Source organism: Oncorhynchus nerka, unplaced genomic scaffold (assembly GCF_034236695.1).
Source record: "Oncorhynchus nerka isolate Pitt River unplaced genomic scaffold, Oner_Uvic_2.0 unplaced_scaffold_40___fragment_2___debris, whole genome shotgun sequence".
NCBI lineage: Eukaryota > Metazoa > Chordata > Actinopteri > Salmoniformes > Salmonidae > Oncorhynchus > Oncorhynchus nerka.
Window position 1 is genome coordinate 65,202 of NW_027040326.1, and position 60,948 is coordinate 126,149.

Below are 60,948 nucleotides of genomic sequence, written 5' to 3' on the forward strand. Positions count from 1 at the left end.
TCCTGATTTCCTCAACGAGGTGGATGTGTTGTAGCCCCTGTTCCTCCAATGTTCGTTCCTGAACCGCCTGTTGTGCTTGTTGGGCCCGTACTAACTGAGCTATCAATTCGTCCATGCTGATGCAGCATAAACGTCAACCCTCGTTAGAGCCGATTTGGACATATTTGTATAAAAGACTGAACATACCGAGCTCCATGTACATTTGTGTAAATATATTAAATATAATGTACATGATGAAATATTAGGTACGTACCTTTATGATTTATATTTACCTGATTGAGATACATTCATTTGTCAGTGTAACTCAATTTTTGCCCCCCCTCTTGCCCATTCATTGTATTGTGGTAAGTGTGTTAGGATAAAGACAGGAAGTTGGGCCTTCGGGGGAGGGAGTCCTTGCTAGAAGCGGGAGCGGTATAGTTTTTTTGACCATACAGACATACATACAGACAGGTCATATTATGTATTTTTCCATATCAAGTAATCTATGCTTTAAGTTGATTGGAGAATCATTTGTTTGTTAGATATAAGAAGAATAAACATTTTTGTTGCACCATATCCCTGGATGTCATTGAATGTTTGGCCGTTTGGAAACCTTGAGTGTGAACTGTATGCGTACCAAACAACCCCGCTTCAGGCCTTGGCAGTGGCTATGGTAAAGAGGAAAGGAAGCCACAACAACCCTGATCTGACCACGTTATCAGAATCAAATAAAATCACATTTATTTATAGAGCCCTTCTTACATCAACTGATATCTCAAAGTGCTGTACAGAAACCCAGCCTAAAACCCCAAACAGCAAACAATGCAGGTGTAGAAGCACGGAGGCTAGGAAAAACTCCCTAGAAAGGCCAAAACCTAGGAAGAAACCTAGAGAGGAACCAGGCTATGAGGGGTGGCAAATCCTCTTCTGGCTGTGCCGGGTGGAGATTATAACAGAACATGGCCAAGATGTTCAAATGTTCATAAATGACCAGCATGGTCAAATAATAATAATCATAGTAGTTGTCGAGGGTGCAGCAAGTCAGCACCTCAGGAGCCATTTCCGTTCCAATTTTCTGGAAGCTTGCTTCAGAGATCGGAGATCGGAGATTTTCTGTATACCAGGGAGCTAGTTTCTTATGACAAATGTTTTTAGTTTTTAGGTGTGAAACTGCATCTAGGGTATTGCGCAAGGTTAAATTGAGTTCTCAGTTAGGTGGTTGACTGATTTTTGACCTCTGACGTCCTTGGGTAGGCAGAGGGAGTCTGGAAGGGCATCAAGGAATCTTTGTGTTGTCTGAGAATTTATAGCACGACTTTTGATGCTCCTTGGTTGGGGTCTGAGCAGATTATTTGTTGCGATTGCAAACGTAATAAAATGGTGGTCCGATAGTCCAGGATTGTGAGGAAAAACAGTAAGATCCACAACATTTATTCCATGGGACAAAACTAGGTCCAGAGTATGACTGTGACAGTGAGTAGATCCAGAGACATATTGGACAAAACCCACTGAGTCGATGATGGCTCTGAAAGCTTTTTGGAGTGGGTCTGTGGACTTTCCATGTGAATATTAAAATCACAAAAAATGTGAATATTATCTGCTATGACTACAAGGTCCGATAGCAATTCAGGGAACTCAGTGAAGAACGCTGTATATGGCCCAGGAGGCCTGTAAACAGTAGCTATAAAAAGTGATTGAGTAGGCTGCATAGATTTGATGACTAGAAGCTCATAAGCAAACACCGCTATGTTTAGTTTTGCCCAACCTAGGTCGAGGCACAGACACGGTCTCAATGGAGATAGCTGAGCTGACTCCACTGACTGTGCTAGTGGCAGACTCCACTAAGCTGGCAGGCTGGCTAACAGCCTGCTGCCTGGTCTGCACCCTATTTCATTGTGGAGCTAGAGGAGATAAGTAGATCATTTAGGTAGATAAGATGAGAGCACCCCTCCAGCTAGGATGGAGTCCATCACTCCTCAGCAGGCCAGGCTTGGTCCTGTTTGTGGGTGAGTCCCAGAAAGAGGGCCAATTATCTACAAATTCTATCTTTTGGGAGGGGCAGAAAACAGTTTTCAACCAGCGATTGAGTTGTGAGACTCTGCTGTAGAGCTCATCACTCCCCATAACTGGGAGGGGGCCAGAGACAATTACTCGATGCCGACACATCTTTCTAGCTGATTTACACGCTGAAGCTATGTTGCGCTTGGTGACCTCTGACTGTTTCATCCTAACATCGTTGGTGCCGACATGGATAACAATATCTCTATACTCTCTACACTCGCCAGTTTTAGCTTTAGCCAGCACCAACTTCAGATTAGCCTTAATGTCGTTAGCATGGCTCCCTGGTAAACAGTGTATGATCGCCGGATGATTCGTTTTAAGTCTAATACTGCGGGTAATGGAGTTGCCTATGACTAGGGTTTTCAATTTGTCAAAGCTAATGGTGGGAAGCTTCGGCGTCTCAGACCCCGTAACGGGAGGAGTCTCTACTCCCTAGTCTCTAGTCTCTACTCTACAAGAGAAGGCTCGGCCTCTGACTGCGACTCGTTGCTTCAGGGGGAAAACCGGTTGAAAGGTTCAATATCTGTACTTACTGGTGGCACAGACGCTGTTTCATCCTTTCCTACACTGAAATTACCCTTGCCTAACGATTGCGTCTGAAGCTGGGCTTGCAGCACAGCTATCCTCGCCGTAAGGCGATAGTTCTTCTATATATTATGAGTACAGCGACTGCAATTAGAAGGCATCATGTTAATGTTACTACTTAGCTTCGGCTGTTAGAGGTCCTGACGAACCATGTCCAGATAAAGCGTCTGGAGTGAAAAAGTTGAATGAAAAAAAGTTGAGTGAGGGAAAAACTACAAATATAAACGGTAATTAAAAAGAAAAAAACGTAAAGTTGTCAGGTAGCAAAGTAAGGTTGGCAACAAAACGCACAGCAACACGTAAACAAGTCTGCAAGTTGTGACCGGAAATGAGCGGAAATGCTCATGCAGAATGCCCGAGTTCACCACCACTTAAGGCAGACCAGGGGTTTGGTCAAGACGGTTAAACAGATCAGACACGGACAGAGTTGGGTTAGCTTGGTTTCAGGGGTGTTTATTTAAGTAACAAACAAAAAGAAAAGATAGGTCTCCCCCAGGAGACCTTCTCTGGGATACCGTCTTCTGGCCTCCGGGTCTTGCTGTATCCTGTGGGGAACAATACTGAACTCCTTCCGTTATCCCTGGGACTGAGCACGACTATACAGTAGTAAACTCTCTTCCCCCAGTCCCCTCTCCCGTGTGCTGCCCTACCGGCAGCTTTATGGGACTCGTCCAGCTGGTGAGCGATCAGCCCCTTGATTACACACTAACCACCATCAGCCCAAATTAGTCCAGGCCGGAGAGCCCATCAAGACCTGGCATGTCCAGTAGAGGGAGCCATCGCCTCGTGATGTAGACTCCGGCTGTCACAAGGCCTCGACAAGTCTTCCCCTGGTGGCTGACCTGCTGTATGCCACAATTAATTAAAATATTTTCTTAAAAATCATCGTCTATCAATATTTACGCTATAAATCCTTTGCAATTTATAACCATTTGATTGTATGAGAGACTGCGGAAACATACTTTTTGTGTTTTGATGATGCCTTTTACATGCACTAAAACACCAACAACGGTTTTCACAGTCCTAACAAGAACATACCAACGTTCAGATTGATGGACCACTGTCAGTGTTTCAGGGTACTTCCATTCTGTTTCGAAATACATTCAGTGTATTATAACACTTACACTGAAGAACACTCCAACGTTCAGATTGATGGACCGCTGTCAGTGTTTCAGGGTACTTCCATTCTGTTTCGAAATACATTCAGTGTATTATAACACTTACACTGGGGTTACATTCAAACACCCTCCAAACACCAGATCTCAGGTAAGGACGCACTACTTTTCATGGTTTCACTACACCATCGTGGTGTTTTGAGTCTTTCTGTTTTCACATACAAGGACTATCTTTCTGAGAAGCACTATAAATGATCCATCCACTGGTGAACTCTCATGGTGTAGTGCACTTCACACAGTAACTAGGACGACACAATATCTTCTCTATCTGCATTATCTGTCATTATCTGTCACTGTGCTTTCCATGGTTCCTATTCCTTCCACCAGACACAAGATGAAAACAGAAGTATTCTCAGTAAAATATAAGACATTTATTATAGATGAAAAAACATAACAGAAGCAACCAAAGTTAATGAATAAAAACATACAAAGTATGAATTTTCTGATGCTCTTACAATGAGATCATAACCCTCTTGTATATAATTTTTTTTTGTTATATTATAAAAATATCCTTCATATTTACAAAACGTATTGACATAAAATCACCCCAGAAAATATAGAACTAAGAAGAAACAGATAGCTGGGTCTTGTGACACCCTTGTCATTGATTTGGTTCTTGGTGCTGAGAGGAAAGATTAACAGTAGGTGTTGAGTTCAGTTTTTGACTGCGTACTATTCCTTTATATCCTGAGTTGTGATGACATCATTGGATTAGGCCTGTGAGGTCTTGATGTGAGACGCTTTGGTCCTAAAACAGATATAAAATGTAAAATGGATATCATTCATTTGTATTGTCATGGCTACAACCACACTTTTAGTCTTACAGCTCTCTGTTCATGAGAATGATTCATACCCCAGTCGGATGACGTGCTCTATCACCCAATTCTGATCAGGGTCTGCACACACATCATTACCCTTTTTAGTGTGGAACCTGGAAGAGACATAAAGCACAAGTTCATATTCAACTCTTTGTTTTTACACGTACAGCATTATATAATTTTTTGATTGCTAAAACTACAGTATAGTAGGCTATTTATAGTAGCTATAATGGCATTCTTCTGGCTGTATTACTTGCCATACAATGCAATCAGATACTCCTAAGATACTCACATGATGGCAAAGATACGGCAGGTTTCTGATATGGTCTGTATGGTATAGCCTTCGATAACTGCGAAAGGTGTTTTACGAAGAGTATAACTCTCACAGCATCCTCTCCTACGACGTGCTGTCAAAAAGGAACAAATAAAGGATTTACGAGGAATGTCGAGGAACACAAAATACTACCCTATTTGTCCAGTTGTTTATTTCTGTTTTTCAGTAATTACACACAGAGACACACAGACTAAACTTTCACATTTTCATATTTACGTCGTTTAGCTGCAGAAGTTTCCGTAGCAAAGAGCCCCAAAGCCAGTAGCACCAGCAGTACAATCATAGGGGATCTCATCTGGGCCATTTCTTCTTCTGTGCTACTGTGGTTAGTGATGAGCTGAGTTGAGATGCTGTCTTGTCTTCAAAGAGAAAGCTTCAGTGGCTGTGTGAGGTCCTACTCTATATATATATACTCCTTCTGCAGGTGGAAACTTCTGCTTTGAGAGGTGAAATGGGCGTTCTTACCCACCCCTTAATGGCAACGTCCCACGAAAGAATTTCCCCATCACTATCCCACATTGATCAAAAAAAGAAACAACATTACTCGACAGAGGGACAACAAGGGATGTTTTAACACCACTTTTATTTGTTTATTCAAACATTTATCCTTAGATGGTTCAAATGTACTACAAAGTACAATGAGTTGATACTCTATCCCATGATCCTTTATGAGCTTGCCAAACATATTTCCAAGTGTCAATTTTTTACAGTATAGACTATTGAGTGGTGCAGCGGTCTAAGGAGTCCCATAGGGCGGCGCACAATTGGCCCAGCGTCGTTAGGGTTTGGCTGGGGTACGCCGTCATTGTAAATAATAATTTGTTCTTAACTGACTTAAGAACAGTTAAATAAAGTTTAAATAACTTTGGAAGCTTTCAACTTTCCAGCTGAAATAATACATTTGATAAAAATATGATATACATGTCCTAAAGCTAAAATATACACAAATAATACATTATCTGATCAAATTGCTTTAGAAAGGGACACAAGACAGGGATGTCCCCTCTCCCCCCTCCTGTTTGCACTGGCAATTGAACCGCTTGCAGAAAGAATTAGACAAACCCAAACCAAAGTATCAGTATTGGTAAAAGGGAATATAAACTAAACTTATTTAGAGATGATCTCCTGATATACCTGACCAATATTGGAAACTCTAAACTGCTAAAATTATTTTCAGAATACGTGGAGACTTTTTTTTTTTTTTACAAGAACCAATATCACTCCCTAAAAACACAACCTTATGGAATAATCCTTGAGTAGCTTTTCAGAATTCACAGTTAAATTGGGCCACATGGAAAACTATAGGCATAGAAACCATAAATGGAAATACATGTATTTCCATGACAGCTTTAAAAAGCCATTTTGGATTGGTCATTGTAGATAATGTCAAATACATGCAATTTAAATCACATTTTGACTTGAAAAAATCCCCAAATTTCAACTTGAATTTTTTTGGGACATAAGATCTTGAGGGAATTCTATTTGAGCCAGAAAAGGATATTGATATGATAGGTAAGCTATACAAAACGTATGCATTCAGTTTCTCCAACTGACTCTTAGAAAAAAATATAAACAATTGGATTCAAGACTTGAAAATAACTGACATTGACACAAGATGGAGAGAATGTTGGAACATAACTATCGAGATTATAGTTAAGGAAAATGTATGTTTAATACAGCATAAATGTATGTATAGAATTTATTATACAAAAGACACAATTCGCAAATTTTACAGCACAACGGCAGAGTCATGTCTGAAGTGTAAAACTAATAATGACTCAATAATCTATGCCTTCTGGGAATGTTAGAAAATCCAAAAGATATGGGTAGAGTTAGTGTAGGGACCAATGCTGGGAGACGAGAAGCAAGTATAGGGAGTGCACATTTAATGGATAATAGACAATAGACAAACAAGGACAGCGTCTGGACAGGGGAAAACGTAATGACATCACTGCAGACACGGGGAAGAAACTGAGGAAGTGACAGATATAGGGGAGGCAATCAATAAAGTAATAGAGTCCAGGTGAGTCCCATGAAGGGCTGATACGTGTAACGATGGTGACAGGTGTGCGTAATGATGGGCAGCCTGGTGCCCTCGAATGCCAGAGAGGGGGAGCAGGAGCAGGCGTAACAGTACCCACCCCCCCAATGGGCGCCACCCGGCGTCCCACCTGGACGACTCGGCTGAGTCGGGTGAGTCCCATGAAGCGCTGGTGCGCGTAACGATGGTGACAGGTGTGCATAATGATGAGCGCCAGACGAGGGGGTGCAGACGTGACAGATAGAAAGTTTACTTTTAATCCGTCTATCTGCGTCTATCTCCATATTTCAAGACATGGCATACGATGGAACAGTGAGATACCCCATGACTTGGACGATACTTCTCATGTCAATCATCTTAAATAAACGTATACTTAAAAACAGGAAATTAACCAATACTCCATCAGTAACGCAATGGTAAGGTAAAATGCTTTATGATCTAAAAAATGTAAGTGCGTGGGCTACCCTGAAAAACAAAATGGTGGTGGTGGCAGTTTGAGGCCACGTGGTGTAAAGTGACGTGAGCATTGGATATGGGGATGTGTGCTAGTGGGTCTGGGCAGATGTGATGTAGTTGATGTTTGTATGATGGTGTCGTTTGTATGTGTCTGTTTTGTATTGTTCATAAAAACAATTACAAACTCTTACAACAACAAAAAAGTGTCACAGCACTTTTGGCCTCATAACCAAATCAAGGCCTATATTCAAACAGAACAACACTTTGGTCTCAAATTCACACCTTTGCAGTGATTTGTGTTCTACATGGAACCCAAAAGAGTTCTACCTGGAACCAAAAGGGTTTTTATCTGGAACCAAAAAGGTTTCTTCAAAGGGTTCTCCTATGGGGACAGCCGAAGAACTATTTAAGGTTCTAGATAGCACTTTTATTTTCTAAATGTGTGTATTCACATTTATCAGATGTTTCAGTTGATCTACCCCAGTGAGTAAGTAAGTTTTCTAAATGTGTGTATATACATTTATCAGATGTTTCAGTTGATCTACCCCAGTGAGTAAGTACATTTTCTAAATGTGTGTATATACATTTATCAGATGTTTCAGTTGATCTACCCCAGTGAGTAAGGGTTCTGTAAGGCTATACAGTCATACCAAGGGATTGTCGCTGTTTGTGGCCTATGAAGTGGTGAATGGCAAATTTGAGATTGTGATATTGATCAGAAAATAAACTTAGCAAAAAAAGAAACGTCTCTGTTTCAGGACCCTGTCTTTCAAAGATCATTCGTAAAAATCCAAATAACGTCACAGATCTTCATTGTAAGGGGTTTATTAAACACTGATTCCCATGCTTGTTCAATGAACCATGAACAATTAATGAACATGCACCTCGTTAAGACACTAAACAGCTTACAGACGGTAGGCAATTAAGGTCACAATTATGACAATTTAGAGGACACTAAAGAGGCCATTCAACTGACTCTGAAAAACACCAAAAGAGAGATGCATGCTGCAAGGAGGCATGAGGTCTGCAATTGCAATTTCCATACTGTGAGACGCCTAAGGCAGCGCTACAGGGAGACAGGACGGACAGCTGATCATCCTCGCTGTGGCAGACCACGTGTAATAACACCTGCACAGGATCGGTACATTAGAACATCACACCTGCGGGACAGGTACAGGATGGCAACAACAACTGGCCGACTTACACCAGACGAGGCACAATCCCTCCATCAGTGCTCAGACTGTCCACAATAAGCTGAGAGATGCTGGACTGAGGGCTTGTAGGCCTGTTGTAAAGGCAGGTCCTCACCAGACATCACCAGCAACTACATCGCCTATGGGCACAAACCCACCATCGCTGGACCAGACAGGACTGGCAAAAAGTCCTCTTCACCGATGAGTCGTGGTTTTGTCTCACTAGGGGCGATGGTCACATTCACATTTATCGTTGGAGGAATGAGCGTTACACCGTGGCCTGTACTCTGGAGCGGAATTGATTTGGAGGTGGAGGGTCCGTCATGGTCTGAGGCGGTAAACCAAATAAACCATAATAGCACCACAGAACCCGTAAGAAAACTAGGAATTCAGGTTGAGTGTTGCACTGAAGATGATCAAAAACTATAAGCTTACAAAAGGTATGACAACTATTGAACTGTTTACATAGACAAGATTACATGATGACCTCAGAGTTCTGATGTATGGTCCAAATTCCACACTACCGCCTCCCGAGTGGCGCACTGCTAGCTGTGCTTCTAGAGATCCTGGTTTGAGTCCAGTCTCTGTTGCAGTCGACCGCGACCGGGAGACCCATGGGGCGGGTCCAATTGTCCCAGCGTCGTCCGGGTTACGGGAGGGTTTGGCCGGCAGGGATGTTCTTGTCCCATCGTGCACAAGCGACCACTGTGCCGGGCCAGGCGCAATGCACGCTGACACAGTCGCCAGGTGCATGGTGTTTCCTCCGACACATTGGTGCGGCTGGCTTAAGGGTTAAGCATTGTGTCAAGAAGCAGTGAGGTTGGCTGGGTTGTGTTTCGCGCAGCTCTCGTCCTTCACCTCTCCCGAGTCCGTAGCGGATTTGCAGCGATGGGACAAGACTGTAACTACCAATTGGATGCCACGAAACTGGGGAGAAAAAGCGATAAAACATTTACAAAAATAAACAAGTACAAAAAACAATAATTGTCCACACTATAGGATCCCTCCTAGAGCCTGTGGAGGATTGGGGAGTTATGAGGGAAAATGTCATGTGTAACTTTGTTTGGGTAGTGCTGTAAATCTACACAGCACTGAAATACAATACACTGAAAGACAAAGAAAAGTAATATCTTATCTGTTCAATCTAATAGTCATGTCTGTGTGTGTGTGTGTGTGTGTGTGTGTGTGTGTGTGTGTGTGTGTGTGTGTGTGTGTGTGTGTGTGTGTGTGTGTGTAACTTGCATGGATGTGGGCTGTTGCATGTAGGTTGTCTTGAGGTTATAATATGGTTATTTTCTAGGTCAGAGGAACACATAGAAGTCATGCTGTGACAACTAAATAGGTCATTATGAAGTGGTTTTGATTTCTTCTTCATTTGTTGCATCATAGCTGTCCCTGTGACAACCACAACCTTTTTAACCATGCATATGTCACGCAATGCTTTAATTGGGACATTTTATCATGTTCATATGAATACTGAAACATTTCAAATGTTGGTGTTGCTTTAGCACTACAAACATGTATTTGCATGGTTATTACAAGTTAAGCTGTTGTTACATACAACTTAACCTTAAACAACTACCATATAAAAACTCAGCCTGGTCTCAATGACTAGACACAGTAAATGTAAATCCAGGACACTGAAATCAGTATGATATGTTATGTTTGGTATGGTATGGTTACATAAGATAGAAGGCTACTTACACTACCGTTCAAAAGTTTGGGGTCACTTATAAATGTCCCTTGTTTTTGAAAGGAAAGCACATTTTTGTCCATTAAAATAACATAAAATTGATCAGAAATACAGTGTAGACAATCTCAATGTTGCAAATGACTATTGTAGCTGGAAACGGAAGATTTTTTATGGAATATCTACATAGGCGTACAGAGGCCCATTATCAGCAACCATCACTCCTGTGTTCCAATGGCACGTTGTGTTAGCTAATTCAAGTTTATCATTTTAAAAGGCTAATTGCTAGCCCAGCTAGCCCAGCGGAAAACTGTTGTTCTGATTAAAGAAGCAATATAACTGGCCTTTTTTTGATTAGTTGAGTATCTGGAACATCAGCATTTGTGGGTTCGATTACAGGCTCAAAATGGCTAGAAACAAAGGACTTTCTTCTGAAACTCATCAGTCTATTCTTGTTCTGAGAAATTAAGGCTATTCCATGCAAGAAATTACCAAGAAACTGAAGATCTCGTACAACGCTGTGTAATACTCCCTTCACAGAACAGCGCAAACTGGTTCTAACCAGAATAGAAAGAGGAGTGGGAGGCCCCGGTGCACAACTGAGCAAGAGGACAAGTACATTAGAGTGTCTAGTTTGAGAAACAGATGCCTCACAAGTCCTCAACTGGCAGCTTCATTAAATAGTACCCGCAAAACACCAGTCAATGTCAACAGTGAAGAGGCGACTCTGGAATGCTGGCCTTGGGAATGTTTATCTGTTTAAAGGTCTTACTCACATCGGCTACAGTTAGTGTGATCGCACAGTCGTCTAAAACAGCTGGTGCTCTCATGCGTGGTTCAGTGTTGCTAGTCTCAAAGCGATCATAGAAAAGGTATTTAGCTCGTCTGGTAGGCTTGCGTTACCGGACAGCTCGCAGCTGTGTTTCCCTTTGTAATCCATGATAGTTTGCAAGCCCTGCCACATCCGACGAGCAACAGAGCCTGTGTAGTATTATTCGATCTTGGTCCTGTATTGATCGTTTGCTTGTTTGATGGTTTGTCAACAGCGTAGTGGGATTTATTATAAACTTCCGGATTAGTTTCCCACTCCTTGCAAGCGGCAGCTCTAGCCTTCAGCTCAGTGCGGATGTTGCCCGTAATCCATGTGTGAGGTTTATCACGCGATTTTAACAGTGAGAAGGCAGAAGGCAACAAGGTAGAGCTGACTTTCTGCCCAGGGTGAGGGATTTTATTAGCAAAGGTGAAGATAATAGCCAGCGAAATGTACAAGTATTTACAAAAAAATTAGCTGAATCAAATAGCGTCCTTCAAACAAAATCCAACAGCATGCTGACCTGTCTCTGTTTATTTGTCTCCCTAAATGAAAATGACAGGTGCTTAAATGGGACTATCATGGAGAAGTGACTCACACAGGCTCACTAATCACAATGATCAACACTTTTTCTGTATGAATTGAACACTCCAGCTCATTTTAAGGTAACTGTACATCACATTATGTAACACAATCCTAACATTATGTAATCATCTAGTACAAGAATAACTTCTTCCTTAAATTTGATCTGACACGCATCAACGTATAGTTGCTGTAAATTCTTGATGCAGACAGAGTGGAAGGGGGTTTTGTATCAAGTTACCAACAATGCGGCCTGTGTCATTCTTCCCATCTGAGAACTTTCCACTTTGTGAAAGTTCTCACTTTGTGAAAGTTCTCACTTTGAGTCTGCGGTCCAGAAAAGGCAGCATATTTCCAACTGTGTAAGTATTTAAACTACATTACAATGCCAGATCATTGTATCCGATTATCTTTGTATCTTATTCAGACAATAGAGTCACATGTATCTATCCAACTTTACTGCCTGCCTAGAACTCTGAACCTGACAAGATGACAAAGCTTCTGGTGACTCTCTCTACTCTGCATGTGCTGCTGGTGGCACTGATGACTCTGTGTGAAAGTAGTAAGTAGGACATGAACGGTCATTTATTGTGGGTTTAGTCATATTTTAGTAGAGAAAAGGTTGTGCATTGCTTCTGTTTTTTCTTTTTACTTTGAAGATGATCATTACGTTGTCTTTTCTACAAATAAGTCTAAATATCTGTGATGATGTCTGTCAGAATACACAGAGAAGGCTATCCCTGTGACAAAAGCTGAAAGAGTGCAGAATGAGACTGGGATCTGCGACATCAATGCTGTGATGCAAGCATATACTGTAGCTATATTATTTGTCTTTAAACAGTTTCAGTACATAGAGTTTTATTTTCATGTTTAAGTGACATTATTGGATTGATTGTTGAATCTGATGTAATGTTTCTAAATCCACACCTCTTCTCTTTTATAAAGGTCTACCACTGTGAAGGACAGACATGTCTGTGCTGACCCCGACAGCAAGTGGGTACAGGACGACATTTAGCACATAAGTAAGATAAACGTTGTTTTTTATTTTATTGATAACCCATCACAGTAGCAACACTTTTCCATTTTATTAAACAGTAACACAAAAATGTTTGAATTGTATATGATGTTGTAAATGACCAAAAGCTCTTTTTTCTTCCCAAGGACCAGAAGGACTGCAGCCTGAACGTGATGGCATCCACACAAACATAATCTGTTGGGTGATGACAGACGTGACACACGTCTCTTTCCCAGTTACGGTGTCTGTCTGTCCACTGTTAAGAACAACATTTGAATTACGTTTCATTTGTTGTTGAATGTGTAGTTATGGCTGGAAAAAGTACTTCAATGTCAAGATGTAAATGTTCAGTACAAAAAGTTATAATGTAGCTATATTTTTTGAATCATGGCAGGTCAATTGAAACCAACACAGAGCACCAGCTCAACACAAGGTAATATCTCGTTAAAACATCAATATGCGTGAAAATCACCCGCACAGCTGATCTCGATTGCAGCCATTATTGGCCATATTATCGCTCCCTGCAGATGATGTCGGTGTTTAATTTAAGTCCTGGTTGCTGCCAACATTTTTCAAGACTATTTATGCCTCTGGTGGGTAATATGTTCGGCATAAATGAAACCTAATATTTGAGCAGACCAAGTCCAAATTGAACTATTTCACATCATTTCATACAAGTGAAATAAGGTATTTCCTCATTTACCAGAGAGAATCTACTGTGACAATGTACTCTACACATTTTATTAATGTAAAGCTTATGTTGGTATACCTACTTGTAATTTTCAAATAATTTAACCCATGAATAAAACCTTAATACAGTATGGTCATTTCTTATCAAAAGGGAAAAATAAAGTATTCTTGTATTGTCTACATCTAAAATTGGTAACTTATTGAAGACAATTATGATTGAGCTAATACTGGCAAATCTGTTTTCATTAAATTATAATCTAATCAAGGTATGTCAAATGACAAATCAGTATATTCTAATGTGGCCCAAACATAGATGTCTATAATGTACTGTATTGTACTTTACAGTAAACTCAAGTATAGTGCAGTACAGTACAGTACAGGAAAGTACAGTACAGATCAGTGCAGTATAGTTCAGTACAGTACGTTACTCTACTTTTCTATACTGATTTAAACTGTACTGTACTGAACTATACTCTACTTTCCTGTAAAATCAAATACAAATGATTTTGTTACATGTGCCGAATACAACCGGTGTAGACTTTACTGTGAAAGTCTTGCTTACGAGCCCTTCCCAACAATGCAGAGTTTAAAAATAAAATAGTAACACGAGGAATACAATAAAATACACAACAGAGCTATACTGAACTATACTGTACTAAATGTTACTGTACTATAGTTTCTTACAATTCACGGGGTCTATAGTCTTACAATAAACAGCTTTAATTAAATACTAGCCTTGCTTTTTTCAATGGTCCTGGTAGGTCGTATTTCATTGGGGCCTGGAGTAGAGAACCTAGACACAGCTGTCTGATATCAAACTCATTTGACACAGTAACAACGGGAGATCAACTGATCTGCTGGTTTATTCTTGTGGGTTTTTTGGTTGCAAGCAAGTCTGTTTTAACACACAGGTGCATGTAATCTCCCATTAGTAACGTTTCAAGAAATACATCGCTAAATGTTCTGCCTGTTGGTTGCAATTGACCATTACTTGTTTTATGATGGACACACAAACAATGATACAGAACATAGACAGTACACCTTGGGATCAAAATGGATCTACAGGGTTATAACCAACCTCAACACACACCATAGGGTAATGTCTAAAAAACACTATATTCTGGATGTCATTTAGTCATCTCAGAGCTCTAGCAAAACCAGAACTTTACTGAGACTGTCTCATAGGAACCACTGTGGCACTGTGAAGGATGCTGTTTGACTAATTCCTTGTATACAGATAGAAGATTTTCAAGATTGCTCTGGTAGGTAGTGATGCCTGATCGCACTGGGCCACTTTGGCCCCATCCAGTCTGGCCAGGTGAATCAGCAACTGGACATGGAGGGACGCTCCGTTGACCCACATCCTCAGAGCCCACAAGCTCATCTGTCTGTCCAGCAGCATGGAGTTCCTCAACTGAGTCAGGGCAAAGCTCAGGTTACGCTCCACGTGCTGGATGTCACTCTTAAACTCTGCCTTGTTGCGTATGTGCATGAGGTGTCTCTTGAGGTACTCAAAACCCCACCTCTTTAAGGAATACCTAGGATAGGATAAAGTAATCCTTCTCACCCCCCTTAAAAGATTTAGATGCACTATTGTAAAGTGGCTGTTCCACTGGATGTCTTAAGGTGAACGCACCAATTTGTAAGTCGCTCTGGATAAGAGCGTCTGCTAAATGACTTAAATGTCAAATGTAAATGTAATGTACTCATCCATTTGGTCTCTCACAGCGGAGGCCTCTGCAAAGATACAACGCAGCAGATAATCTGTGCTATCCTCTGGGGGCTCTATGGCAGCTACAGATCTGTCTATTACTATAGAGATAACCAGGGATGTATCCATGCTGCAGCATTTTCATTCGGTTCCATCTCTCTTTGTTTGTAGTGTTTGAGCAGCTTCTCCAAGGACCTAGGACCTGAGAATTGCAGCAGAGCCTTGTCTATGCCCACACCTGAAAAGTATTTTTAGCTCATCTGATTATTGAGTTCATCTGATATCATTTGCCTTTCTTCCTTTATCTTTTATTCTGTACTCTTTGATTGACCCATGTTTTCTTTGTTCTGGTCTCTGGTAAAGGGTGTTAGAGTAATTTCCTTTGGTGTGAGCAAGCAGTCGTTGGTCTCTGTTGAGCATGTCTTGTCTAGGGCACTTAGACAGGTTCCTTCAGTGAAGCCCTAAAGAAAACACAAAAACAAGTCCAAATCAGATTCAGAATACAAATCAGAATGAAATATCCTGTGTAGGGCAGTAGCCAGATTGTGTGCAAACACATATTAAAGAAACAGGAGAGGGCATTGATCTCAAGATGATTAAGCACTTAACCGTGATTGCTCCTGTAATTCGGTTTGGATAAGAGTGTCTGCTAAACGTTGGCTAAATATGATTCGAAGTAGCCTACAGCAGTAACCCTCTTAACATCAACCTGTTTTCTTATATCCAAACGTCCATCCAAGCAAGCGAATGTTGCTATGTCGTGTGATGTGATGCCTGTCCATTCCAGATAAACCTTGTGTAATGCAATGTATAGCCACGGGGTGGGACCATAATACCAAAAACTCTCAAACTGGAAGGATTCGCATAATGAATGGGCCGCTTGCTGTCACTGTCCTTCCGGGAGAGATTTGGCAGGACTATATTCAGGTATTTGCCTGCTACGTTTCTTTTCAGAGTTTTCTCAATTGTATTTATGCACTCTTATGGTAAAAATATGTGATTTCAGCGTTTCAAGTAGTTTTTATCATTGTCTAATAGCGATGTAAAAACGTAGTTAGTTAACATGCCTAGTTTACTAACGTTAGCTAGCTAGCTGGCTAACGCTAAATAACTAACGTTAGCCAGCTAGCCATCATCCACATTATTTTAAAAACGCTGACTGCAGTGAACGATGCACGACTTTGGCAAGGAGCTATAGCTAGAACTCTCACTCGGAGGCTGTAACCCAGGGTTCTTTAATGACTAGTCTGATATTCATTGTGTTTCTTCTCTATTGTCTCTGCTTGGGATTACCTTTATAGCTAGCCTACTACCAAAGATGTTTATAACCAACCCAAGATAGACCAGAGCCTGTCGTTTCCCATGGGAGCAGATGAATCATAGTAGTGGGCAGAACAAACAAGGAGGTGGGCAGAGCCAAGCGTGAGCTAGTGAGATCCTGTTGGCGCATTCCATCATTGATTTGCATGTATCCGTTAGGGAACGCCTCACTTGTAAAATGCGAGTTCACTTAATTCGACCTTGCACTCCTAAACAACGCAATTAAAAATATAACTAAACTTTGGCAAAGTGCCAAGTCTATAAAACGTAGTGCACTGTGTTGGTAATATATTTGTAGTTTTGGGAACCGAATTTATTTTGAGAAGATGTTTCATCGATGAGAAAATTAGCAGAATGTCGGGCAGTTTCACCTAGTTCTATCCTCTCCCAATACCCTCGACTGGACTTCCTCCCACTACCACATTCGGTGGTTAGAAAACCTGAACGATGCTTCATCTTTATAGCCCCATGTGACGTGCCCCGGTTACCCCCTCTGTGTTTGCACTCCTAAACAACGCCCTTTTTTGAAACTTTGGAAAGGGGTAAAGTCTACAAATCGCAGTCCACCCTGCTTGTTACACATTCTAGTTTTGGTAATGTAAAACTGTGGCCACTAGGCTTCCTCTCGCCAACGTATTTGTTATTGAGTGGAAACGCCAACTGAATGCTTCACATTTAATACAACCGGTGAAATATCTGTCTCTTTGTTCTATTAGTGTTACTACTGTTCTCCTGAGACAAACTACACTCCGTTGATCTACGTGCGTGCGTACACGTGTGATTTTTGGAGTAGCAGCAGGGTTGTCAAGTCGAGCAATAATTTATGACGCACTGACAACTCAACCCGCCCACAAAGCTTGAAAACTAGCACCCATTTTTTACGCCGCATGTGGAGTTGGCACATGTTTCCAATTGGTGTCTCTATAATGACAATCTATGTAAATACAACTGGTAAAATTGCTCTAACTTTAAATTGTTCTCTTCATATCTGCCTTTGTTATTGGTTTACACCAAATGATTTAATATGAACTATAGAAGTGAAAAACCGAAAAGCCCCAACATTTTGCTATTTGTCTTTTATTGAATACTTTTTTTAAAATTAATGTGTGACTGCAGGCAGCTTGACGTACCAGTTATCCATCCCTCTAGAGCAAGATGGAAAGGAAAGAGCAAAAGGAGATCCATCACGAGTCCAGTACATCAAGAGTTGTATTCTACTATTAATTAATCACAACCATTATCATTTTACCTTTACCGCAAGTCAGTTAAAAACAAATGCTTATTTTCAACGACGGCCTAGGAACGGGCAGAACAGATTTTTTTCCTTGTCAGCTCGGGGATTCGAACTTGCGGTTACTAGTCCAACGCTCTAACCACTAAGCTACCTGTCACCCCTGACTACTTAGTCAGTAATTAAGTTGATTGGCTCCTCTCTGTCCTCACCGCCGCTGTGCTCCGCACTGCTGCACGCTGCTCTCTCTCATCTGACTTCAACTTTCTAGCCAATGTTAGCTAGCTAGCTTTTTTCATCACTGTCCCAGAATTGTCCTGTAGTGCAATTTAAATTGACCCAAACTGAACATGAACTTCCCAAATTCAAATACGTGTTGATGTTTTTTGATATGCCAACATGGGGCACGACTAATAAGAAGAGCCTACTACTAAAATAAATACATGGAACTGTCAACTGAGCCAGAAATTCACATAAAATTGCCTCTAAAATGGCCAACAATAATATTTACATATATTGTGCATAAATATACATAAATAATTAGTCTACATGTAAAAGTGTAGCCTAGGTTATTTAAGCAATAAGGCCAGAGGGGGTGTGGTATATGGCCAATATACAACGCCTAAGGCTGTTTTTATGAACGGCGCAACACGGAGTGCCTGGACACAGCCCTTAGCCGCAGTATATTGGCCATATACAGTGCATTCGGAAAGTATTCAGACCTCTTGATTTTTCCCACATTTTGTTATGTTACAGCCTTATTCTAAAATGGTTTTAATTAAATAAAATCCTCAGTAATCTACACACAATACCTACACACAATACCGAATACGGATCTGGGACACCTGCCAAATCTCCTGAGAGGGAAAAGGTTTTTGTCGTGCCCTCTTCACGACTATCTTGGTATGTTTGGACCAAGATAGTTTGTTGGTGATGTGGACACCAAGGAACTTGAAACTCTCGACCCGCTCCACTACAGCCCTGTTGTTGATAGTGGGGGCCTGTTCGGCCCTCCCTTTCCTGTAGACCACAATCAGCTTCTTTGTCTTGCTCACATTGGGGGAGAGGTTGTTGTCCTGGCACCACACTGCCAGATCTCTGAGCACCTCCCTATAGGCTGTCTCATCGTTTTCATTGATCAGGCCTACCACCGTTGTGTCGTCAGCAAACTTAATGATGGTATTTGAGTCATGCTTGGCCACACAGTTGTGGGTGAACAGGGAGTACAGGAGGGAACAAGCACGCACCCTTGAGGGGCCTCTGTGTTGAGGATCAGCGAGGCAGATGTGTTGTTGCTTACCCTTACCACTTGGGGTGGCCCATCAGGAAGTCCAGGATCCAGTTGCAAAGGCAGATATTTAGTGGTCCTTAGCTTAGTGATGAGCTTTGTGGGCACTATGGTGTTGAACGCTGAGCTGTGAGAAAGGGCAGTGTGGAGTGCAATTTGAGATTGCGTCATCTGTGGATCTATTGGGGCGCTATGCGAATTGGAGTGTGTCTAGGGTTTCTGGGATGATGGTGTTGATGTGAGCCATGACCAGCCTTTCAAAGCACTTCATGGCTATCGACGTGAGTGCTACAGGGCGGTAATCATTTAGGCAGGTTACCTTTGCTTTCTTTGGCACAGGGATTATAGTGGTCTGCTTAAAACATGTAGGTATTACAGATTCAGTCAGGGAGAGGTTGAAAATGTCAGTGAAGACACTTGACAGTTGGTGCGCACATGCTTTGAGTACACATCCTGGTAGTCCGTCTGGCCCTGGGGCTTTGTAAATGTTGACCTGTTTAAAGGTCTTGCTCACATCGGCTACCGAGACCGTGATCACACAGTCGACCGGAACAGCTGTTGCTTTCATGCTTGCTTCAGTGTTGCTTGCCTCAAAGCGAGCATAAAAGGCATTTAGCTCGACTGGTAGACTTGCATCACTGGGCAGCTCGCTGCTGGGTTTCCCTTTGTAGTCTGTTTTTCAAGCCCTGCAACATCCGACAATCATCAGAGCCTGTATAGTAAGATTGAATCTTAGTCCTGTATTGCCGCTTTGCCTGTTTGATGTTTCATCTGATGGCACAGCGGGATTTCTTATAAGCGTCCGGATTAGTGTCCCACTCCTTGAAAGTGGCAGCTCTGGCCTTTATCTCAGTGAGGATGTTGCCCGTAATCCATGGCTTCTGGTTGGAATATGTATGTACTGTCGCTGTTGGGACAATGTCGTAGATTCACTTATTGATGAAGCCTGTGACTGAGGTGGTATACTCCTCAATGCCATTGGATGAATCCCGGAACATATTCCAGTCTGTGCTAGCAAAACAGTCCTGTAGCGTAGTATCCGCATCATCTGACCACTTAGGTATTAAACAAGTCACTGGTACTACCTGCTTTAGTTTCTGCTTGTAAGCCGGAATCAGGAGAATATAATTATGGTCAGATTAGCCAAATGGAGGGCAAAGGAGAGCTTTGTATGCGTCTCTGTGTGTGATTGTAATGGTGGTCTTCTCTTTTTTTCTCTGGTTGCACATGGTTGCTGGTAGAAATGGTAGAAAAGTCTACAAAACTTAGTCCACTCTGTTCGGAACAGTTCTAGTTTTGGAAACAGAAAACTGTATTGAGCTCAAATGTTTAATCGATGAGAAAAGTTGCCGAATGTCTCGCTCCATCTTCTCCCACTACCGGCCACTGGGCTTCCTCTGACCACCATATAAGGGTTACGTTAAATAAATAAAACGCTCCATCGGCTCCGTTTGCATATTCTGTGTAGACCCCTTTAGCTATGGCCATAACCAATGAAAAGGGGAATCACTATAGGATATGGTAATTCAAGAGTACAGGAGCAATGGTGAATCTAGCTAATACAGTTGTGGCCAAAAGTTTTGAGAATGACACAAATATTACATTTCACAAAGTCTGCTGCCTCAGTGTCTTTAGATATTTTTGTCAGATGTTACTATGGAATACTAAAGTATAATTACAAGCATTTCATAAGTGTCAAATGCTTTTATTGACAATTACATGAAGTTGATGCAAAGAGTCCATATTTGCAGTGTTGACCCTTCTTTTTCAAGACCTCTGCAATCCGCCCTGGCATGCTTTCAATTAACTTTTGGGCCACATCCTGACTGATGGCAGCCGATTCTTGCATAATCAATGCTTGGAGTTTGTCAGAATTTGTGGGTTTGTGTTTGTCCACCCGGGCCTTGAGGATTGACCACAAGTTCTCAATGGGATTAAGGTCTGGGGAGTTTCCTGGCCATGGACCCACAATATTAATGTTTTGTTCCCCGAGCCACATAGTTATCAATTTTGCCTTATGGCAAGGTGCTCCATCATGCTGGAAAAGGCATTGTTCATCACCAAACTGTTCCTGGATGGTTGGGAGAAGTTTCTCTCTGAGGATGTGTTGGTACCCTTCTTTATTCATGGCTGTGTTCTTAGGAAAAATTGTGAGTGAGCCCACTCCCTTGGCTGAGAAGCAACCCCACACATGAATGGTCTCAGGATGCTTTACTGTTGGCATGACACAGGACTGATGGTAGCGTTCACCTTGTCTTCCCCGGACAAGCTTTTTTCCAGATGTCCAAACAACCGGAAAGGGGATTAATCAGAGAAAATGACTTTACCTCAGTCCTCAACAGTCCAATCTCTGTACCTTTTTGCAGAATATCAGTCTGTCCCTGATGTTTTTCCTGGAGAGAAGTGGATTCTTTCCTGCCCTTCTTGACACCAGGCCATCCTCCAAAAGTCTTCGCCTCATTGTGCGTGCAGATGCACTCACACCTGCCTGCTGCCATTCCTGAGCAAGCTCTGTACTGGTGGTGCCCCGATCCCGCAGCTGAATCAGTTTTAGGAGACGGGCCTGGCGCTTGCTTTCTTGGGCGCCCTGAAGCCTTCTTCACAACAATTGAACCGCTCTCCTTGAAGATCCGATAAATGGTTGATTTAGGTGCAATCTTACTGGCAGCAATATCCTTGCCTGTGAAGCCCTTTTTGTGCAAGGCGATGATGATGGTGCATGTTTCCTTGCAGGTAACCATGGTTGACAGAGGAAGAACAATGATTCCAAGCACCACCCTTCTTTTGAAGCTTCCAGTCTGTTATTCGAACTCAATCAGCATGACAGAGTGATCATGTTGCAGGGAAGCCTAGTGGTTAGAGTGTTGGACTAGTAACCGGAAGGTTGCAAGTTCAAACCCCCGAGCTGACAAGGTACAAATCTGTCGTTCTGCCCCTGAACAAGGCAGTTAACCCACTGTTCCTAGGCCGTCATTGAAAATAAGAATTTGTTCTTAACTGACTTGCCTAGTTAAATAAAGATAAAATAAAACATGCCTTGTCAACAACACTCACACCTGTGTTAACGAGAGAATCACTGGCATGATGTTAGCTGGTCCTTTTGTAGCAGGGCTGAAATGCAATGGAAATGTTTTTTTTAGGATTCAGTTCATTTGCATAGCAAAGAGGGACTTTGCAATTAATTGCAATTCATCTGATCACTCTTCATAACATTCTCGAGTATATGCAAATTGCCATCATACAAACTGAGGCAGCAGACTTTGTGAAAATTAATATTTGTGTCATTCTCAAAACTTTTTGCCACAACTGTAGTCTATATTTGCATCAAAGCTCATCTGTTCATCTGGCTGTTTGTTTTGATATGCAAATGCTGGCTACCAATTTATCTTGCCATTACAGTCTGTTCTGATTATTTTGAAGAAAACATAATGCTGTATCTTCAAGAATGGTGGGGTCATGAAAAACCCAGCTCCTTGGTTGTGGAGTAGAGGAGAAGTAGTGCATCGTGGGTGATTCACAGACAAGACAGGGAGGCGATGGAGGAAGATGAGCGGGGTAAGTTTGAGGGTGACAGTCTCTTTTTAGTAAACAACTGTTGGTAACTTGACATTACGTTGCCCCTATACCTGTGTACTGCTGTTATTAGCCTATGAATTTATTTTGCTTTACTGTTATGTTGAAAGATCAATTACAGTTGAAGTCGGAAGTTTACATACACCTTAGCCAAATACGTTTAAACTCAGTTTTCACAATTCCTGACATTTAATCCTAGTAAGAAATTCCTGTCTTAGGTCAGTTAAGATCACCACTTTATTTTAAGAATGTGAAATGTCAGAATAATAGTGGAGAGAATTATTTATTTCAGCTTTTATTTCTTTCATCACATTCCCAGTGGGTCAGAAGCTTACATACACTCAATTAGTATTTGGTAGCATCGCCTTCAAATGGTTTAACTTGGGTCAAATGTTTTGGGTAGCCTTCCACAAGCTTCCCACAATAAGTTTGGTGAATTTTGGACAATTCCTCCTGAAAGAGCTGGTGTAACTGAGTCAGGATTGTAGGCCTCCTTGCTCTCACACACTTTTTCAGTTCTGCCCACAAATGTTCTATAGGATTGAGGTCAGGGCTTTGTGATGGTCACTCCAATACCTTCACTTTGTTGTCCTTAAGCCATTTTGCCACAACTTTGGAAGTATGCTTGTGGTCATTGTCCATTTGAAAGACCCATTTGCGACCAAGCTTTAACTTCCTGACTGATGATGTCTTGATTGATTAGAGGTCGACTGATTAATCTAAATGGCCGATTTCAAGTATTCATAACGATCGGAAATCGGTAATTTTGGACGCCGATTTTTATTCTTATTATTCTTATTATTTTTTCTCTCTCTATTTTTTCCCACCTTTATTTATCCTTTATTTATCTAGGCAAGTACTTTAATTAAGAACACATTCTTATTTTCAATGACGGCCTACGAACGGTGAGTTAACTGCCTTGTTCAGGGGCAGAACGACAGATTTTTACCTCGTCAGTTCAGGGATTCAATCTTGCAACCTTACGGTTAACTAGTCCAACGCTCTAACCACCTGCCTCACGAGGAGCCCGCCTGTTACGCGAATGCAGTAAGAAGCCAAGGTAAGTTGCTAGCTAGCATTAAACTTAATCAATCATAATCACTAGTTATAACTACACATGGTTGATGATATTACTAGTTTATCTAGCGTGTCCTGCGTTACATATAATCGATGCAGTGTGCATTTGCGAAAAAGGAATGTCGTTGCTCCAACGTGTACCTAATCATAAACACCAATGCCTTTCTTAAAATCAATACACAGAAGTATATATTTTTAAACCTGCATATTTAGCAAAAAGAAATCCAGGTTAGCAGGCAATATTAACCAGGTGAAATTGTGTCACTTCTCTTGCGTTCATTGCACGCAGAGTCAGGGTAAATGCAACAGTTTGGGCCGCCTGGCTCATTGCAAATTAATTTGCCAGAAGTTTATGTAATTATGACATAACATTGAAGGTTGTGCAATGTAACATGAATATTTAGACTGATGGATGCCACCCGTTAGATAAAATACGGAACGGTTCCGTATTTCACTGAAAGAATAAATGTTTTGTTTTCGAGATGATAGTTTCCGGATTCGACCATATTAATGACCTAAGGCTCGTATTTCTCTGTGTTATCATGTTATAACTAAGTCTATGATTTGATAGAGCAGTCTGACTGAGCGATGATGGGCACCGGAAGGCTCATAAGCATTCATTCAAACAGCACTTTCGTGCTGTTTATGACTTCAAGCCTATCAACTCCCGAGATGAGGCTGGTATAACGATGTGATGTGAAATGGCTAGCTAGTTAGTGGGGTGCGCTCTAATAGCATTTCAAACGTCACTCGCTCTGAGACTTGGAGTAGTTGTTCCCCTTGCTCTGCATGGGTAAAGCTGCTTCGAGGGTGGCTGTTGTCGATGTGTTTCTGGTTCGAGCCCAGGTAGGAGCGAGGAGAGGGACGGAAGCTATACAGTTACACTGGCAATACTAAAGTGCCTATAAGAACATCCAATAGTCAAAGGTATATGAAATACAAATGGTATAGAGAGAGAGAGTCCTATAATAACTACAACCTAATACTTCTTACCCTGGAATATTGAAGACTCATAATCGGTCGACCTCTAGTCTTGATGTTGCTTCAATATATCCACATCATTTTCCATCCTCATGTAGCCATCTATTTTGTGAAGTGCACCAGTCCCTCCTGCTGCATAGCACCCCCACAACATGATGCTGCCACCCCCGTGCTTCACAATTGGGATGGGGTTCTTCGGCTTGCAAGCCTCACCCTTTTTCCTCCAAACATAACGATGGTCATTATGGCCAAACAGTTATATTTTTGTTTAATTGGACCAGAGGACATTTCTCCAAAAAGTACAATCATTGTCCCCATGTGCAGTTGCAATCCATAGTCTGGCTTTTTTATGGCGGTTTTGGAGCAGTGACTTCTTCCTTGCTGAGCGGCCTTTCAGGTTATGTCGATATAGGACTTGTTTTACTGTGGATATAGATACTTTTGGACCTGTTTCCTCCAGCATCTTCACAAGGTCCTTGTGTTCTGGGATTGATTTGCAATTTTCGCACCAAAGTACGTTCATCTCTAGGAGACGGAATGCATCTCCTTCCTGAGCAGTATGACGGCTACATAGTCCCATAGTGTTTATACTTGCATACTATTGTTTGTACAGATGAACATGGTACCTTCTGGCGTTCTTCTGAGGTCTTGGCTGATTTCTGTTGATTTTCCCATGATGTCAAGCAAAGAGGCACTGAGTTTGATGGTAGGCCTTGAAATACATCCACAGGTACACTTCCAATTGACTCAAATGATGTCAGAAGCCATGACATAATTTTCTGGAATTTTCCATGGCGTTTAAAGGCACAGTCAATTTAGTGTTTGTAAACTTCTGACCCACTGGAATTGTGATACAGTGAAATAATCTGTCTGTAAACAATTGTTGGAAAAATTACTTGTGTCATGCACGAAGTAGATGTCCTAACCGACTTGCCAAAACTATAGTTTGTTAACAAGACATTTGTGGAGTGGTTGAAAAATGACTTTTAATGGCTCAAACCTAAGTGTATGTAAACTTCCGACTTCAACTGTATATGTTGCAGGAAATTACATTTTATAAAATAGAATTGAATATCCCTTCTAGTGTTGATAACATGCTCCTCCATCACTGTTTTAGCTGTAGAATTCAAGGGTCTGTTTGAGGACCCTGCCTTCATCTGTGAGGACTCCCTGTTCTCAGACTACTCCACCCCTATCGCCAGGTTCCAGGATGACATCACATGGCTCCGGCCACAGGTGAGACTTGGGCCTACAACTTATCCAATCAGAATTGGCCTTAGGTATGTCAAAATATACAGTGCCTTCTGAAAGTATTCAGACCCCTTGACTTTAACATTTATTTTGCTACTTTACAGCCTTATTCTGAAAATGATTAAATAGTGTCCCCCTCCTCATCAATATACACACAATACCCCATAATTTACTGATTTATAAAAAATAAAAATTGAAGGACATTTACATAAGTATTCTGACACTTTACGCAGTTCTTTGTTGAAGCGCCTTTGGCAATGAATACAGCATCAACTCTTGGGTATGACACAACAAGCTTGGCACACCTGTATTTGGGGAGTTTCTCCCATTCTTCTCTGCAGATCCTCTCCTGCTCTGTCAGGTTGGATGGGGAGCATTGCTGCACAGCTATTTTCAGGTCTCTCCAGAGATGTTCGATCGGGTTCAAGTCCAGACTCTGGCTGTGCCACACAAGGACATTCAGAGACTTGTCCCGAAGCCATTCCTGTGTTGTCTTGTCTGTGTGCTTAGGGTCGTTGTCCTGTTCGAAGGCGAACCTTCGCCCCCAGTCTGAGATCCTGAGTGCTCTGGAGCAAGGATCTCTCTGTACTTTGCTCATTCATCTTTGCCTCCATCTTGACTAGTCTCCCAGTCCCTGCCGCTGAAAAACATCCCCACAGCATGATGCTGCCACCACCATGCCTCACCGTAGGGATGGTGCCAGGTTTCCTTCAGACCTGACGCTTGGCATTCATGCCAAAGAGTTCAATCTTGGTTTCATCAGACCAGAGAATCTTGTTTCTCATGGTCTTGAGAGTCTTTAGGTGCCTTTTGGCAAACTCCAAGCATGCTGTCATGTGCCTTTTACTGAGGAGGGGCTTCCGTCTGGTCACTGTAACATAAAGGCCAGATTGATGAAATGCTGCAGAGATCGTTGTCCTTCTGGAAGTTTCTCCCATCTCCACAGAGGACGAGAGTTCTCTAGAGCTCTGTCAGAGTGACCATCGGGTTCTTGGTCACCTCCCTGACCAAGGCCCTTCTCCCCTGATTGCTCAGTTTGGCTGGGTGGCCAGCTCTAGGAAGAGTCTTGGTGGTTCCAAACTTCTTCCATTTAAGAATGATGGAGGCCACTGTGTTCTTTGGGACATTCAATGCTGCAGACATTTTTTAGTACACTTCCTCAGATCTGTGCCTCAACACAATCCTGTCTCAGAGCTCTACGGACAATTCTTTCGACCTCATGGCTTGGTTTTTGCTCTGACATGCACTGTCAACTGTGGGACCTTTATATAGACAGGTGTGTGCCTTTCCAAAACATGTCCAATCAATTGAATTTACCACAGGTGGACTCCAATCAAGTTGTAGAAACATCTCAAGGATGGTCAATGGAAGCAGGATGCACCTGAGCTCAATTTCGAGTCTCATAGCATAGGGGCAGAATACTTATGTAAATAAGGTATTTCTGTTTTTTATTTGTACTTTGTCGTTAGTGAAAAGGGTTCTGAACACTTTCCCGAATGCACTGTATATGCGATTTATATTCTGTGTTCCTTCCATTCATGTTATTTTTTCCTCAACACCGTGTGAACACTTGATCACATAATGGAAACAAGCATGTCCAATCTGCTCACAATGATTCTGTGTGTCTGTTAATGGTGACATATTTCTCTCTCTGTCCTTACAGGAGATCTGCCCGTCTCCTGCACTCTTCCCTGACAACACCAATGACGGCCATGCAAAGCAAGGCCTCCTGGGAGACTGCTGGTTCCTCTGTGCCTGCACAATCTTACTGAAGTACCAGCATTTGATGAACAAGGTAAAGCTGCACAAATTTGTAACGTATATGTGACCGACCAGCTCGATTCCGTCTTATGTAGCAAAATTTGAAATGGTTTTTAACAAACACTTTTGAGAAAATGGCCCTTGAATGTTTTGGTACCTACTGGACAGCATCGTTCACACCCTTTTAAGCTTTAGCCCCACATGTGAGGCTATGTACTAAACAACCAAAGATGTCAACACTAAAGGCTGGTTTATACTACGGGTGTGTTCGTACATTTTATCTGGAGTGGTGCCAGAGTGTGCTCTGACATTCGTAATCTCAGAGCGTTGTAAGATTCGCTCGTAAATTCAGAGCGTTTCGCTCTCGAAATGTACGCTGGACGTTCTGGCCGAAAAGTAGGGTTGATCCGAACGTTCTGTCCTAACAACAGCAGTCAAGCACCCAAGCTAACTGGCTAACGTTGGCTAGCTTGCTAGCTACTTCCAGACACAAATGAGAGAACAGCTCACTCTGACCATTTTACTCAGAGCTGGTTAGGCTGTTTTTATGTTATCCCGAGCGTTGATGAATGCAACTGTGCTGCTGGCAACAATTTAATTTAAAAAAAATTATGCCACCGTTTTTTTTTTGCCACCGGCCATATTCAACGGGTGTTGAACGTTGGTAAATTGGTCAGTTATTCTGCGCTCTGGCACACTCAGACGAGAGTGCTCTGATATCGGACTAGATAGCCAGAGTGAATTTCCCAGAATTTCCCAGCCCACTCATTATCTCAGTCAATCATGGCTAGCGGGAAGGTTCCTGTCTCTTTCCATGGCTAAACCAACTAGGCTTGTAACATAATTTTTGTATTTACAGATTGCATACAAGTTTGTTATTAAGACCCATGAAAGTTCAAATGCTTCAGAAGGCATTTCTGCCAAAAAACACATTTTGATAAAAAATGTAAAAAAAGGTTCCGTTCAAATGGTACTCCTGTGAAGTAGCGACATACGTTTAGTTTCCTGAAACGAGTCACATATGTTATTGCATTGAAGTATTTTGTTGCTTTTTGGTTTTGCTGTGAACAGTAAAACTACAACTGTAGGTTACTACCACATATTCAAGTCTTACAGCAAATACACTATGCTTCTGCCACTGACCTAGTCCATTAAGTACTTGGTGACTTTTATCAATACCACCAAAACACTGTGATAAACCCAGTGCCCTGTACCCTCTGTCCCCCAGGTGGTGCCCCCTGCCCAGCCCCAGTGGGGGGAGAGGGGGTACCGGGGCTCCTTCCTCTTCCGTCTCTGGCAGCATGGCTGCTGGACAGAGGTAACCGTTGACGACCGGCTGCCCTGCCTCAGCGGCAAGCTCTGCTTCTCGCGCTGCCAATCCCCCACTGCTTTTTGGGTTGCTCTGCTGGAGAAGGCCTACGCCAAGTGAGTGACAGGTGGAAAGTTGAAATTGACTAACAGCGTTTCTGCATCTAGTCATTAATATTAGGTCTCCAAATATTCTATACTGTTCCAATCACATACCATTCCATACCATACAATACTCTAGTTAGGTTTTGTGACATTCTCTGATACACCCATGTTGTCTCCTGTCCCTACTCCTCCCCCAGGCTGCAGGGGTCATATGAGCGCCTATGGGCGGGGCAGGTCTCTGAGGCCCTGGTAGACCTGACAGGGGGGCTGGCGGAGCGCTGGAGCCTGGGGGATTGTGGGACAGAGGAGGACCAGGGTCGGGGGTCATCTGACAGTGACTGGGTCAGGAGGAGGAGGCTGGATCTGGACCTGCTGCATGCGGTCAGAGAGGGCTGTTCAGTCAGCTGCTCTGTACACAGCGCCCCCGGAGGTAAGGAGGAAAAATGACTGGTCTGGGAATATTCTGCTGTTTTCACATTTTAAACACAAAAATAGCTCTGGGCTGTGCAGACCATTGTTCTCCAATGGAGAAGGAATGCAGTTTTCTAAGAATCTTACTGAAAGCATTCTATTGAAATCTTGTGACTGACCTTTCAAAGTAAGGTACTGGCATACCCCCAAGTCTGCTAATAGGCAAGTAGCTAAAATATTGTTTAGGGCTATATTTACCCCAACTGCCCCCTTATACCCTAGGTGCCAGTGAGTTGGGGCAGTTCCATGCCCTGAGTGTGATGGAGTGGGTGGACGTGAGGACGGTGGAACGGGGAGGAGTACGTCTAATCAGGATCAGAAACCCCTGGGGCAGACGCTGCTGGGAGGGAGCATGGAGAGAGAGGTAGGGTGTTTGTGTTAGAGCTGTACTACCCGAGCCCGCACAGCTGCGGTCCCATGGGTAATGTTCCCCCCTCTCCCACCCCCCCTTCTGCTTTTCTGCCCGTGTGTGCGCCATTGCTGTGACTTCTGTTGCACAGACAGCTTCTCGTTTGCAGCAGAATGTAGTGGGAAATGTGTAGCTAGAATACTTTAATGATTTAATGTAGCAGAATGTAGTGGGAAATGTGTAGCTAGAATCCTGTAATGATTTACTGTCGCTGGAAGGGTCTGAAAACTCACTAGATATTATTACATTTGGGCAGGGCTGAATTTAAGGCCCAGGGCCTGAACACCGCGGACATGGGTAGGGCTTAAAATTCATGCCCGTGCAAGGCTCGCGCGTGTGTGTGTTCTTTTGTGTCATTTTGAGCCTGAATCCATCTATAATTATTTTCTTAAGAACCTCTGTCTCAGTAATAAACTGGCCACTCTCACCTGGCAGTGGAGAAGGCTGGAACTCTCTGGACCCGGCCTGTACTCTGAACTTGCTGGGCCGGGCCCAGGAGGCAGAGTTCTGGGTGGACGAGACTGAATTCCTGTTGCAGTTTGATGATGTCACAGTGGGGTATCCTATCAATGAGGAGGGACACCTGCAGAGCATCTATTCTGGTATACTCACTCAATACTTCCTCATTATATAAGCATTAGACAAAGTTCAATAGTTTTGAATGTATGAGAACGTCTGACGATCTTTGGTTTGGGGGTGAACTATCCCTTCATAAAAGCAAAGCCAGTGTTGTTGTGATTGTGTGATTCACAGCACCTGTCTGTTCAATAGGCAAGCTGCTGACTCATAGCCACCAGACCAGTGATCGCTGGGTCAAAGGTCACTCAGCAGGTGGTTGCCGTAACAACAGTAGCTTTGGCAGCAACCCTCAGTTCTGGCTGCGGGTGTTTGAGAGGGGAGAGGTGCTGGTGTCTCTGCTACAGCACAGAAGGTATAGCAGGAACACAGGACACCACTACATACAGTCACCAGAAGAGGGCAGCAGCACCACACAACACCAACACTACCAGGCCATCGCTTTGCACATGTGGAAGGTTGGTACTGCACTGTAACCTTGTAGCTGATAGATGTTAAAATAAGAATGTGTGTGTGTGTGGCTTTTAATGATTTCATCTTTATCTCCGTGTGTGTGTGTGTGTGTAATACGTACATCTGTCTGTCTGTCAATCCCCAGGTAGAGAAGAAGTGTTTGAACCTGTCTGGGACTCTGAACAGCCCTCCCTGTGCCTCCACACACTGCCACGCCTACGAGCGTGAGGTGGTACTACACACACACCTGGACCCTGGCTGCCACCTGCTCATCCCCAGTACCTTCCTCCAGGGGGGTGAGGGGAGCTTCCTGCTCAGGGTCTTCTCCTCTTCCCCCACCTCACTCAGGTCAGTAGGACTAACATTTACACTTAATTTAGCAGAAGACATAAAGAGATGGGTCAAATAGGGAGCCAGGACCAAATACTGAATCAAAATGTATCAGAAGTTTTGCTTTTCATACATCAAAAGTGGTTTATATATCATTCCATTTGTTTTGTAGATCATGTTGTCTTACAAGTCTAGGAAACTGGATCTATATGTTCCCCCATCCTCCTGCAGTGCTGTGAAGACCCGGGGCCCTCTTTGCCATTGGTAACAGAGGGGGAGTGGGAGACAAACTACTTACGGGGCGCATGGGTCACAGGGTCATCGGCCGGGGGGAGCAGGAACTTCCTGTCTCACTGGCAGAATCCAAGGTTCCCGGTCACCATGGGTGACAACATAGCGGGGTCAACAGGGGTCAATGTTAGGGTCACCCTCCACCAGAACTGCCCTGACACTGACCTCCAGGCCATCGGCTTTCACCTATACAAGGTGAGCTGAGTTGTATTCATTAGGGAATACTCTAGCAAAACGTTTTGCAATGAAAAACACTAAATTAGTTTATTATTGAAGTCCAAGTAGTTCCTCCTTGTTTTAGTCCATTTTCTTCTGCTTGGTGCCTAATAAAATATGACCCTGGTTTATTAACAGTATGTGGTTAGCCTATCTAAAATATGTCCTTAATGTAGAATCTATGGTTTATCCTGTTGATATGTTGTTTTAATCCTCCTTTAAAATCTGTCTATATGAAGATGATTCTGTTGTGACAAGTTACATGTGAACCTCTCTGTGTATCCAGACTCCAGAGGGACAGGAGCAGGCCGAGTCGACAGTACCCAGGGAGGAGGAACCGGTGGCCAGCTGCATTCCTCACTGCTACACCCAGGCTGTCAGTCTGGCCTGCTGCCTTCCTCCAGGGGCCTATGTCATAGTGCCCTCCACCTACCAGCCTGACTCCCCAGGCCAGTTCACCCTCACTGTGGCTCGCAAAATACACAGGTAGTCCTGGTTCTATTCCACTCCCTACCCCCTTAATACCTTCTCCTAGCCCTTATGCCCTTGTGATTGTGTTCATTTTTAATTTTATTTGGGGGAATAATATGATGGTGTGTTGTACTTGTGTTTCAGGAGAGTGGTGAAGAGTCAGGAAAGACTGGGGAGAGCCATTCAAGAGGTGAGTGAGTGTTGGGCTATGTGTACAAGACCTATACTTTGCAACAAACACACTTCCTAAACCAATTTAGTGTACCATAGTGCACAAACACTTTTCAACTGTGTTGAATGGCAGTATTTAATCACTGTCTGTTAGCGTGTGTTTGGGTCAGTTATGTGTTCCCCGCACCCGTCCGCAATTGCTAATAACCCATCCGCAACCGCCCGACTAAATGATAAGGTGAACATCTGAGGCCCGCAACCGCCCGACTATATGATAAGGTGAACATCTGAGGCCCTCAACCGCCCGACTAAATGATAAGGTGAACATCTGAGGCCCGCAACCGCCCGACTATATGATAAGGTGAACATCTGAGGCCCGCAACCGCCCGACTATATGATAAGGTGAACATCTGAGGCCCTCAACCGCCCTCAACCGCCCGACTATATGATAAGGTGAACATCTGAGGCCCTCAACCGCCCGACTATATGATAAGGTGAACATCTGAGGCCCTCAACCGCCCGACTATATGATAAGGTGAACATCTGAGGCCCTCAACCGCCCGACTATATGATAAGGTGAACATCTGAGGCCCTCAACCGCCCGACTATATGATAAGGTGAACATCTGAGGCCCTCAACCGCCCGACTATATGATAAGGTGAACATCTGAGGCCCTCAACCGCCCGACTATATGATAAGGTGAACATCTGAGGCCCTCAACCGCCCGACTATATGATAAGGTGAACATCTGAGGCCCGCACCCGCCCGACTATATGATAAGGTGAACATCTGAGGCCCGCACCCGCCTGACTATATGATAAGGTGAACATCTGAGGCCCTCAACCGCCCGACTATATGATAAGGTGAACATCTGAGGCCCTCAACCGCCTGACTATATGATAAGGTGAACATCTGAGGCCCTCAACCGCCCGACTATATGATAAGGTGAACATCTGAGGCCCGCACCTGCCCGACTATATGATAAGGTGAACATCTGAGGCCCGCACCCGCCTGACTATATGATAAGGTGAACATCTGAGGCCCTCAACCGCCCGACTGACTATATGATAAGGTGAACATCTGAGGCCCTCAACCGCCCGACTATATGATAAGGTGAACATCTGAGGCCCGCACCCGCCCCTAACCCGCTAATATAGAAAATGCGCTGTAGGCTACATTCAGAGACGGCGGAACGATGTTTTGACAGGGGGTGCAGGATTTATTTTGCCTGATTTGAAATGTTTGTGTTTTTAATTTACTACATTTTGGTAGGCTATTTGTTATTCAACTATAATTAGATACATGTAGCTTCTCTTCTGTCATTATATGCTGCCCTAGAAGACAAAATAAACCCTTGGTCACCAGAATAATTTATAGAATCTAAAGTCTCTGCTTCTTTCACCAGAGCAAAATGTCCAAATGACATCAGTTTGAGCTGTTGTGGGGAAATAGAAATCTGTGAAAACAACCCAACATGTTTCTGATGAGATTTCAGTTCGAGTTGGGTGCATATTTTATGTGGTTGAAATGCTATTTTCTGATGCAGATAAAGATAGATATCATCTGTAGAGGTGGCAACTGCGCATTCACATTCTCTCAAGATGCTGAAAGAAAGGAACCATATTTCTCCACTCCTGTTCCCCAGTCAAGACTTTCCCAAACATACCCTTCTCTTTATTTTCAACTCTCCATTTAGCAGATTTTCTCTTATTGAATTAAACTCAGACGTTTAATTTTGCTCGTCCCCAAAGGCATTTGGCGATTGGCGTGGAGGCTATTTTGCGGGTGTGCAGTTCGGCTCTAAAGCTTATTATAACATACTAATACCAGATGACCTCAAATAATGAAAGAAAAACCTCAATGTAGCCTGTAGATATATATTGCACAAGAATAATACATTTATGGATTTTATAAGGTCTCTCTCTCTCTCTCTGGCGACAGGTCTCTCACATATCTGTGATGCGTAGTTAGCTCTGGGATCTGTGCTGCCACTCTGCTGACGTGGGCTCACATCACTTCGGCCCTTGGCCACACATGAAAGGAGCGGGTCTCCCCTCCTCCTCCCCATGCCGAACACTGTGTGTGTTTGTGTGCGCACGCACGGCCTGGGCTCAGGCCCTTTATCCCCAACCTGGCGAGGCTCAGGGAGCCGATCGGCATCTCTTCTCTCTCCCTTTCTCTCTCTCTCCCTTTCTCTCTCTCTCTCCCGGCTGCGATTAGCACATCACAGGTTGTCGTTGGGCCAGGCGCTAATGGGAGCTGACGGGGCTGGCCGGTGTAAACAAACAGCCGCCATTGAAGAGGCCCGCTCACTATGCTCACTCGCTGGCCCGTCGGCCTGGGACAAAGGGCCCACTCATAGAGCTCCTTGCTGGGGCAGAGAGGGCAGAAGCAAGGGGTCGGACCTCACCACACTGCAGTGCACCCACCCAGCCTCAGACCCAAACCCCAGGGCTGCCTGTGACTGAACTTTGCCTTCATCCATGCCCCCAGAGTAGATAGAAGTTTCCCCTAACCAGTGATATTTTGTCATCCCCTTAATGTTTGAGTTTAGGATTAAGGGTGTGGTGAATGTGATTATAAATATGTGGTTAAGGACAGCTTTAACATCAAGCCCTTGTCCTCCGACCACAAACAGAGTAGCCCCCTCACCCCACAACCCCCACACCTGAGACTCTGCTGCAGCCCCCCGTCCCTATCACCCTCACACCCTTAGAACTGGACCCGGACTGCTGTTTGAAGTGGCTGCATGATGAACAGTACAGGGGGCGATATGGGGCGAAGCGGCACTACTTAGGCAACAGATTCTTTGGAAGAAGCCGCCAGTGTTTTGGCTCTGCACGCAGTGGCTGAAAAGGCAGGGTGTGTGTTTGTGTGTTGCTGGTGTGGTAACTAACTTGGGTACCACTGCCACTCCAACTGTTGACTGATTACAATGGTTTTATTATCTGAGAGTATTACTGTGTTATTGTACTTTTGTTGTCAGTGTGTTTGTGTGTTTAAATATACAGAAGATGCAGTTGCTGATGGAACTATAATAAAGTTGTATCCTGCACACCACACTTCAGCTGTGACCATCATCATTGAACTATTTGTGTTATCTAATGATGATTTTTGGACCATATCAAAATGCCACACAATGCTTTACACACAACATGTCTTGAGGATCACAATAACTACTCCATATACTCTAGTGTCCACAGATGAGGGACAGTACGTTTGCTGCAACACACCAAACTGTATTCTGCTACTGTGGGGCTATCTACTCATGAATCTGTAGGCGATATGCTCTCTGGGGCACGTCAACATCGCACGATACTGTAGCCTACGCGCGCGTGCCCCGCTTCGGTCGTGCGCGCCGCCGTTCCTGCGGAATTCAGGGAGCTGTGGTCGGACTCTGAAGACTCCCACCCCACCTAGAGAATAATGAACAACAAATTTGATGCGTGAGTAATCAAAGCTATTTTGAATATTTGGTGGACAATGGGCGCCCCGCTGTCAATGCAAATTCGTTGAGCAATTAGGCCTATGCCTTGCTCGTGGGTTGCTTGGAGAGAAAGAGGTGTGTCCGGTCTGGTCTGCATGCCTTGCAGGGACTGGGGGACACGCGAGTGCTTGTCATGTCTCATCGTAGTTACGCATTTCACATAACAAGATTCATGGTGACAACGAATCAATCGTTTAATAGGGAATGCTTGCCCCTTCTTGCGATAGCCCTTTTAGCGTTGAGGCCCCGCGGGCCGTGGATGAATCCTCGGCTTGCAAGTGGTTGAAAGTCAGGGGCAGGTGCGCGCAGAGTCGGCTAAAACTATCCCCCATGCCCCTGATCACATTTAGTTATTTTAGGAGGGACAGATGGGGAAAGGTTTTTATTTAGCAAATGTTAATACGCTATTCCGCTTGGAAACGTTGACAGCGACAAGCAGCCGTGTGTTATGTGCATATTGGAACCACTGTGGAACCACTCACCAGTGCTACAATGTTGCACATGCTTATAAATGTCAGCACTGCACATTCGACCACATTGCTAGTGAGAGATGTTGACAAGACCCTGTTACTATACACAAATACGAAGCAATGAAAAGCCAATCACTTTCAGCTGTGACCTATAGTATTCACATGTATATAGTGATTGTTACAATGTAATAAATTAGTACATGTACACTGAACAAAAATATAAATGCAACATGCAACAATTGCAACGATTTTACTGAGTTACAGTTGATATAAGGAAATCAGTCAATTGAAATCAATTCATTGGGCCCTATGGATTTGGGAATGCATATGTTGGTCACAGATACCGTAAACATTTTTTAGGGGCGTGAATCAGAAAACCACCATTTGCCTCATGCAGTGCTACAAGTTGCTGGATATTTTCAGGACCTGGAACACACTGTTGTACACGTTGATCCAGAGCACCCCAAACATGCTCAATGGATGACATGTCAGGTGAGTATGCAGGCCGTAGACGGACTGGGACATTTTCAGCTTCTAGGAATTGTGTACAGATCCTTGCGACATAAGGTGAGCAGATGAACGGCACGACAATGGGCCTCAGGATCTATGCATTCAAAATTGCCATCGATAAAATGCAATTGTGTTCGTTGTACGTAGCTTATGCCTATTCATAGCATAATCACACGTCCACCATGGGGCACACGTTGACATCATTAAACCGCTCACCCACACGACACCATACAGTACATGATGTCTGCCATCTGTCCGGTTTGACACCGCGATTCATCCATGAAGAGCACACTTCTTCAGCGTGCCAGTGGCCATCAAAGGTGAGCATTTGCCCACTGAAGTCGGTTATGATGCCGAACTGCAGTCAGGTCAAGACCCTGGTGAGGACGACGAGCACTAAGATGAGCTTCCCTGAGACGGTTTCTGACAGTTTATGCAGAATCTTTTTCAGTTGTGCAAACCCACAGTTTCATCAGCTGTCCAGGTGGCTCTCAGTTGAAGAAGCCGGATGTGGAGGTCCTGGGCTGGCGTGGTTACACGTGGTTTGCAGTTGTGAGGCCGGTTGAACGTACTGCAACATTTTCTACAACAACCGTAGAGTTGAGTAATTATCGTAGAGTAATTGACCTTAAATTCTCTGGCAACAGCTCTGGTGGACATTCCTGCAGTCAGCATGCCAATTGTACGCTCCCTCAAAACTTGAGACATCTGTGGCATTGTGTTGCGTGACAAAACTGCACATTTTAGAGTGGCCTTATATTGTCCCCAGCACAAGGTGCATCAGTGTAATGATCATGCTGTTTAGTCAGCTTCTTGATATGCCACAACTGTCAGGTGGATGGATTATCTTGGAAAAGGAGAAATGCTCACTAACAGGGATGTAAACAAACATTTGAGAGAAAAAAGCTTTTTATGTGTATGGAAAATGTCTGGGGTCTTTTATTTCAGCTCATGAAACATGGGACCAACACTTTACATGTTGCATTTATATTTTTGTTCAATGTCGTAACTAATATTTTACAATAACCTAGTTAGATAAGACTATTCAAAGTGTGTACTCAACAAGGACCTTCATTGTTGTAAGTAATTACAGTTCAATATCATGCTTTGCTTATGTGTATGAGTACAGCATATCTGTGGATGGGATGGATTACTCTTGTCATGATGTCCCATTATATTTTTGCTAAGGTTCTGTACAGTATCTTGTGGTCTTGTTCTCCTCACTGACTAGATATCCCATTTCCTCTCCTCTATATATTCTATCTATCCTGTTTATCCTCCATATATTCTGTCTGTGTACTGTTTATCCTCCATATGTTCTATCTATCCTGTTTATCCTCCATATATTCTATCTATCCTGTTTATCCTCCATATATTCTGTCTGTGTACTGTTTATCCTCCATATATTCTGTCTGTGTACTGTTTATCCTCCATATATTCTATCTATCCTGTTTATCCTCCATATGTTCTGTCTGTGTACTGTTTATCCTCCATATATTCTGTCTGTGTACTGTTTATCCTCCATATATTCTATCTATCCTGTTTATCCTCCATATGTTCTGTCTGTGTACTGTTTATCCTCCATATATTATGTCTGTGTACTGTTTATCCTCCATATATTCTATCTATCCTGTTTATCCTCCATATGTTTATCCTCCATATATTCTATCTATCCTGTTTATCTCCATATATTCTGTCTGTCCTGTTTATCCTCCATATATTCTGTCTGTGTACTGTTTATCCTCCATATATCTATCCTGTTTATCCTCCATAAATTCTGTCACATAAATTCTGTCTGTACATATATTCTATCTATCCTGTTTATCCTCCATATGTTCTATCTATCCTGTTTATCCTCCATATATTCTGTCTGTGTACTGTTTATCCTCCATATATTCTTATCCCTCCATATATTCTGTTTATCCTATGTCTGTGTACTGTTTATCCTCCATATATTATGTCTGTGTACTGTTTATCCTCCATATATTCTATCTATCCTGTTTATCCTCCAAAAATTCTGTCTGTGTACTGTTTATCCTCCATATATTCTATCTATCCTGTTTATCCTCCATATATTCTGTCTGTGTACTGTTTATCCTCCATATATTCTATCTATCCTGTTTATCCTCCATATATTCTATCTATCCTGTTTATCCTCCATATATTCTGTCTGTGTACTGTTTATCCTCCATATGTTCTATCTATCCTGTTTATCCTCCATAAATTCTGTCTGTGTACTGTTTACCCTCCATATATTCTATCTATCCTGTTTATCCTCCATATGTTCTATCTATCCTGTTTATCCTCCATAAATTCTGTCTGTGTACTGTTTATCCTCCATATATTCTGTCTGTGTACTGTTTACCCTCCATATATTCTATCTATCCTGTTTATCCTCCATATGTTCTATATATCCTGTTTATCCTCCATATGTTCTATCTATCCTGTTTATCCTCCATATATTCTGTCTGTGTACTGTTTATCCTCCATGTATTCTGTCTGTGTACTGTTTATCCTCCATATATTCTATCTATCCTGTTTATCCTCCATATATTCTATCTATCCTGTTTATCCTCCATATATTCTGTCTGTGTACTGTTTATCCTCCATATGTTCTGTCTGTGTACTGTTTATCCTCCATATATTATGTCTGTGTACTGTTTATCCTCCATATATTCTATCTATCCTGTTTATCCTCCATATATTCTGTCTGTGTACTGTTTATCCTCCATATATTCTGTCTGTGTACTGTTTATCCTCCATATATTCTATCTATCCTGTTTATCCTCCATATATTCTGTCTGTGTACTGTTTATCCTCCATATATTCTGTCTGTGTACTGTTTATCCTCCATATATTCTATCTATCCTGTTTATCCTCCATATATTCTATCTATCCTGTTTATCCTCCATATATTCTGTCTGTGTACTGTTTATCCTCCATATATTCTATCTATCCTGTTTATCCTCCATATATTCTATCTATCCTGTTTATCCTCCATATGTTCTATCTATCCTGTTTATCCTCCATATATTCTGTCTGTGTACTGTTTATCCTCCATATATTCTGTCTGTGTACTGTTTATCCTCCATATATTATGTCTGTGTACTGTTTATCCTCCATATATTCTATCTATCCTGTTTATCCTCCATATATTCTATCTATCCTGTTTATCCTCCATATATTCTGTCTGTGTACTGTTTATCCTCCATATATTCTATCTATCCTGTTTATCCTCCATATATTCTATCTATCCTGTTTATCCTCCATATGTTCTGTCTGTGTACTGTTTATCCTCCATATATTCTATCTATCCTGTTTATCCTCCATATATTCTGTCTGTGTACTGTTTACCCTCCATATATTCTATCTATCCTGTTTATCCTCCATATGTTCTATCTATCCTGTTTATCCTCCATAAATTCTGTCTGTGTACTGTTTACCCTCCATATATTCTATCTATCCTGTTTATCCTCCATATGTTCTATCTATCCTGTTTATCCTCCATAAATTCTGTCTGTCCTGTTTATCCTGTTTATCCTCCTGTTTATATATTATTCTGTCTGTGTACTGTTTATCCTCCATATATTCTGTCTGTGTACTGTTTATCCTCCATATATTCTATCTATCCTGTTTATCCTCCATATGTTCTATCTATCCTGTTTATCCTCCATATGTTCTATCTATCCTGTTTATCCTCCATATGTTCTATCTATCCTGTTTATCCTCCATATATTCTGCCTGTGTACTGTTTATCCTCCATATATTCTATCTATCCTGTTTATCCTCCATATATTCTATCTATCCTGTTTATCCTCCATATATTCTATCTATCCTGTTTATCCTCCATATATTCTGTCTGTGTACTGTTTATCCACCATATATTCTGTCTGTGTACTGTTTATCCTCCATATATTCTATCTATACTGTTTATCCTCCATATGTTCTGTCTGTGTACTGTTTATCCTCCATATATTCTGTCTGTGTACTGTTTACCCTCCATATATTCTATCTATCCTGTTTATCCTCCATATGTTCTATCTATCCTGTTTATCTTCCATATATTCTGTCTGTGTACTATTTATCCTCCATATATTCTGTCTGTGTACTGTTTACCCTCCATATATTCTATCTATCCTGTTTATCCTCCATATATTCTATCTATCCTGTTTATCCTCCATATATTCTATCTATCCTGTTTATCCTCCATATATTCTGTCTGTGTACTGTTTATCCTCCATATATTCTGTCTGTGTACTGTTTATCCTCCATATATTCGGTCTGTGTACTGTTTATCCTCCATATATTCTGTCTGTGTACTGTTTATCCTCCATATATTCTGTCTGCATTCAGCTTATTATCTCACAAGGTCAAATTCCTGGTATATGTAAGTGCACCTGGCGAATAAAGGCAATTCTGATTTTGATTCTGTGTGTTCAGTCTGAAAGATGATGACAGTGGGGACCACGACCAGGATCAAGGCTCACAGAAAGACTGTGAGAAGGAAAAAAATGACAATGATGAGGACAATGATCAGAACACTGCCAAGAAGAAGGTGTGTGTGTCGCCCAAATATAATGCTACAGTATGTATTGTTTGTTATGCTTTCTAAATTAGATACATTATAGATGTGACGGCTCAGTTTGTTAGAGCCAACGTCGGACTACTGCATTTGGGGCCACGGGGCACCACCCCACAACCCAAAAAATAAAATATATATATATATGTGACTAGAGCTCGACCAATTAATCGGAATGGCCATTTAATTAGGGCCGATTTCAAGTTTTCATAACAATCGGAAATCTGTATTTTTGGGTGCCAATTTTGCCTATTTAAAAAAGAAAAATTGTATACCTTTTATTTAACTCGGCAAGTCAGTTAAGAACACATTCTTATTTTCAATGACGGCCTAGGAACGGTGGGTTAACTGCCTTGTTCAGGGGCAGAACAACAGATTTCCACCTTGTCAGCTCGGGGGATCCAATCTTGCAACCTTACAGTTAACTAGTCCAACGCTCTAACCACCTGATTACATTGCTCTCCACGAGGAGCCTGCCTGTTACGCAAATGCAGTAGAAGCCAAGGTAAGTTGCTAACTAGCATTAAACTTATCTTATAAAAAACAATCAATCAATCATAATCACTAGTTATAACTACACATTGTTGATGATATTACTAGTTTATTTAGCGTGTCCTGCGTTAGGTAACGTTAAAAGGAACCACCAACTTTAATATGTTCTCATGTTCTGAGCAAGGAACTCAAATGTTAGCTTTTTTAAATGGCACATATTGCACTTTTACTTCTCCAACACTTTATTTTTGCATTATTTAAACCAAATGTAACATGTTTCATTATTTATTTGAGGCTAAATGGATTTTTCTTGATGTATTATATTAAGTTAAAATAAGTGTTCATTCAGTATTGTTGTAATTGTCATTATTACAAATAAATTAATAAAAATCCTCCGATTAATCAGCTTTTTTTTGATCCTCCAATAATCGGAATCGGTGTTGAAAAATCTATATGTGACCGACCGGCTCGATTCAGTCTTATGTAGCACAAATTGAAATGGTGTTTTTAACACTGGATAAAAGTATAAACTCAGAGCAAAACAATTGTATATCATACACTACAGTTGAGGAACAATGAAAAGTAATTCTGCTTTGAAAGTTGATAAGCTTGAAAACCCCACTTTTGAGAAAATGTCTCTTGGTACATTTTGGTACACCTACTGGAGAGGTCTTCTTTGTCTACACCCATTCAGCATCGTTCACACCCTCTTAAGCCTTAGCCCCACCCATCTCTTTAAGGAGTCATGTGATGCCATGTGCTATACAGAGTGAGTAAGGTAGTGTACTAAACAACCAAAGATTTCAAGACTAAAGGCTGGTTTAAACTACGTCTATCGTCATGTCTGTAGACAGTTGTCACGGTGACATCATGAATGTTCTATAGTCGTCGGACATCAAACTTGTCATTATGAAAAAGTATAAACACAAAAAACGACAGACTGCATGGTGGTCCAAAATAGCATAACTGGTGTATTTTAACACCAATAAACTCATCTGTTTAAAAATGAATTCAGTATATGTCAATCTAGCAAACCAGGCAACTAAAATAAACTTTCTGAACAATGTTTTGTTTTGTTTCTAGCTTGTTAGCTAGCTAACATTAACCACATCATATAGCTGACGTCTTAGCTTTAGCTAATTTGTATTCATTATTACAGGAAAATAAACTCAACAAGATCATTATTTACACGTTAATGGTGAGCGAATTACAGAAAATAGCTTACGGTTGTGAGTGTGACGAAATATAAGCATGGCATTCATGTTGTTCTTCACATTCCATCTCTGGAAAACACACATCATATCCGGCTCTGCATGATTCAACAAGGAAATGAGCTCCGTCGGGTCTTTTTAAAAATGGCAGGTGGGGAAGCGAAACCTACTGCGTGATAGTGTTAGGGGGAGATAAGCCGTGTGGGGAAATGTTTTTTTTTCACCCGATCTGTCCAACTTATCACCTTTAAAATGTAAATAAAACACTTTGAAGATTTGTGTCAAATTTGAATCAGGATTTTAGGGCTGCGCTAAAGTTATCTTCAGAAGTAAACAGCGGCTGTCACGGCTTTTGAGAGTCACGATGGCTTGCAGTAATGATGCAAAAAATGAATGCATTCAGTTGTACAATTGACTAGGTATCCCCCCTTACCCTGTCACTGTCCATTTCTTGTTTTTAAACGATGAGAGAAGTGCTACACATGGTGGAGAGAGATAGTAAGACAGAAATAGTATCTTTATGCGTGCTGTACGTTACGACATGACACGTCACGATGTAACGGAGGGTCGGTTTTTTTCAACTTTTTTCCAATACTATAGATTGGAACCTTTCCACATTTTGTTACAGCCTGAATTCAAAATCTATTCAAAAATGTTTTTTTCTCACCTATCTGCACACAATACCCGATAATGACAAAGTGAAAACATGTTTTTATACATTTTTGCAAATGTATTGAAAATAACTACATAAATATTGAATTTACATAAGTATTCACACCCTTGAGGCAGTACTTTGTAGAAGCACCTTTGGCAGTGATTACAGTTGTGAGTCTTTCTTGCCCTTAGCAATAATTTTTTTTCCCATTTTTTCATGGTTGAAGTGTACATATGATGAAAATTACAGGCCTCTCATCTTTGAAAGTTTTTTATTTTTTTTATTTCACCTTTATTTAACCAGGTAGGCTAGTTGAGAACAAGTTCTCATTTGCAACTGCGACCTGACCAAGATAAAGCATAGCAGTGTGAACAGACAACACAGAGTTACACATGGAGTAAACAATTAACAAGTCAATAACACAGTAGAAAAAAAGAGAGTCTATATACATTGTGTGCAAAAGGCATGAGGAGGTAGGCGAATAATTACAATTTTGCAGATTAACACTGGAGTGATAAATGATCAGATGGTCATGTACAGGTAGAGAAATAAAAACAGTATGGGGATGAGGTAGGTAAAAATGGGTGGGCTATTTACCGATAGACTATGTACAGCTGCAGCGATCGGTTAGCTGCTCAGATAGCAGATGTTTGAAGTTGGTGAGGGAGATAAGTCTCCAACTTCAGCGATTTTTGCAATTCGTTCCAGTCACAGGCAGCAGAGAACTGGAACGAGAACGATAGGCGGCCAAATGGGGTGTTGGCTTTAGGGATGATCAGTGAGATACACCTGCTGGAGCGCGTGCTGCGGGTGGGTGTTGCCATCGTGATCAGTGAACTGAGATAAGGCGGAGCTTTACCTAGCATGGACTTGTAGATGACCTGGAGCCAGTGGGTCTGGCGACGAATATGTAGCGAGGGCCAGCCGACTAGAGCATACAGGTCGCAGTGGTGGGTGGTATAAGGTGCTTTAGTGACAAAACGGATGGCACTGTGATAAACTGCATCCAGTTTGCTGAGTAGAATGTTGGAAGCTATTTTGTAGATGACATCGCCGAAGTCGAGGATCGGTAGGATAGTCAGTTTTACTAGGGTAAGTATGGCAGCGTGAGTGAAGGAGGCTTTGTTGCGGAATAGAAAGCCGACTCTAGATTTGATTTTCGATTGGAGATGTTTGATATGAGTCTGGAAGGAGAGTTTACAGTCTAGCCAGACACCTAGGTACTTATAGATGGGTCTGGCGACGAATATGTAGCGAGGGCCAGCCGACTAGAGCATACAGGTCGCAGTGGTGGGTGGTATAAGGTGCTTTAGTGACAAAACGGATGGCACTGTGATAAACTGCATCCAGTTTGCTGAGTAGAATGTTGGAAGCTATTTTGTAGATGACATCGCCGAAGTCGAGGATCGGTAGGATAGTCAGTTTTACTAGGGTAAGTATGGCAGCGTGAGTGAAGGAGGCTTTGTTGCGGAATAGAAAGCCGACTCTAGATTTGATTTTCGATTGGAGATGTTTGATATGAGTCTGGAAGGAGAGTTTACAGTCTAGCCAGACACCTAGGTACTTATAGATGTCCACATATTCAAGGTCGGAACCATCCAGGGTGGTGATGCTAGTCAGGCGTGCGGGTGCAGGCAGCGAACGGTTGAAAAGCATGCATTTGGTTTTACTAGCGTTTAAGAGCAGTTGGAGGCCACGGAAGGAGTGTTGTATGACATTGAAGCTCGTTTGGAGGTTAGATAGCACAGTGTCCAAGGACGGGCCGGAAGTATATAGAATGGTGTCGTCTGCGTAGAGGTGGATCAGGGAATCGCCCGCAGCAAGAGCAATATCATTGATATATACAGAGAAAAGAGTTGGCCCGAGAATTGAACCCTGTGGCACCCCCATAGAGACTGCCAGAGGACCGGACAGCATACCCTCCGATTTGACACACTGAACTCTGTCTGCAAAGTAGTTGGTGAACCAGGCACGGCAGTCATCAGAAAAACCGAGGCTACTGAGTCTGCCAATAAGAATATGGTGATTGAAAGAGTCGAAAGCCTTGGCTAGGTCGATGAAGACGACTGCACAGTACTGTCTGACATAAATCCCACAGTACTGTCTTTTATCGATGGCAGTTATGATATCGTTTAGTACCTGAGCGTGGCTGAGGTGCACCCGTGACCGGCTCGGAAACCAGATTGCACAGCGGAGAAGGTACGGTGGGATTCGAGATGGTCAGTGACCTGTTTGTTGACTTGGCTTTCGAAGACCTTAGATAGGCAGGGCAGGATGGATATAGGTCTGTAACAGTTTGGGTCCAGGGTGTCTCCCCCTTTGAAGAGGGGGATGACTGCGGCAGCTTTCCAATCCTTGGGGATCTCAGACGATATGAAAGAGAGGTTGAACAGGCTGGTAATAGGGGTTGCGACAATGGCGGCGGATAGTTTCAGAAATAGAGGGTCCAGATTGTCAAGCCCAGCTGATTTGTACGGGTCCAGGTTTTGCAGCTCTTTCAGAACATCTGCTATCTGGATTTGGGTAAAGGAGAACCTGGAGAGGCTTGGGCGGGTAGCTGCGGGGGGGGCGGAGCTGTTGGCCGAGGTTGGAGTAGCCAGGCGGAAGGCATGGCCAGCCGTTGAGAAATGCTTGTTGAAGTTTTCGATAATCATAATCATACCTAGCCTCAGTGCAGTGGGCAGCTGGGAGGAGGTGCTCTTGTTCTCCATGGACTTCACAGTGTCCCAGAACTTTTTGGAGTTGGAGCTACAGGATGCAAATTTCTGCCTGAAGAAGCTGGCCTTAGCTTTCCTGACTGACTGCGTGTATTGGTTCCTAACTTCCCTGAACAGTTGCATATCGCGGGGACTATTCGATGCTATTGCAGTCCGCCACAGGATGTTTTTGTGCTGGTCGAGGGCAGTCAGGTCTGGAGTGAAGCAAGGGCTATATCTGTTCTTAGTTCTGCATTTTTTGAACGGAGCATGCTTATCTAAAATGGTGAGGAGGTTACTTTTAAATAATGACCAGGCATCCTCAACTGACGGGATGAGGTCAATGTCCTTCCAGGATACCCGGGCCAGGTCGATTAGAAAGGCCTGCTCACAGAAGTGTTTTAGGGAGCATTTGACAGTGATGAGGGGTGGTCGTTTGACTGCGGCTCCGTAGCGGATACAGGCAATGAGGCAGTGATCGCTGAGATCCTGGTTGAAGACAGCGGAGGTGTATTTGGAGGGCCAGTTGGTCAGGATGACGTCTATGAGGGTGCCCTTGTTTACAGATTTAGGGTTGTACCTGGTGGGTGCCTTGATGATTTATGTGAGATTGAGGGCATCTAGCTTAGATTGTAGGACTGCCGGGGTGTTAAGCATATCCCAGTTTAGGTCACCTAACAGAACAAACTCTGAAGCTAGATGGGGGGCGATCAATTCACAAATGGTGTCCAGGGCACAGCTGGGAGCTGAGGGGGGTCGGTAGCAGGCGGCAACAGTGAGAGACTTATTTCTGGAGAGAGTAATTTTTAAAATTAGTAGTTCGAACTGTTTGGGTATGGGCCTGAAAGTATGACATTACTTTGCAGGCTATCTCTGCAACTCCTCCCCCTTTGGCAGTTCTATCTTGACGGAAAATGTTATAGTTGGGTATGGAAATCTCAGAATTTTTGGTGGCCTTCCTGAGCCAGTGGGAGAACTTGCACAATTGGTGGCTGACTAAATACTTTTTTGCCCCACTGTATATATATATATATATTTAATCCATTCTAAATTCAGGCTCTAACACAACAAAATAGAACAAGTTAAGGGGTGAATACTTTCTGAAGGCTGTAAGTGTGAATAAGTGGCACAGTGGTCTAAGGCTCTGCATCTCAGTGCAAGAGGCGTCTCTACAGTCCATGGTTCGAATCCAGGCTGTATCACATCCGGCCGTGATTGGGAGTCCCATAGAGCGGTGCACAATTGTCCCAGTGTCGTCCAGGTTTGGTCGTGGTAGGCCTTCATTGTAAATAAGAATTTGTTCTTAACTGACTTGCCTAGTTAAATAAAGGATAAATTACTTTAGGATAAAAGTGCCTGCTAAATGAGCATATCTTGTCTGTCTCTGCTCTGTTGTTCAGATGGCAGTTCCAGGGGTAGGGGAGCACCCCCTCCAGTATAACTACTCCTTCTGGTACTCCAGACGCACCCCCGGCCGGCCTGCCAGCACCCAGAGCTACGAGTCCAACATCAAACAGATCGGCAGCTTCGCCTCGGTCAGTGCCTTTTGGGAACCATTCTTCTTTGCCTTTCACCTTTGCAGTTTCTAGACTCAGCTGATCTAGTTTAGTATATTTCTTGGGTTCTAGACTAAATCTGTCCTCCGGTCCACCAGGTGGAGCAGTTCTGGCGTTTCTACAGTCACATGATCCGCCCGGGCGATCTGACTGGCCACAGCGACTTCCACCTTTTCAAGGAAGGTATCAAACCCATGTGGGAGGTGGGTAGCAAAGATGGTGGATAAAATGGACTTAAATGTATGTAAATGTAAGTTCACTCAGGCCGTTTACCATTAAACATCTTTTTCAGTTTCTGTCTACTTAAGTGGGTGGCTCTCCCATAGACACCAATGCGATAGCAGCTGGGTCTTGTCTACTTTTCATTGGTGGGAGTGGGATGTCTCGCTTCCTGTATTCCTGTATTCTTTTGATCTATCCTTACCTTTATGAGCTCACTCAGCTGACCTTAGATCAGTCTTCACCTGTTGATACTGTTATACCATTACCAGGGTTGTATTCATTAGGAAACAAGACGGGATCAGGAAGGGACTGCCTAAACTAATAAGGAATGCTCATTTTCCTTTTCAATTGCAGAACATTTTGTTTCGATGTGCCCTAATGAATATGACACATTTGTTTCCTGCCTAATGGCCTTGTCTGTCTTCTCTCTGTGTCTCTCTAGGACGATGCTAATAAGCTAGGTGGGAAGTGGATCATCCGGCTGAGGAAGGGCCTGGCGTCTCGTTGCTGGGAGAATCTGATTCTGGCCATGCTGGGGGAACAGTTCATGGTGGGGGGAGATCTGTGGCGCTGTGGTGTCTGTACGCTTCCAGGTACACACATACATAGAGCCAGACGTGCAAACACACGCACACACACATTCACTGTTCCAGTGTCTATTGTTGCCAACACCATGCTTCCCTCATGTCTTTCCTCCAGGAGGACATCATCTCCATCTGGAACAAGACAGCCAGTGACCAGGCCACCATTACCCGGATCAGAGACACTCTACGTAGGGTCCTCAACCTACCACCCAACACCATTATGGAGTACAAGACACACACCGACAGCATCAAGTAAAAACACACACACACAAACACAGAGCTAATGCCTGAGCTACTAGGCTTTAGCTCAGTAGGCTAACACCGCCTGTGATACCTGGGGGGGTTCTGTCTGTTCTCAGGGCCTGGGAGGACTTCCATGGTCTGGTGAACGCTGTTGGTGGTCGCTAGTCTCTAAAGCTGTGAGTTTCTGCCAAGGGTAGGAGCGGCTATGTCTTAATTCATATTCCTACATGCACACACTGGCTTGCCTCATGTTCTTACCTCTGTTGTGCCTCTGTGCATGGAAATCATGACACTAGTCATGGTCAGTACTATTATTAGTACTGCTGCATTAGTACGCTAGTAGTCAATTATAGGAACTGAGTGTTTCAATAACCTAACTGTCTCTGTTTATGTTTGTCTCTCTCTCTCATATCTCTAGATTTGTGTGTAGTGTCTTTTGGATGAAATCCGGAGGAATAATACCTTTAAGGATCAGTACTGTTTGACATGGCGACAGCGAGGGAGAGATAGGGAGATAAAGAGAGGGAGGGACAGTGGCCTTCCTTTCTATGGCTCATGGAATCTACTGTACGGAACACGGAACCAAGCTGTCGGTTGGTTGGAGCTTTTTTTATCTGCCTGTCAGTCAGAGATGAATGAAACCTCAGTGGATGTATTTTTTTCAAGTGACACTGTCCCTGATCTGCCAACAGAGGGAGACTGTGCGACAAGCATTTGGTGATTTGGCCAATGACTGTTGACGGAATCTTCTTCTAGCAGAATATTAAACCAAACCCTTCCCATAAATAGGTATAGGCAGTATATTCATCATTGTGTAGCACAATCACAGTTCCCTCTGGTAGAGTTTTAAATGTACAGCAGAGAAAATGTATCTGTTTTTTTTAAAACTCTGAAACTTAACAGGGTTGCAGGTGGAAGTTATTTTATTATAGTGCAGTATTTTAACTACAATGCCTCTAGTCATTTAAACTAGAAATATTATGGCGTACAAAAATATATTTCTAGAAAAAGCTATGTCCTTTTGAGAAAATCTATTTACTTAACGAGAATCGAGAACTTGATTCTTTACCTTTGACCAGAAAGTTTTCAACCCAAAGGATGGGGACCATCCTAAAGGGGGACCGTGGGTAACGTGAACCGGCCTCTTTAGAATGGACTGCCTAGCTGCCTATATCACTGTGCCTGGCCTCGAGACGGACCCAACCCAGATGAAACATTCTAAATGCCTTTCAAGATCCCACAGTGAAGATGGACATAACAATACAACTCTAACAACAATGTAATCCGTGACAACATAATCTCTCCAGTGTGGAATGGTGGTAGCCTGGGTGTCAGTCTGTTTCTGCTCTCTTGCCAACTCCTCATGCATTTACATTTACATTTAAGTCATTTAGCAGACGCTCTTATCCAGAGCGACTTACAAAACAGTTTGGCTTGACAATGATCATGGAGTTAGTCAAAATCACCAACAGATCTGGGACCAGGCTAGAATGGTGGCCCTGCTGTGATATTTTCCCCGGGGTAGAAGGAGTCCCTGAACACTGACCTGGAATCAGCTCATCTGACCCCCCTCACCATTTAGTGCTACAGAACAGAAACTGGTCCCAGGCCAGAGCTTGGGGCTCCTTCTATCTTCTCCCCCCTGATGAAATACTGCCCAGGATTGGATGGGTGGTGCTGGAAAAAGGGTGTCTTGTCAAAACGAGGAAAGTACTGTCTGATGGATATACACCTGATGGATTATAGCAATAAATGTTGATTATGCATCTGCTGCTAACCAATGGCTTCAGTGTTCTATTCTGTGATGTCACCGGTGGCGTATGTTGGATGAGGAAAACGTATCTTTCCAAACAAAGATAGTTTGAACTGATTGTCAGTCAGTCAAATTGTTGTGATGGGAGCATAAGCCAATGCAAGGTATCTATTAAGATTTATTGGATGTATCTCTTCTACTAGGACAACTAAATGAGAACTAAATAAAGGAAAGGAGGCCATGCCATGCAGGCTAGTACATCTTTGGTGTCGCTAACATTTGCACCCCTCCCCCAAACAACTGTCCATGTGTTCAATCTCTGATGATGCTGCGGCGTGGCATCGGACGAAGCTGTGAAACTCGCCGATGGTCATTTGGCTTCTGCAGTTCTCACGGTCCACTTTTGATTACCTACATTTTCTCATCTCTGATTGTCTGGTGCCGGTTCAGCTCATCTCAAAGAACATATAATTCTAAAGAGAGAGAGGGAGAGAATGAGAGAGAGATGGAAGGATCAATGTAGGGAGTACAGAGTTTGTCAGTTTCACAATGTATTCATTGATTCCCACAGTATTTTATCTGGGGGGAGTTTTGTGGGAGAGTTTTTCTTCGTGCTTACCAGTAGGAACGTGGCCGCCAGCAGAAGAAGTTTGGTCTGTGATGTCATATCCTGTGGAACTGCAGGATTGAGACATTTTAGGAGGAGAGGGGGTTTTGCCGTGTTCTTGAACAGTAGATATTTCTATTTGTTTTGAAGGTAAAGCTATTAAGCCAAGGTTTAACTATATGGCTTCGGGTGTAAATGAAGGATAACTCACCCTCTAACCCAAAGTATTCATGATCCATGTTGCACTCTTCGTTAAACCCAGGCCATTTCTTCCATATGGAGCCAATTTTCTCACCGATGGCTGAGACCACCTGATGTTTGTCAAAGAGATAAAAATGCATACAGTAGAACGGAAGTGATGAAACAGATATTTGAATATGGCAAAAATTACCTAATGAAATAATTATTCTAAAATGAATTAAATAATATGATAACCAACCAAATATCTGCCGACCAATCAAAGTCAATCAGATAATGGGTGGTAATGACCTGGAATTCTTGGTTAGAGAGGCATCGGTAGGGGCAGCATGATCCCTGGATTCTTATAGTGGAGGTTCCATCGGAATCACACACTTCCAGGAGAGGGGTGAACATACTCCATCTGTTAACAGGTACAACTGGTGAACACACACACCTCCCTCCATACACACAACCCCTCCTGCACCCACTCACAGACGCTGATAAGAGACCAATCCTGGGTGGGGATTGTTCTTGTTGTTTTGTATTTCCTAGCGTGGGTTGATTGGTTGCATGGTCGGTTGGATGATTAAGGTTTCAGCTGGTCAGTTTTCTATTGCATTACACCACTGAGACCATTTTCCACTTGGTGTCATAAGAGGTCTAGCGGGGTGACCCCTCCATACTGTAGAATAGAGATACAACACAGATCTCATTTAAACTTCTACTTTGCTCTGAGCTCTGTTAATTAGATACAGTGATTCTGGTGGCCTTGTCTGCAAGCTCTACTAAATGAACACACAAAGGAGACCTCTTCTAGCCCTAGAGAAATACTTGGGAGAGAGAGGGAAAGAGAGGGGTTGGGCATTTCATAGAGAGCGAGGGAAAGAGAGATGGAACGCAAGAGAGAGTTTGGGCATTTCAGAGAGAGCGAAATAGAGGAAACGATGGAGAGGGGGTGGGCATTTGGTCAAAAATAACTAGGCCTACAGTCTTTTCCATTTTTTCCACTAAATTAGCCACCATTTTGATTGAGTGGTGTGGAAACGGTGATGTAATGAGGGAAAACAAGAGGCGCAGCCGCTGTTTTTCCGAGTAGGAATGTGTCAGAGTGGGCGCAACTGGTCGAAGGAAGTCAGGTGCAGGAGAGCAGAGATGAGTGAACACTTTAAATCAGGCAGAGGAAAACAGCCAGACGCAACTGCGTCACAACTCTGGCCCAAGGAAAAAGCGGTAGCGCACAAAATCACACAACATGGTAGAAAATAACAAAACCACGGGTTAACAATACCCGGCGCAAAACCCAGCCTGTAGCGTCACACACATAACGAACAAACAAAACCACACACAGATATGGAGGGAACAGAGGATAATATACACGTATGGTAATGAGGGGATGTAAACCAGGTGTGCTGGAAAACAAGACAAAACAAATGGAAAATGAAATGGAGATGTCCGGTGACGTCGATCGTCGAACACCGCCCGAACAAGGAGAGGGACCGACTTCGGTGGGAGTCGTGACAGAATGAATCCACATTCCTCCCCACCCAGGACACCAGCAACCCAGGTTATCCATCCAGACAGCTGTGCTATGTGCTAACTCCCCCCAGTTTAGCCTCCCTGGAGACTGGGCGGGAGTGAGGAGAGAGGAGCACCACCCATTCTATTTACAGTCCTGGGTCGTATTCAAAAAGAGGAAACAGTCTGAAATGGAGGGACTATCTGAACATTAACAAACACTCTTTTCGTTGTCCGTTGCACAGCGTTTTGATTCTGGAGTGAGTGGGGGTAGGGATAAATGTGAGAAATATTCTGGGAGAGAGGTAAGAGGTTGATTTCAGAATAGACCTACCGCTGTCGTACGCTCCCTATGAGCTGCCGTTGGGGGGTGTAGACCCTCATTTCCATCAAGCAGCAGCCAAGGCAGCACGCGTCCACCCTGAGGGGTCTTTCAAACAGGAAGACCTGGCGGGCCTGGCGGTCAAAACCTTGTAAGGAGCAGGACCGGGCCGGACCGCAGCACTGCAGACACATACAGGAGCTCTCTGAGAAAGAGAAACACAGAGGGCCCAGTTTGAATAATGAAATGGTAACTAGAAAAATGTCCATCCCAGGTGGGCAATAAAATTATATTCTATAGATACTATTCTATGGCCACAGCTCTGTCTGTCTGCAGACACATTCAGGATCTATACGTGTAATGGCTGTATGTTACTGTTAGTATTGTACCTTCTACAGCCACAAAGAGCTGCTCACTGCTGTCCCCGGTGGCAATGCTGTAGGTCCTGCGGGACACACATTGTGGACCTGGAATACAGCAGCATGACATGACCAGGTCAGAGGGACTATCACTAATACACACATCATACCGTGTCTGATAGAATCCATAGGCAAATTGTTAGCAGAAAATCATTCTTTAATCTGATGTAACTGTATATTTCACACATGAAGTTGCACTAACCTTGCAGCTCTGGCCTGGCTGTGATACGTAGTTGGCTGACTGCGTCCAGGAGAGCCAGACCCTCCTGTCCACCCACACCATTCAACCACTGCTCCCCTGCTATCTCTGGCCCTCCAGAAGCCCTGGGCCTCATGTGGCCATTCTCCCCTTTACCCCCCGGACCTCCAGGGCCTAGGCCCTGATGCTGGTCCTCTGAGCCCAGGTCAGGTGCCCCGTGGTGGGGTATGGAGCCAGGCAAACCCTGGGGATTGGTAGAGAGCCTCCTTTGACTGTGGAAGGCTCTGAAGAGCCTCTCGATGTGCTTCTCTCTCTCCAGACCGCCGAAGGGAAGGGGCTGGGTGGTCACTGCTGACATAGTCTGGGACTGGATGCAGGAAGTAATGACAGGAAGTACTGTTCAAGGTTGGGGATAATTTATATATATGAATAGAGGACTCTGCGCACACAGACGCCAAAATGGGACAGATACAAAGTTTAAAAAAGAGTCCTCTATCATTCTCTATGGGTCAATTACATTTGAATCCCAGTCTATTCTCAATTCAGTAAGTACACTGAAATTCCAATTGTCATCAATGCTCTTCAATGAGGAAATATTGGAATTGGGTTTACTTTCAGAATTGACTGGAATTGAGATGGAATTGTCTATCACTCACTTTATCACAATATTAACCCCAATAATCTGCAAATTAGATCAGAACAATCCAAAGGATTAGACCCCAAAATTAACACAAAAAAAACAAACGTCTCTAAACATGTGTCTGCCTCCACAGTCAACACCTCCCTGGCACTAGGACTCACCTCTCTGAAGATGGAGTGGGGAAGCAACACTGCCTCCACAGTCAACACCTCCCTAGCACTAGGACTCACCTCTCTGAAGACGGAGTGGGGAAGCAACACTGCCTCCACAGTCAACACATCCCTGGCACTAGGACTCACCTCTCTGAAGATGGAGTGGGGAAGCAACACTGCCTCCACAGTCAACACATCCCTGGCACTAGGACTCACCTCTCTGAAGACGGAGTGGGGAAGCAACACTGCCTCCACAGTCAACACATCCCTGGCACTAGGACAATCTCACCTCTCTGAAGACAGAGTGAGGAAGCAACACTGCTTCCACAGTCAACACATCCCTGGCACTAGGACAATCTCACCTCTCTGAAGACAGAGTGGGGAAGCAACACAGTGGCTCCTGGCTCTTTCATATTCACGTCACAGCATCACTGAAACCACTACATCCATCTCCTATTGAAAACCTGTCACAATCTACAATACCTCTGGTTCAGACACTCAACTCTATGGTAATATACCACTGTGGATTCATATTTGATGACACTTTAAGTTGCTCTTTACACTTCGTGTTTCTCAAACCTATGTAGTTACACCGTAGTTACTCTAGTAACAACATTTTATTAAGGTATTGCTTCTGTTGCTACTTGAGTAATTAGTGTAACTACAGAGGTATTAGAGCCATTTAGCATGTATCTAACCCATGTCTGAAACCTACTGCACATAGTCTGACTCCAGGGACTCACAGCAAAGTGTAGCACATTGCACAGTTGTTACACAGTCGTGGTGACACTGTTTGAAAGCCCTGTGTATTCCGCTACAGAAGCAACAAGTGTTCAACACAGCAAAGTGTAGCACATTGCACAGTTGTTCCTTACACAGTCGTGGTGACACTCTGTTTGGAAGCCCTGTGTATTCCGCTCCAGAAGCAACAAGTGTTCAACACAGCAAAGTGTAGCACATTGCACAGTTGTTCCTTACACAGTCGTGGTGACACTCTGTTTGGAAGCCCTGTGTATTCCGCTCCAGAAGCAACAAGTGTTCAACACAGCAAAGTGTAGCACATTGCACAGTTGTTCCTTACACAGTCGTGGTGACACTCTGTTTGGAAGCCCTGTGTATTCCGCTCCAGAAGCAACAAGTGTTCAACACAGCAAAGTGTAGCACATTGCACAGTTGTTCCTTACACAGTCGTGGTGACACTCTGTTTGGAAGCCCTGTGTATTCCGCTCCAGAAGCAACAAGTGTTCAACGCTGTTCAATGGAGTGAGATCAACTCTTTCTCCTCATATGGTAAAAAAATAAATACAAAATCCTCCACAACATTATTTTCATGAGAAGTTACATAACAGCAAAGTATGTAGTGTTGGTGGTTAACAATTAATATAGATGGAAGTAAGTATGTTTTTTAAACAAATGTTGCCATTTGTCAAGCTCTTACCGTCTAAGGTCTACTCCCTGGTATCTCTTGATTGAAGTAAGTGTCTAGCAGGCAAGCATCTGGGTTTTTTAAAAAAAGGGATGGGTGAAGTAGGCTTATATCTAACATTCTAGTGGGTGTGTGTATGTGTGTGTGTTTGCGAGGAGTGTTATGGAGGGGGGTTCTCAACCCACTGGTCTCTCTGACTCTGTCTCGCCCCGTCCAGTTTCCATCCCAACCAGCCGGATTTTTCTTTTGTTGGGCCAGAAAGGCACCACTCACCCATGTAATTGAGATCCTGCTTCTGGGAGAGGGGGTGGGTGAGGGGGGCAGGAGAGAATCGGGGGATGGCTGTGTGGGAGAGAGCGTATAGGGAGACACCCCCCATCTCTCTCCATGCCTCCTGAATTTGTACAACCCAAATGTGATTGGTTGGCATTTGGTTATGATGAATGGCATTGATCCTTACATGGAGGTTTGGCTGATTTCTAGAAATGATGTTGAATGTGTGAACAAAAAGTTGTTATACCATGACCTTTAATAAGAAAAAGTTAATATTTGAACAAAAAACACTATGTTCAACACCCTAGATTTCAAGTAAAATAAAAATCATTAAGTCAACCATTTTATAAAAAACATGAAGAATGATGGTTGCCTTAAAGTACATATTTCTTTTTATTTAACCAGGTAGGCCAATTGGCAAAAGAGGTATTGTAGCCCAAGAATGAACTGGTATGCTTTGTCGGCTAGCGGGGAGATGGGCCAAGCTCGAGGCTAGCTCAAGGCTAACTGGTGCTTGCTTCGGGACAGAGGCATTAGCCACTCGGTTGCAGCTAGCTGCGATGATCCAGTGTAATGGTCCAGAGCTTGCGGCAGGAATCCGGCGATGTGGTAGAGAAAAGCAGTCCGATATGCTCTGGGTTGATATCGCGCTGTGCAAACTGGCAGGAATTGACCAAACTAAGGCTGGCTGGTGTCCGAGCTAAAGGTGAAGACCGCTAGCAGTGGCTAACAATGACTAATAGCTAGTTAGCTGGCTAGCTGCCGATGGAGGTTCCGGTAATAAAGTATAAAAATAGCAGATCCGTACCACATTGGGTGAGGCGGGTTACAGGAAAGTATATTTAGTTCGTAGATGGAAAGTGAGATGAAGATATATACGGAAAAACCCCAGAAGAAACAGACTATTTACATGGGACAAGACAAACACATGACTGCTGCGCCATCTTGGAATTGTTACCAGTGTGATAAAAATGTTGCATATTACTCCGTGGTAATATCTCTGTTTAAAAACACCTTCAACCATTGCTCTGAATCACACATATCATGCTTCTAGCATATAAGGCATCAGTGCCTATGGTCAAGCCCTCTGTACACAGCACAGGTATCTACTGCCAAAACCCTTCTCATCTCAGTGAATGAGCAAACTCATAGCCTGCAAAACCTGTGACAGACCCACATGGTTTAGTTTCAGTCTCAGACCCCCAGTGCATACATAACCATAGATCTTTCAAAGCATTCTCTAGCCACACAAACCGGTGCTAAACCCCATTCATTACATGCCTCCTTGTTTATGTATATGTCATGCCCTTTCATATAGTGTTACCCCAGTAGATTTGCTCCAGTTTCATTCCTAGAGGGATTGTTATTCCCTAAAGGAGGAAGGCACTTCCAATGGTACCCATGAGGAACGACAGCGCCATGGTGATGAAGCACACCCTGTCAATCACCCGTCCAACCAGGAACCACATCTTCTGGCACAAAATAGTAGCCGTGCATCACCCAGGTGGGTGCAACACTTTGGGGAGACTCACACTCTAAGTAATTTTGTTGCTGGGCACTCTCAGCGGTATGTTTGTAGGATGCCAAACACTGGCGCACCTCCGGTGAAGCCTAGGCCAGGCTGGCCCCCAATTCTTGGGTCGTACCCCCCTCCAGACCGATATCTAGGGTCAAATGTCAAACAGAGAGCTATAGTGATAAGAAATCAACCGATACATATTGTTTGAAATGTTCTTGCTGCTAAAATGGAACATGTAACATTTTACATGACACTGTCCTTATTAATGTGTCATTATTCCTGTCAGTACAGTGCAACAGGTATTGTAGGTACTCATTGTCAGGGGAGGACTGAAACAATCATTCAGGCACGGAATTTGACTCCATCCCAGGCCACCCTGTTCACACAAACCACTAGACCGCTAATTTCGTAGGCTAACCCTATTTGTTGATGTAACTGGGAAGAAAGTTATTCACATGACAAAATACAAACATTTGGGGCTGACCAACATGTAGCCTCTCTGAACACTGAGTTCTCAAGGTATGCTATGGCTATGGGTGCACCCTCAAACACTCTCTAGGAATACACCAATCATAGCACATACAAATGTACAAGGCTAGACACACAAAACTATTAGCCTACACTTTTTTTAAAAGACAAGGAGATAATACAGAGTTAGCTCAAATGTTCAAATGATTATCTTCATATTCAAGCATCAAGCATATCAAAAGTATCACACATTCACTGAACATGAACATAAGCTACAACAAGTATAATACAAAAGTCGAAAAAGCACTCCTCTACAATTTTTTTTAGATTACAATGTTCACTAACTGGTGTCCATAAAGTAAACAGTACACAATACACACATCTATACACTGAGTCAATGAAATTGAACATTGGCTACATAACTGCAAGTATAATACGAAAGTCCAAAAAACATGCCTTAGAACAAAATCTTTAACTCACAGCAACTTTTATTTCACCTTTGTCAGCCTGTTAAGGAAGAGTCATAGCATAGCTACGAGTAACCATTAAGTAATTACCACTACCAGTAGGCAGAGCAGAAACTCACTGCTCTCTGCCATCTTGTCAATGATGTCAGCTTTGTCAAGTCCCATAAGGATCTCCTTCTCTGTTGCCATCAAAAGGATGCTTCAAGGTTCTCTTGAGTAAGGGAGGTTCTTAGGCGGTTCTTCGCGAATGTCAGGGTGGAGAAGGTCCTCTCGCAAGCCACCTGAGTGATGGATAGGGGAACTTGTAGCCCAAAATAATTATGTGATACGCATCCGTGAGCAGGAGAAGATAGCAACATATCGGGCAGTTTTTACATGTGGAACAACTTCTGCTCACCAACTCCACCTTTTCATCAGGATCCTCAAAGCCCTCCCCTCAAAGCCTTCCCCTGATTCATCACTGGCAGCCCTGGTGTTGTACTCCTCCAATGCTGACTGTTTCAGTCTTTCCCACTGTTGTGCTGATCAGTTCAGCCTGCAATGCCTCAACAGGGGCGTGTTCATCAAATAACAGTAAGCATTTGCTGAGCTCCTTCATGGCTGTCTTTGTAAGGCCCTTTTCTCTGATCTCAGGAAATGGATTGGGATTCATGCAGGAGACATCTGCAAACAGAGCTGCATTTGCTGCATATCGGCGGTGAATACATTCAACAACAGTGTCCAGTACCACATTGTGGATCTTGATTTTGTAATCCATGTCTGCATTAAGCAATGGGCTCGTCTTCTGCCAACTCACCTGGTTTTCTCTTATTTTTCCTGTTGTTCTCTTCTCTGAGAGAGCAGTCTGAGCTTCGGCATCACAGTCCTGCTGCTCCTCCAGAATGCCATTGGCTCACTCAACAAAGTCGTCTGCTGCCCTCTTCACACCCTCAATGTCTCGGGCAGACTTTCTCAGGTTATCCTCCGATCCCGTCACCAAGTGTTGTGCTGTTACGATATCCATGCCACTTGTTTGCAAGTATTTAGAGAGATGGGGACTTCTGCTCAAAAATCCTGAGAAAAACCTCAGCTGTGAGTATGGTTTCATACTTTAGGAGAGCATCCTTGTACCCTTTAGGAGAGCATCCTTGTACCCTTTAGGAGAGCATCCTTGTACGCTTTAGGAGAGCATCCTTGTACCCTTGGGCCTTGCTTCGGATGGCAGGTTTTATGGTCACATCCTGCTCAATTCTTTCCATAGTGATGACCACATCCGCATAAAGGGAACGGTCAGGCTTTGCAAAGCTTCCAAATACTTTCCTCAAGGCCTCGTCTTTGGCCCACCAGCATGTTTCACCAATTACATCAAGCCGTCTGTGTCTCCTGTCCTCACATCTTGGAATACATTGGGAATGACTTTTTGAGCGGTTTGTTTTGGGTGGTAATGCTGGTACTAATGGTGCTAATGATCTTTGTCATTTCCTGTGCTGTGTCACACAGGCTACTGTGTTACGTTCATGGATGTATCATGGTTACGTTACTGTAGCCTGTTTCACTGTACAGTGGATGTGCACTTTCTCCAGCTTATGTGGCATGAGTCATGACCGAGTCCTGGCAAGTCCATAGTCTAGGTTTACTATTTTTTACTAGTTGAAACATATTGCCTTCAATGTCATATTTTGATCGCTATGTTGCACTCATTGCTATGATGTAATTCCTGAAGACGTAAGACGTGCAAACTGTTTAGCCTACCGGCCGCTGTGTCACCATTATTAGCTAGGCTACTTAGCTAGCCATGCTGGGTGTTGTGTGTGTGTATCAGTGTGTGTGTTTTTGACTGACCTGGTCCCTTACTGGCGAACATGTCGCTTATTTTGCAGCATTTAGCTGCGTCTGT

The 60,948-nt window shown here is 43.2% G+C and overlaps 4 protein-coding genes across 5 annotated transcripts; 2 read left to right on the plus strand and 2 right to left on the minus strand.

The window, feature by feature from the left end:
- Window positions 1-4,514: 4,514 nt before the first annotated feature.
- On the minus strand, window positions 4,515-5,259 carry ccl20a.3 (chemokine (C-C motif) ligand 20a, duplicate 3). The gene is made up of 4 exons (XM_029621211.1): window positions 5,172-5,259; window positions 4,914-5,028; window positions 4,657-4,734; window positions 4,515-4,551 (listed from the first exon to the last, which is right to left on the minus strand). The coding sequence occupies exons 1-4, from the start codon at window positions 5,257-5,259 to the stop codon at window positions 4,515-4,517; spliced, it is 318 nt and encodes a 105-aa protein (XP_029477071.1).
- A 10,736-nt stretch (window positions 5,260-15,995) lies between these two features.
- On the plus strand, window positions 15,996-35,489 carry capn10 (calpain 10). The gene is made up of 14 exons (XM_065016497.1): window positions 15,996-16,071; window positions 22,404-22,538; window positions 25,732-25,850; window positions 27,529-27,660; window positions 28,855-29,051; window positions 29,237-29,469; window positions 29,733-29,874; window positions 30,355-30,521; window positions 30,691-30,953; window positions 31,094-31,300; window positions 31,510-31,764; window positions 32,072-32,271; window positions 32,401-32,446; window positions 34,369-35,489. Exons 2-14 carry the CDS (start codon window positions 22,520-22,522, stop codon window positions 34,396-34,398), a joined length of 2,010 nt encoding a protein of 669 aa, XP_064872569.1. The 5' UTR covers window positions 15,996-16,071; window positions 22,404-22,519; the 3' UTR covers window positions 34,399-35,489.
- A 282-nt stretch (window positions 35,490-35,771) lies between these two features.
- Window positions 35,772-50,909, plus strand: eif4e2 (eukaryotic translation initiation factor 4E family member 2). The gene is given in 9 exon segments (XM_029623238.2): window positions 35,772-35,873; window positions 41,335-41,449; window positions 47,928-48,062; window positions 48,182-48,286; window positions 48,748-48,860; window positions 48,862-48,898; window positions 49,005-49,141; window positions 49,249-49,325; window positions 49,551-50,909. Coding segments are annotated over 8 exon segments (711 nt in total). The 5' UTR covers window positions 35,772-35,853; the 3' UTR covers window positions 49,298-49,325; window positions 49,551-50,909.
- Window positions 49,579-56,453, minus strand: LOC115102856 (phospholipid scramblase 1). Of its 2 annotated transcripts, none has more exons than XM_029623237.2 (8): window positions 56,358-56,453; window positions 54,131-54,488; window positions 53,899-53,976; window positions 53,522-53,714; window positions 51,982-52,093; window positions 51,704-51,803; window positions 51,505-51,563; window positions 49,579-51,358 (listed from the first exon to the last, which is right to left on the minus strand). In XM_029623237.2, the coding sequence occupies exons 2-8, from the start codon at window positions 54,483-54,485 to the stop codon at window positions 51,332-51,334; spliced, it is 924 nt and encodes a 307-aa protein (XP_029479097.1). In that variant the 5' UTR covers window positions 54,486-54,488; window positions 56,358-56,453; the 3' UTR covers window positions 49,579-51,331. The 2 variants fall into 2 exon arrangements, with proteins under 2 accessions (XP_029479097.1, XP_029479096.1); XM_029623236.2 differs by having other exon boundaries at window positions 54,131-54,494.
- Window positions 56,454-60,948: the final 4,495 nt, after the last annotated feature.

Excerpts from the sequence above, each read along its gene's own strand:
- capn10 (XM_065016497.1), top strand. Across the intron at positions 29,470-29,732 it reads TGTACACAGCGCCCCCGGAG|GTGCCAGTGAGTTGGGGCAG; the intron begins GTAAGGAGGAAA and ends CTTATACCCTAG. Across the intron at positions 31,301-31,509 it reads CCCCCACCTCACTCAGGTCA|TGCTGTGAAGACCCGGGGCC; the intron begins GTAGGACTAACA and ends ATCCTCCTGCAG.
- LOC115102856 (XM_029623237.2), bottom strand. The coding sequence starts at position 54,485 with ATGTCAGCAGTGACCACCCAGCCCCTTCCCTTCGGCGGTCTGGAGAGA. Across the intron at positions 51,804-51,981 it reads TCTCTAACCAAGAATTCCAG|GTGGTCTCAGCCATCGGTGA; the intron begins GTCATTACCACC and ends GACAAACATCAG. Across the intron at positions 51,564-51,703 it reads TGAATACTTTGGGTTAGAGG|TTCCACAGGATATGACATCA; the intron begins GTGAGTTATCCT and ends TCAATCCTGCAG.
- ccl20a.3 (XM_029621211.1), bottom strand. The coding sequence starts at position 5,259 with ATGGCCCAGATGAGATCCCCTATGATTGTACTGCTGGTGCTACTGGCT. Across the intron at positions 5,029-5,171 it reads AACTTCTGCAGCTAAACGAC|CACGTCGTAGGAGAGGATGC; the intron begins GTAAATATGAAA and ends CCTTTTTGACAG. Across the intron at positions 4,735-4,913 it reads TGCCGTATCTTTGCCATCAT|GTTCCACACTAAAAAGGGTA; the intron begins GTGAGTATCTTA and ends TGTCTCTTCCAG.